Here is a 71,318-nt window from a genome sequence, read left to right as displayed (position 1 = left end):
AGGAGAAGGTGCTTTGGTGGTTTCTCATCTCGGAAGATCGTTGCCCACACAACGTCCGAGGTTAGAAGAGGAATACGGTAGAAGATCAAGAGGTTTTTCTAAAAGGTATAACTAGTATTTTTTCTTTCCGCATCATACTAGTTATTTTTGGAAATAATACTAAATACAAGAGGCATACGATTCTAGAGTTTCGAATTTGTTTTCGATATAGTGTTCTTTTGTTTTTCTTTCCCTTGTGATTTGATTGTTCTTTTCGGTTAACCTAAAGTTATTTTAGGAAATTAAATGTTAGCTTTTCATAAAAGGTTTTGTCTAGTCGGTGGTGGTTGCTCCCATATCCAAGAAGGCCGTGTGCCTCACCACGTCAGTACTGGGAACCAATTATAGAAATTAATATTTAATGGAATTAATAACTTAAGGTGATTTGGGTCGAACGTGTTAAGTTCCGCAGGAGACCCAAGTCAAAACCTAAAAGAACGAATAGATTAAGTTTTGGATCAAACGTGTTAAGTTCCGCAGGCGATCCAAAATTTAATTTAAAAGAACACATGGTAGCTAGGAAAAGGTTCAAACCTTTGTACAAAATTTTTGTACAGTGGAACCTCTAGGTTTTTCGAGTAGCAACCAACACCACCTGAAGGAGTAAAACTCATAGGGTGCAAGTGGGTCTTTAAGAGAAAGACTAACATGGATGGACTTATCTATAAGGGTCGCTTGGTAGCTAAAGGTTTCAAGCAGATTCATGGTATTGACTATGATGAAACCTTTTCTCCAGTAGCGATGTTTAAGTCCATTCGGATCATGCTTGCTATTGTAGCCTACCATGACTATGAGATATGGCAGATGGATGTCAAAACCGCGTTTCTGAATGGAAACCTACTCGAGGATGTGTACATGACACAACCTGAGGGTTTTGTAGATCCACATCATACTAGCAGAGTATGCAAGCTGCACAGGTCCATTTATGGACTAAAGCAAGCTTCTCGGAGCTGGAATCTTCGTTTCGATGATGCAATCAAACAGTTTGGTTTCATCAAAAATGAAGATGAACCTTGTGTCTACAAGAAGGTTGTAGGGGACATAGTTGTCTTCCTCATATTGTATGTGGATGACATACTACTCATTGGGAAGGACATCCCTATGCTTCAGTCTGTCAAGACTTGGCTAGGGAGTTGCTTCTCAATGAAGGACTTAGGTGAGGCATCCCGCATTCTAGGGATACAGATCTATAGAGATAGATCTAAGAAATTGCTTGGCCTAAGTCAGAGTACATATATTGACAAGGTACTCTTTCGGTTTGCCATGCAGAACTCCAAGAAGGGATTTCTGCCGATGTCACATGGCGTGAGTCTTTCGAAGACTCAAGGTCCCTCTTCTAGAGAGGAGAGAGATCGCATGGATCAGATCCCTTATGCCTCAGCCATAGGATCGATCATGTACGCCATGCTATGTACTCGACTTGATGTCTCGTATGCTTTGAGCATGACGAGCAGATACCAGTCAGATCCAGGTGAAAGTCACTGGATAGCGGTCAAGAATATTCTTAAGTACTTAAGAAGGACTAAAGAATATTTCTTGATATATGGAGGCGATGATGAGCTAGTTGTAAAAGGTTACAGTGATGCTAGCTTCTAGACCGACCAGGATGACTATAGATCGCAGTCAGGGTTCGTATTTTGCATTAATGGTGGTGCTGTTAGCTGGAAGAGTTCGAAGCAGGATACAGTAGCTGATTTACAACAGAAGCCGAGTACATTGCTGCATCAAAGGCAGCAAAGGAGGCAGTTTGGATCCGCAATTTCATCACTGAACTTGGGGTGGTTCCTAGCATTGCTGACCCCATTGAGCTCTATTGTGACAACAATGGAGCTATAGCACAGGCGAAGGTGTTAGAGTGTATACTAAAAGCCTAGCTTTTGGTATAAACATTTATCTAGAAATAAGAATCACATTGGTCAAATGTCTACATTTATGATAAATGTAGTTGTTGAATTAATTTATATTGTAGATAACATGGTGTATGGTGTCACACACAGAGGATCATGTTATCAGTACCTTATAAATTATAAACAGTAGCTCACGACCATAATGGAAAGGAACAAACCATTGGAAGGTCGTAGTGTAATTAGGTATCAGTTTATCTTGACTGTATAATTACACTAGTACACTCAGAGTGTATTGAGTAGGACCATTTGAGGTCGTTTCTTTTATACTGACTTTATAAAGAAACAAAGACCTCTGTTATTATGGAAGTGTGTGCTCTTAATCCTAATATAATAACAAGCACATATATTTGATATTTATTTCTTTAATTTATCAATGGGTGAGATTTAGTTCGATGAATCAATAAGCCCGATAAGTTGGGAAATATTATCACTTATAATGTGTGTTGTTGATTATAGAAGGAAACTGTGTCCTAGAAATACTAGGTTGATAATGTCCCCAAGAGGAGCTCATAAAGATTGTCATGTTAAACCCTGCAGGTGGACTTAGTCCGACATGACGATAAGGTTGAGTGGTACTACTCTTGGACTAAGATATTAATTAAATGAGTTGTCAGTAATTCACTTAATTAGTGGACATTCGATATCTTAAACACAGGGAGACTAACACACTCATAATAAGAAGGAGCCCAAAAATGTAATTTGGGATTGGTGCGGTAGTTCAATAATAGTTCTCTAGTGGAATGAATTATTATTGATAAAATTAAGTTGTGTGTTCGGGGGGAACACGGGATGCTTAATTTTATCGGGAGACCAAAACCAATTCCTCCTCTCGGTCCCTATCGTAGCCTCTTATTTATAGAGTACTATACCCAACTATACCCACCTTCTATACCCACCAATAGGGGGCCGGCCAAGCTAGCTTGGGAACCAAGCTAGGGCCGGCCTAGGTATAAAATTGGGTGGTCGGCCCTAGCTTGAACCCAAGCTAGTGGGGGCCGGCTAAATTAAATTAAAAAGGGATTTTAATTTTAAATTTTATTATGTGGAAGAAATAATTTATTAAAGAGAATTAAAATTAAAATATCTCTCTTGTAAAAGATCTACAAAAGATTAAAGAAAGAGATTAAATCTCTTTCCTTATTTGTAGATTGGTGAGATATTTTATTTTCTCTTTAAAATTATCCACATGTTGATAAAATTAAAATTATAGAAATTTCCTTTTATCAACCATGAAGAAATTTTTAAAGAGAAATTTTATTTTTAAAATTTCCAGAAACAAATTAGGAAGTTTTAATTTGTTGATTAAAACTTGTCTAATTTATTTCCTCTTGATGTGGCCGGCCATTAGAGATTAATTGGGGAAATATTATTTTATTTTTCTCAATTAAATCATGTCAAGGGAATTAAGGAAATTTTATTGTAATTAAATTTCCTAATTTGCCTAGGCCAAGGAATATAAAAGAAGGGGTGAGGGTGCCTTCACAAGGAACAACCTCTATTATTCTCCCTCTCCTATTCTTTGGTGTGGCCGGCCAACATCTTCTCCTTTTCTTCTTCTTTGTGGTGGCCGAAATTCTCTATTGCTTGGAGCTCTTGTGGAGGCCGGATACTACTTGGAGAAGAAGAAGAAGAAGGAGAGAAAGCTTGCATCTCTTGGAGCTTGGTTGGTGTTTTTCTTCTTCCTTGGTGAAGCTTTATTTTTTTGTGGCCGAACCTAGCTAGGAGGAGAAGAAGGTGCTTGGTGGTTCTCATCTCGGAAGATCGTTGCCCACACAACGTCTGAGGTTAGAAGAGGAATACGGTAGAAGATCAAGAGGTTTTTCTAAAAGGTATAACTAGTAATTTTTGTTTCCGCATCATACTAGTTAATTTTTGGAAATAATACTAAATACAAGAGGCATACGATTCTAGAGTTTCGAATTTGTTTTCGATATAGTGTTCTTTTGTTTTTCTTTCCCTTGTGATTTGATTGTTCTTTTCGGTTAACCTAAAGTTATTTTAGGAAATTAAATGTTAGCTTTCCATAAAAGGTTTTGTCTAGTCGGTGGTGGTTGCTCCCATATCCAAGAAGGTCGTGTGCCTCACCACGTCAGTACTGGGAACCAATTATGGAAATTAATATTTAATGGAATTAATAACTTAAGGTGATTTGGGTCAAACGTGTTAAGTTCCGCAGGAGACCCAAGTCAAAACCTAAAAGAACGAATAGATTAAGTTTTGGATCAAACGTGTTAAGTTCCGCAGGCGATCCAAAATTTAATTTAAAAGAATACATGGTAGCTAGGAAAAGGTTCAGACCTTTGTACAAAATTTTTGTATAGTGGAACCTCTAGGCTTTCCGAGTAGCAACCAACAATTGGTATCAGAGCTAGGGTTTTGCCTCTGTGTATTTGGTATTAGTTTAATTATGCACATGTCATACATAATTTAGGCAGGATAATAGTAGGATGTGCTAACTTTGTGGATGCAGGATCCAACTATTATGGCTTATAGTTTTATGTGTGTGATTGGATCCTTGGACATGTCAAGGGCATTTATATGTGTGTGCATGATTGTATTATAAAATACAGCAGGTGCTGTATTTAGTTTTATTAGGATTTTATTTTTGATCTAAATACATGTACATTCCTTTTATGGAATATAGGATCAAAATTGTAAAATTCTATTTATGTCGTGGATCGAATCTTGCAAAGCGTGGAACCTTCTAAGGACCAGAGGCGCAGCGGAACAAGGAGCAAGATGGATGCGACAGCTAGACTCGGTGGCGGTGGCCAAATATGGCAGCAGCTTGGGATGACAACACACGGAGGACAACTAGAGATAAAAGTCATAATAGTTGAAAATTAGATTTTTCTATTTATTGCTTTTATATTGTGCTGTGTGTGCATGTTAGTTTACAAGTTTAGTAGGCTAGCATAGTTAAAATTCCTCATTAATAAATAACTAAGTGGGAGAGAGATTTTTAAGTAAATCCCATGGTCTCCATTACTAGTTTGTAAGTGATGCAAACAAGCTTGCGCGTTGGCTCTGAGTGCATTCCTCCATAACGGATGAGCTAGTTTGCAGATCACTAGAACAGACTTCCATTTTTGGATGACTATAGGAAGTTAATTAAGAGTGTGTGATCTTCCCCAACGGAAGGGGCATAATCTTATTAATGGACTTAGTGTCAAGTAATGGTATACACTTAGACACATCTAATAGTATCCTCCCCATCGGAGTCACTGTTATTATTTGTGTGACCAAATGAAACCAACTATTAATTTGTCATAAAACTAGGTTGACAAGATAATAAAATTAAAGGGTTAAAACCCCTCTTACAAATGATTGATTTTGTATGCGTCCACACTAACGTGGCATACAAAATTAACGGTGTTTGAGATAATTTTATTTGTCATAAAGTTACGTTGACAAGATAGTTAATGGGTAAGACCCTCCTCTTACAAATGTTGATTTTGTATACGTCCACACTAACGTGGCATGCAAAATTTACGGTGTTTTGAGGTGTTGGTAAATTTAAATAGTATTGTTAGAGGAATCAATATTATTTTAAATTTAGAAGTCTTGACCAAATATTTGATTAAAGATATACCAACTATTAATTTTATTCGTCATAAAGTAAGGTTGACGAGATAATAAAATTAAAATTTCCTCTTTGAATTTGTATACGTCCACACTAACGTGGCATACAAAATTCATGGGGATTTTTAAGGAGTTGGTCTTAACCAAATATTTTTGTGATTCTTAGGATGATGGTCAATCCCTAGCTGATATACTTTAGGATAGACTTAGTGGTCCCAATTATAATTGATAGGAAATAGGACTTGGACATTAAGGTAGACTGTCTTCTTAGAACTAAGAACAATATAGGTGTATTTTATTCATTAGTTGAAACATGTTTAGTGGTGTTATCTACCAGAACCTAGAGTGTAGATACATATGCCATTAATCATGTCCGTAATTCATTGCAGGGTTCCAGGAAACCCGACAACTAAATGAAAATAAAAACACCGTCCACATGGGCACTGCTGTAAAAGTGGCAGCTGTTGCAGTGGGAGATGTTTATCTTTTGATAAAAATAAAACATGGATTTTTAAGTAATTGTCTTTACGCACCAAGTTTAGAAAGAACTAGTTTTCAGTTTCTAAACTATTCAAAGAACATGATATTCTGTCTCTTTTAATAACAAAGTTGTGAGTCAAAGATATGTTGAAATTGGTTCATTCTGATTTGTGTGATCCTATGACTATCCAAGCAAGAGGTTGTTTCAAATATTTCATCTATTTTATAGACAACTATTTGATATACGGATACATTTACTTGATGTGCCACAAGTCTAAGTGCTTTGATTAGTTCAAAGAGTATGAGGCTGATGTGGAGAAATGTCAAGGTAAAAGTATCAAGACACTACGGTGAGATCGTAGTGGCAAGTACCTCTTGGGAGAATTTAGGAGTCACTTATCAGAAGTAGGGATTCAATCCCAACTAACTACACCTAGGTATATCTCAACAGAATGGTGTAGAAAAAGGAAGGTATAGGACTCTTATGGAAATAAGTAGATTGATGATGAGTTATTACCAAATTCATTTTAAGGATATACTCTGGAAACGGAAGTGAACATAGTACCTTCCAAATTCATAACTCTCTACTCATATAGAATTGCTAAATAAGCGTAAGCCTATTTTGAAGCATATTCGGATTCAGGTAGTCCAGCACATATGCTAAAGAGAGACAATGATAAGTTGGATAGGAATTCACTTGTTTGTGGATTATCCTAGAGAAATGAAAGTAGGTTTATAGTCTTAAAAATCAGAAGGTCATTATTAGCATCAATGATCGATTTTTAGAAAAGAACTATGTAATAAACCTCATGCCCATAAAAAAATTTGTTCTTAAGGAAATAATAAAAGACATGTCTAATCTAGTACCAACTGTACAAGATGAGATATCACAAGGAAACTGCAACACGTATCACAAATGATACACAATTGAAGAAAGTGCCTCATCGTAGTGGGAGGGTTGTTAGGCAACCTAAAAAGATTCATGTTTTGGGAGAGTTTTTGGACTTGATCCCTGGAGGACATGAACCTGATCTCCGGACATATGACGAAACACTCCAAGATAAAGATGCAACATCTTGGCAAAGAGTAATGAATAACAGAATTAGAATATATGTATTCTAATAAAATCTGGAAGCTTGTAGAACCACCAAATGGTGTAAAAGCCTTTGGGTGTTAAAAGGTCTATAATAGGAAAAGAGGGATAGAAAGGAAGGTAGTAACTTTCAAAGCAAGGCTTGATGAAAAAGGAAACTTTTTCACTGGTAGCCATGCTTAAGTCTATCCGGATTCTTTTATCTATTTGGCAAGTGGATGTCAAGACAGCATTCCTTAATGGAAGTCTTGATGAAAGCATCCATATAAAGCAACCAGAAGGGTTCATTGCAAAGGGCTAAGAGCATCTTGTGTGCAAGCTTAGTCAGTGTATGGACTGAGGCAAAGCTTCAAGGTCTTGGAATATCCGATTTATCAAAGTAATCCAGACCTTTGGATTTATTGAGTAAACGGATAAGTCTTGTGTATACAAAAGGTGTGATGGAAACGTGGTGGTATTTCTTGTACTATACGTAGATAGCATTTTTGGTAGTTGGAAACAATATCAAAATGTTGTCAGAAGTAGGGGTATGGTTGTCCAAATAATTCGATATAAAGGACTTGTGAGAATGTATATATTCTTGAGATCAAAGTAATAAGGGATCACAAGAAAAGAATATTTTACTTATCCCAAGCTTCATACATCGAAAAAAACCTTGCTCGTTTTAAGCATGCAAAACTCCAAGAAAGGTTTTTTACCTTTTCAGGATGGAGTAACTTTATCTAAAGATATGTCTCTGTAGACATCAAAGGAGATAAAGGAAATAAAGGCAGTTCTTTATGCTTCGGCTGTCGGAAGCCTAATGTATGCTATGCACGAGATCAAAAATCTGTTTTGCCAAGGGCATAGTTAGCAGATATCAAAGTAATCCTAGACAAGGATATTGGACTGCAGTAAAGCATATATTAAAGTACCTTAGAGACGCTAGAGATTATATGCTAGCTTACAAGGCAGTTAATTTGGTCCCTGTGGGTTACACGGATTTTGGCTTCCAATCGGATAGGGATAATAATAAGTCAACCTCGGGGTTTTGTGTTTACTTTAGGAGGTAAAGTCATAACTATGGAAGAGTGATAAACATAGGTGTTTTTCTGGACTCCACCATAGAAGCTTAGTATATGGCAAGCCTCTGAGGTAGCCATAAAAGCTGAATGACTCAATAACCTCAAGATAGACTTAGATATGATTTCTGGTTTGTCCAAAGATTGTTACAATTTATTGTAATAATGTTGGTGCAGTAGCAAACTCGAAGAAACTATAAGTCTATAAGGCAAGTAAACACAATAGAGCGCAAGTACCACCCAATACGAGAAATCGTATAAATGAGGAGAAGTTGTTGCTGCCTAGAATGCATCAGGTGATTACCTATAGATCTTTTCACTAAGGTCCTTAAGGCAAAAGCTTTTGATGGGCATGTTGAAGGGTTGGGAATCAGATGTATGGCAGCAGATATGGCAGCTTAGTCTTTTAGTATAAGTGGGAGATTGTTAGAGTGTATACTAAAAGCCTAGCTTTTGGTATAAACATTTATCTAGAAATAAGAATCACATTGGTCAAATGTCTACATTTATGATAAATGTAGTTGTTCAATTAATTTATATTGTAGATAACATGGTGTGTGGTGTCACACACAGAGGATCATGTTATCAGTACCTTATAAATTATAAACAGTAGCTCACGACCATAATGGAAAGGAACAAACCATTGGAAGGTCGTAGTGTAATTCGGTATCAGTTTATCTTGACTGTATAATTACACTAGTACACTCAGAGTGTATTGAGTAGGACCATTTGAGGTCGTTTCTTTTATACTGACTTTATAAAGAAACAAAGACCTCTGTTATTATGGAAGTGTGTGCTCTTAATCCTAATATAATAACAAGCACATATATTTGATATTTATTTCTTTAATTTATCAATGGGTGAGATTTAGTTTGATGAATCAATAAGCCCGATAAGTTGGGAAATGTTATCACTTATAGTGTGTGTTGTTGATTATAGAAGGAAACTGTGTTCTAAAAATACTAGGTTGATAATGTCCCCAAGAGGAGCTCATAAAGATTGTCATGTTAAACCCTGCAGGTGGACTTAGTCCGACATGACGATAAGGTTGAGTGGTACTACTCTTGGACTAAGATATTAATTAAATGAGTTGTCAGTAATTCACTTAATTAGTGGACATTCGATATCTTAAACACAGGGAGACTAACACACTCATAATAAGAAGGAGCCCAAAAATGTAATTTGGGATTGGTGCGGTAGTTCAATAATAGTTCTCTAGTGGAATGAATTATTATTGATAAAATTAAGTTGTGTGTTCAGGGCGAACACGGGATGCTTAATTTTATCGGGAGACCAAAACCAATTCCTCCTTTCGGTCCCTATCGTAGCCTCTTATTTATAGAGTACTATACCCACCTATACCCACCTTCTATACCCACCAATAAGGGGCCGGCCAAGCTAGCTTGGGAACCAAGCTAGTGGGGGTCGGCTAAATTAAATTAAAAAGGGATTTTAATTTTAAATTTTATTATGTGGAAGAAATAATTTATTAAAGAGAATTAAAATTAAAATATTTCTCTTGTAAAAGATCTACAAAAGATTAAAGAAAGAGATTAAATCTCTTTCCTTATTTGTAGATTGGTGAGATATTTTATTTTCTCTTTAAAATTATCCACATGTTGATAAAATTAAAATTATAGAAATTTCCTTTTATCAACCATGAAGAGATTTTTAAAGAGAAATTTTATTTTTAAAATTTCCGGAAACAAATTAGGAAGTTTTAATTTGTTGATTAAAACTTGTCTAATTTATTTCCTCTTGATGTGGCCGGCCATTAGAGATTAATTGGGGAAATATTATTTTATTTTTCTCAATTAAATCATGTCAAGGGAATTAAGGAAATTTTATTGTAATTAAATTTCCTAATTTGCCTAGGCCAAGGAATATAAAAGAAGGGGTGAGGGTGCCTTCACAAGGAACAACCTCTATTATTCTCCCTCTCCTATTCTTTGGTGTGGCCGGCCAACATCTTCTCCTTTTCTTCTTCTTTGTGGTGGCCAAAATTCTCTATTGCTTGGAGCTCTTGTGGAGGCCGGATACTACTTGGAGAAGAAGAAGAAGAAGGAGAGAAAGCTTGCATCTCTTGGAGCTTGGTTGGTGTTTTTCTTCTTCCTTGGTGAAGCTTTATTTTATTGTGGCCGAACCTAGCTAGGAGGAGAAGAAGGTGCTTGGTGGTTCTCATCTCGGAAGATCGTTGCCCACACAACGTCCGAGGTTAGAAGAGGAATACGGTAGAAGATCAAGAGGTTTTTCTAAAAGGTATAACTAGTAATTTTTGTTTCCGCATCATACTAGTTAATTTTTGGAAATAATACTAAATACAAGAGGCATACGATTCTAGAGTTTCGAATTTGTTTTCGATATAGTGTTCTTTTGTTTTTCTTTCCCTTGTGATTTGATTGTTCTTTTCGGTTAACCTAAAGTTATTTTAGGAAATTAAATGTTAGCTTTCCATAAAAGGTTTTGTCTAGTCGGTGGTGGTTGCTCCCATATCCAAGAAGGCCGTGTGCCTCACCACGTCAGTACTGGGAACCAATTATAGAAATTAATATTTAATGGAATTAATAACTTAAGGTGATTTGGGTCGAACGTGTTAAGTTCCGCAGGAGACCCAAGTCAAAACCTAAAAGAACGAATAGATTAAGTTTTGGATCAAACGTGTTAAGTTCCGCAGGCGATCCAAAATTTAATTTAAAAGAACACATGGTAGCTAGGAAAAGGTTCAGACCTTTGTATAAAATTTTTGTACAGTGGAACCTCTAGGCTTTCCGAGTAGCAACCAACAGAAGGAACCTCGCTCACACCAGCGGACCAAACAGATACTACGGCGCTTCCATCTTATTCGAGAGATTATCGAGAGAGGAGATGTGAAGATTTGCAGAGTACCTACAGAGGCTAACATTGCAGATCCCTTGACCAAGGCTTTGGCACAGAGGAAGCATGATGGTCACACTAGGTCATTTGGGCTTAAAGCCTACACTGATTGGCACTAGTGCTAGTGGGAGATTGTTAGCTAAAGCCCTAGAGCCAATCATTTGATGATTGTATTTTGGACTTGTATCATATTCTATATAAATAAAGGCATTTGGTTTTTGGTTATTATACTTGTATTGGTGCCAAATAAACTAAGTATAATAACGTCCTTGAGTAGAAGGTTCTTACCTATATCAATCGATTGGTTGAATCGATAGTGAGATGATATAGGGAACACTACTCTTAATCATTCCTAGTCGAGTATTAACATTCAGGGACAATGTTAATGCAATAAGACTAGCATGTAGGTCAACTCGATGACTTGATCTCACAAGTCATGGATATAGAGATATCAAGTTGACACATGGGTATACATTGGAGAATGTATACTGAATGACCTGCCATGAGAAAGTATCATGGATCGTTATATGAGTGGCATATACTTTCTCATGTGACTATTAGTATGACTATTAATCCTTAGACCTGAAGTCACCATGGATCCCTACATAAGGAGTTATGTACTTTAGTTTCGTCAAACGTCACCCGTAACTGGGTGGACTATAAAGGTGATTACTGGGTATGTAACGAATTATGCAGAGGGATGTGAGTGATGTAGATGGGATCTATCCCTCCTATATGACGGGAGAGACATCGATATTCTTGATAGAGCGAGACCACGAAGTGCATGGCCATGCCCAAATGAGTCAATATGAGATATTGAGCTCATTTGATTTAGTGAGTCTACTTGGAGTTCAAGATTTAGATTGATTAGAGGATGACACGGTCTATGCCTCACATTGATCAATCTAGATGTCTAGGATAGAAGGACACTTGTCATATATTGTGAGGAGTCACAATTAGTAGTCACAAGGTGATGTTGGATCTCAACATTCTTGTAACTTGGGTAGTAATGATGTGTTGCTAGATACCGCTCATTACTTATGCTTCTAAAAGGGTTTAGGAGCATTGCCAACGTTACAAGAACCTATAGGGTCACACACAAAGGGCAATTAGATGGAGATTAGGTTCATTTGATGAACCTAAAGGATTAGGTTCATTTGATGAACCAAATTGGATTAAGAGTAATCCAAGGTAGGCTAATTGAGTTAGACTCAATTTGGTTCATGTGTTAAGTGAGTCTAATTTGGACTTAGACTCATTTAATTAATTTAATTCAATGAATAGAGATTCATTAAATTAAAATTGACTTGAACCAATGGTTAGATTAGATCAACCAAGGGAGAGAAGTGGTCAAGTTTGACTTGACATAAGTAGGAAGATGAAGAGTCAAGTTTTGACTTGACTTTGACTTGACCAATGCCACATCATCAAGGCTTCTTCATTTGGTCAAGTTTGACTTGACCAAATGCCACCTCATGGGAGTTACCAAGAGTGGTGACTCTTGATATTCCATGGGAGTTACAAGCCAAAAATGTGGCCGGCCACTTTTATTCATGAAAAGGAGTTTCATTTTTCATGTGTAACTCTATCTTCTTCTTCCTTGGTTCTCTTCTCTCCCTCTCCTCCTCTACTACTGATCTCTAAGGTTGCTAGCACATCCTTAGAGGTTTTTCTCCATCTCTTGCTTGTGTGGATACACATAGAGAAGTGTCTACTTTGACACTTTCGAGATCCGGCGAACTGAGGACGAGCGGGATTGCGAAGGGCTTCGCTACAAAGGTATAAAAGGTTTATCCTTATGTAGATCTACTGTAGATCAACGTTTAAACTCGTACTCGTATTTTTCGAATGTTTTTCTTCGCACGAGATCCAGTGGCTAGGGTGATTTGGGGTTTCCGCGATGCTAAAAAGTGGTTTTCGTGGCCCGAAAAACCCAACACTACCAATGAAGTTCTTGTAGTGTGCCAATTGGCATGGAACAGTGCACCTGATTTGTATTCAATGAACAACAAATACTATCAAATTTTATTTTACAAAAACAACAAGAACCATTTTGTTTAAGTCATAACTTAATTTTAGTTCAAACCAAATTTACAAGACTTTTTAAATTTCCAAGCACATCATATAGATTTGAATCCAACTGTTGAAGCTATCATATTTGAATTTCTAACAAAAATCGCAACCACTAGCAAGTTTGTTTACAGAATAGAGATATGGTGTGAAGTTTTAGATATTGGGATCAAAATATTGGTTGTGATCAATGAACAAAGAGGTCAAGGATGGATCATATAATGCCCACGTTGGACCTGATATAATCCCAATCAGGTCCACATTAATGTTAAAATTTATCGTCATGTTGAAGCACCTATGGAAAACTTTAAATAAGTAATAGATAGCACCGTTGAAGTCCTTGCAACACCAGCAACTCACAAGACTTGAAATGGATGCAATCGAACATGTCTAGGTCCATCAATGGATTTTTATTGAAACCCACTAATGGACCTAGGGTATTTGGATTTCTTTAAATTCATAATCACTAGGAAGGTTTGAGTAAGGAGAAGTATGATATGAAGTTCTTGTGACGTGCCAGTTGGCACAAAACAATGCACCTGATTTGTATTCAATGAACAACACCCCTTATCCTGTTTTATTTTTCAAGCACAACAACATTCATTTTATTAAGTCATAACTTAGTTAGAGTTGAAAATAAATTTACAAGACTTTGAAATTTCCAAGCACGCCCTATAGAGTTGAAATGCACTGTTGGACTAAGCCTATTAAATTTTTAAAAATTTGCAACTACTAGCAAGTTTTTAGTTTACAAAATGAAGATATAGTGTGAAGTATTAGTTCTATCTTGCTACGATTGGCTCACACTTCTCATATCATAGATAATATTGTATTAAACAACAAATACTACATACAAAGATATAACAGTAACATCACTTTGCACAACTATTTTTCTTAAAACACTATAGATGTACTACATATAAAATATATGGATCCACTACTCTTGCTTACAAAATATATAAATCAAGCAGAATATTCCTGCATACATATACAAGTCAAGAACCAGAAATTGGTGGCATTCTACAAGTCATTCGATTATGACCTAGTTATTTACACTGACTATATTTGATTTTCACCTTCCCATTATGTTTCGACTTGATCCATGCCTTCTTTCTCCTACTGGGCTACACAAGGCTAAGGGGACATAGAACTATAATATTTTTTACGCCCCTAGGCCAAAATTCCTTGCTTCGACAAGGGTAAATATGATTCATGTACATCGCATTCCAATTCTGTGAATGGAAATAATGCTCACAATATGAGAGTGTATCCATGTTCCGGTGAATGATGACGGTAATGGTATGTGAGCAAGGCAGCCCTGAAATTTGAAACTCCTCGTAGTTATAATATTTTATTTTCAAATCAACAATGAATAAAGTACCCCATGTCTCTACTTTCATTTCAAATTGAGAGTAGGGATAGACTTTATAATGGTCTAGCTTTCTCTTTCCTTAAATCCATTTCTTTGGTAGCATGAGGTGTCAAAGCAATATACCATTTCGAAACTTCCTCCCTACGGTTAAAGAACCATTGAGCTATCTTTCTTCTAGTATTATCAATTAATTTATTTATGAGAAGTTCATGTGCATATTTGAACAAAGCATTTAAACTCTTTACACAATTGGTGGTTAGCATTGTGTACCTTCTCCCACTAAAGTGTGCATTAGCCCATCTTTTAGGGTCAATGTTTTGAAGCCACTTATGGGTATCTAGATGATTTTCAAGCATGGACTGTATTATGAGATCATATTGGAGTGTTGTGTTTGCTCATATTGCTACCCAAAACAAGCCTAAAGATGACTTACTGCCAGTATTTGTTACCATATTGTAAGACATGTGGTAGTAACAGAAAGTATGATGGGCGGTTAGGTAGACTTTCTTAATTGCTGATACAATGTCGTGATGTCTATCTGATAATATGTTCATTGACAGTGCATCGACAGCCAAGAATCTCTTTGTATGATCCAAAAACCACTCCTATGCATATCATCATTCAATTTCAGCTATTCCAAAGGCTATTGGAAGGACATTGTCTTTAGCATCAATTGTTGTAGCAATTAACAATACACTAGAATGCTTCCCTCTTAGATATGTGACATCAATTCCGATCAGTTTGCGTAAATAAGACCTGAATACTCTTCGACAAGCTCTAAAATCCCAAAAATAGTGTTGGAACTAATTATTACCATTCCTGTGTAGAGCCACATAGGTTTCAGGATCTCTGACTCTTAACTCACACAGATATAGTGGAAGATCTCTATATGCTTGGTCATAATCTCCAACAACCTTCTTTGTCACTTTTTCCCAAGCTATGTATACTTTTCTGTATGATATGGTCACTCTAAATCTAGCTTTTATATCTAATATAATCATACTTGATTTGTACTGTTCATTAGAAATAAATTGCTCTTCAACAAAAGACGCTACAAATGAGGAAGAGCATGCTTGATAATCGACACTTTCCCTAACGGTGTCATATTGGTGTTCCTGTACATTTTTTGTAACAGTGAACTCTATGTCCCCCAGGCAACTACTCTCCATATACATGGTTAATTGAAGCAGACTGCTTTAACTCTATTTGTCAAGGTGTCAATTGGGTTATATCTTATATGTTTAACCATGGCATGTTTCACAAGTGCATTCTTAAACTCTTGTCGAGACAAAAAAAGTTGTCCAACAAAAAATTTATGCTCATCTATAGTCTCTCCAATTGGCCTTTATAGCAACCAAGAATTCAAAATATATGGATCATCAGCTATTGGAAACTCTTCCTCTAAGTCATTGTACTGCTCTGGGAGAAATTCATATTGTTCAATCTACATATCATCAGCTAAAATTTTTTTTACATCTGTATTGTATTATAATTCCTCTACAATTTAGATATAATGCTCTTCCTCCTCACTCCAAGTAGGCTCAAAATATTCAACCAATGTTGTGCAAGGATTCAAAACCTCATCTTCTAAGATACTTGCTTCTTGATTTAGATCAAATGTCAAATGGATTATATTTCTATTTGTGTTCTGCATACCACTATACTCAAAAGACGATGGAATATTAGTTCTGGATAAATCTACTATATTAGCTCCATGTCCCATGGTAGAATTTACATCAAGCGTATTCTATTTCTCAGAGAAAATTTCTTCAAGAATATGATCATCCCTGAAATATAGATTACAAAATAATTTAACAAAGTTACAACTAATAATCATATGGTATTGTAATTCAAAAAGAAAGTAACAATAGACATAGCGTACATACTATATTTTCATAATTTATTAGTGTGTTTGATAGAATCCCACTGATGAACTTACGGTTTTTGTATTTTTGCAAAATAGCAACCACTTCCTTAAGCGAGGAAAAGGTATATATGATGTAAAATTAAAGTTGTAACCAAGGATTAAAGTTTAACTCATATGATGTCATGTTGGGCTTGATATGAGATCATATCAAGCCCACATTCATGCTAAAACTTATCATAACATTGGAGCACCTCTGAAGAGATTTAAATAAATAATGGATAGCACTATTTGAGTCCTTGCAACACAAGAAACTCATAAGACTTCAAATGGGTGCAATCAAACATGTTTAGGTCTATCAATAGATTTTGATCAAAATCCACTGATTGACCTAGTGTATTTAGATTTATGTAAACTGTCAACCACTATAAAGGGTAAGAGTTGAGCGAGGAAAATATAGATATATATGGTATCAAAATAAAGTTTTAATCAATGAACAAAATGAGCCTGATATGATCGCATATCAGACCCAACGTGCTAATACATGTCATATCAACCAAACGTGCATTAGCAAAGTCTAGCTAAAATCTAGCATCACAGTGGAGCACATCACAAACCGATTAAGTAATGGAAGACACCATATTGCAGGTATTGTTCCATAATTCTTCCCAGAGATCCATTAACACCATAAATATAATTTTTGTAATCACCTTTTGCTACAAAAATATGCATTATTTTTTTATTACACTACAAATCATTTTTACACTAACAAATTGATACGTACATAGCTAAATCTATATATATCTTCTTCTACTAATTTCACTCTTACTTGAAATTTTTCCTTCATTTCAACGATGTTATTCTTGAACATCGTTGTCCTTTGAAGTCGCCTCTTGAAATCCTTACGACAATATCCCACTCGAATTACTCTTTTGCAATCCCGCCAAACTACAGGAGGTTTGATAAACAGAGGAGGCTAGTGATGGCTTCATGTTTATAAGACAAGGAAGAAGGTATGGAAGGAGAGGGAGGGTAAGATCAGGTGCATCCAAACCACAGAAATAATTTTTAAATAAAAATATAGTTCAAATGCCTTGAAAAATAAGATGGGATAGGGGCATGTTACACATTTTACTATGCCCTTCGGTAAATACAAAATCATAAAGACAAATTCAGAATTCGTACGTCATTTGGTAAATTAAATTGATATTCAAGATTGCAATATGATGATCAACCACTTTGTAATAATATTTTCTTTCCAACACGCTGAATCCAGATTTCTATGATTTCTTTGTGAAATTTTGTTACTTTCAGATTTTCTTTCTTGACCTGCCCTGGCTCAGAAGTTGTGTCCTAACTATGGTTATGAGGTCACGTTGGAAAAAGGCAATTCAAAGACCTGGAGGCTTCAGAAACGGAAGAGGAAAGAAGCTTTCGACATCAACATTGACAGCCAATGCCCGGCTTATCAACTCCGGCGAGGAGGTTGTCCCCTTCCAATTGGAGAACCATGGACCGCCACCAACTTCCACGGCCGCCATGTTGCTGGTGACATCCAGGATCAACTGCAAGCAGATCGACAATGGATACAACAGTGTAGCAGTTGATGGAGACAAGAATGATCAGATACAAACCTTCCCCTTACTGCCATCAAATTTGCGTTCCCAGAGTTGTAGCTTTAGGTCACCAAAACATGTATCTTTGCAAACCACGTCGAGTCCAGCTTCGGTTGTTGGAGCCCGCAAGGGTATTCCAGGGTCTGTTGTGGTGGCTTGCAACTCGACCTGCGTACCGTTCCACAAAACAGTTGTTATAATTTTCTTTCTTTGGCAAAGAAAAATTGATGAAAAGCAGGAGCTAATCACAAACCTACATATGTTAAAATAAAGGAACTAGGATGAACAAATTTAAATACATAAATAAAAAATTACTATACTTGATTAACATTCATCTGAAAACTAATTAATATATTTAGTTCACACAAAAATTCAATATTTATCTGTACATGCTAAACTAAAAAAAATGAATCTAGGAATGATTAAAAACTTCAAATTAACAATTTCTCAACAATATCAAACCCATGTTTAAGAAATATGAATATATATTCAGTATTTATGGGATCCATGATTTCAAAACCAATGCCAGCACATTATATTAGGTCTTGACAAACAACGTTTATATCCTATGAGCACTAATCTTAGTCATGTCAATAGAAGGATAACAATAACAACAATTAAGTTTTATCTTACCTATAAATCTTTCTATGTCATTGGACTTTATTCTCTACTATATCATCTGTAAATAAATTTTATTTTATTTTATTTTATTATTATTAATTAAATATTTTTTTAGTCATCATTTTTCTCATTTATGTACATATTTGTTATAGTTTTGCATTGCCTAACTGAAATATTTATTAGTCGTCTAAGTACATATATGTATCATCTTAAACGTGTTTTCGAAGTTTTTTCTTAATAAGTGCAACCTCAACTTTCTCTTTAATATTTTCATTTTTTTATCCTGTCCATCCTTATGTATTCGTACATCCAACTTAACATCCTCATCAATACAACTCTCATCTTTTGCTCATGTGCTCAAGTCATATCTCAACATTCAGCTGTATATAACATAATAGGTATAACCGATGTTTTGTAAATTTTACCTTAAAATCTTAAAGGTAAGTACGATCACAAAAAAACAACTAACGCTCTACTCTATTTCAACCATCTAAGAGATCAATCAATCCTTCCATCATTTTTAAAAAAAAAATGATCTTAAATACTTAAAGCTCTCAGTTATAAACAATTGTCCCGTTACGTCTAATATTGTTAAACTTAAATTTCATATATATTCTGTCTTTACTCTACTAAACCTAAAACTTTTCACTTATAGCATTACCCATTAAAATTTGAGTTTAGCATTTACTCCTTCATATGTCTCATCTACCAAAATAATATCATCCGTAAACAATATGAATCATTGTATTTTGAATGTGTCCAGTGAGTTCGTCCATGATTAGTGTAAAAGATAGGGACTTAGAGTTAATCCTTGATGTAACCCTATTTTTAAAATCTTTACTCTTTTATTACATTCTCATATATATTCTTAATTAGTTCAATAAATATTATGTTAATACCACTCTTATCTAGGTCAATGAATATCATGTCTGTTCCTAATATTTTTCAATTAATTGTCTGAGAAGATGTATAACTTCTATTGTCAACATTCCAAGCATAAATTCAAACCAATTTTCAATCACCGTGATTTCCTTAGTTTTTTTTATTACTCTTTCCTAAATTTTATGATATGACTTGTTAGTTTAATATCCCTATAGTTTGCATAATTTTAGATATCTTCTTTGTTCTTTATATAAGGAAACTAAAGTACTTACTCTCCACTGATCGGACATTTTTTTTTCAATATCAAATTGAATAACTTTGTAAGTCATTCAGTACCCTATTTCCCTAAATACTTTCATACCTCTATCGGAATATTATCTGATCCAACTACTTTTCCATTTTACATCTGATATAAAGCTTTCTCTACTTTTAAAGTTTGAATTTTACAATAAAAATTTAAATTTTTATATTCATTTGACTTACTTAAATTACCTAAATTAAACTAATCACATATTGATCACATGAACTTTCATTAAAAAATTGATGAAAATACTCTTCCGTCGCTTTTTTATTTCCTCCATAACATTCATCTTTAATACAATAAGATCACGTCTCCTCTCTCTCGCTTTCACTATTCTGTAAATGTTTCTTCCTCCTTCTTTTATATCCAATTTTCAATATAAGCATTCAAAAGTTTCATTTTCGGTGGCATTCACTACTTTCTTGGCCTCTTAACCTCTTTCTTGGTTATTGTATACTTTTAAAAAAAAAACTCATTCTTACAAGTGTATAATATTCATAGGTTATTCGTTTTTCCTTCGTTTTCTCTTGTATTTCTTCATTCCACCAAAAAGATTCTTTACTAGTGGTGCACATCCTTTTGACTCACCAAGTACACTCTTAGCTACTATTTTCAACTTTAATGTTATCTTATCTCATGTCGTATTTGAGTCACCGTGTATTTCTCTTAATACTTGTACTTCTACCCTCTCCTTAAATATGATTTACTTCTCATCCTTAATTCTCGCCACTTAATTCTAGAGTCATGCACATTTTTCTTCTATTAATATTATACTTAGGCAAATATCCAACACTACTAACTTACATTGAGTAGTTAAGTTTCTCTAGAGATGACCTTACAAACTTTACAAATCTTTCTATCTTCTTCTGAATCATAAGAAAGTCAATTTGCGACTTATTATTCCCACTTTTAAATGCGACCAAGTGTTCTTTTTTTTTTTGAAAAATATATTACCTAATATAAGGTTATATGCTATCGCAAAATCCAATATAATTTTCTTCTTCATTTCTTATTCTAAACTCATAACTCTCATGCACTCTATCATATTCCTCATTTTTCACTTCTACATAATTATTTAAGGCGTGAGGCACCCAAAAGCGCATAGGTGCTATGGGGCTTCAAGCGCTAGGCGCAAGATGAGGCGCACGCCTTACAAAAGTAAGACACTTTGGATATAAATTTATACAGTTCAAATATATTTAGAAAATTACTGCTAGCATATTTCACTAACAAAATTATAATCCATAAACTATTAAACAATAATATAAATATAAAATTCACTAACATTCAAATATTTAAATAATTTATCTTCATAATCAAAATCAAACTTCAAATTAAACAAAAAGCAAACTTCAAATATTGAAGAGGAGGAAGAGTCATGCAAGAAAAATATGTTGCATGCATGTAACCTAACTAAAGGTTGATGTTCATTTTCTAGGGAAGAGGAAAAGTCATGCTAGAAAAATGTATCGCATGCATGCAACCTAATTAATTTAAAAGGAAATTAAAAATATGGGTTACACTTTAAAAAAAAATCACTTCAATAAGGTGAGGGAAATGGCACCTTATGCGCCTAAGCACAGGTAGGCGCGCGCTTTTACTCAGTTGAGGGAAATAACTATGCACTCATACATGTTCATTTACATCTTCTTCTATTAAAATCATTTCACTTGACGAAATATTTTATAATACCTCATCTAGGTCCTCCCAAAATCTAAATTTGATATCTTCATCTAATGCTACTTAAGGTGCATATATGCTAATTATATTAATAGATTCTTTCGCCGCCACTATCTTGAGAGTTATAATCTTACCACCTTTTTGACTACTTCTACTACTTCATCTTTTAACAAATTATCTATAACAATACTTAGTCATTCCTTATTTTACTCTTTCTTGTGTACCATAACTTAAATTCTGAATTCTCTATCATCTTTATCTTATACATATAAAATATTAATTTTTCTCCTAATATAATCATCGTATCTACTATCTCCATTGTTTTACCGATGAACGTTTCAAATATAAAAATTCCAGATATAAATATTATACATATAAAATATTAATTCTCTATCATCATTTCATATTTCAAATGTTAGACAATTAGTTTCCTATAATATTTGCTTTTGTCTAACCTACAATGTGAGATAAATAACCATAAATAATTGGGATTAACAAGGCCTAATGCAAATGATGTATTGTTTCAATTTACCGTTTAATAACATTTATATCTGGAATTAATTTAAAATTCTAAATCTAAAAAACTCATATTAATTTGCTATTTAATAAAAATATGATTTTTAGATGTAGATTTTACTCTATGGTTAATTCTTCTGGACATCACAAATATATGACTTGGATTCTTTCCCAAGGGATTAAAATTTTGCATTAAATAATTAAACAGTCGAGCATTAACCAAGACTATCATACCAGCCCACATTAGTCAATCTAGTTATATATTTATCATATTCACTTAAACTTAAGAATCTACCAAAAATTTACTTATGAAGACTCATCATTATACATAAACCAATAAACAATGTAAGAGAACAAAGGAATAAACATTATACAGAAATTAGAATAATCATCTTGCAATTACTCTAGGGGTTTGTTTCTAAGCCAAGCCAAGGCAGGCAACAGAGTTTCACCATTAAACATTTGCATCAGCTAGCATTAAGTCGTAAACCATTCAGTAAAAAGAAACATAAATGAAGTTCATAGGATATAAGGGAGTCACCATATGTGTGTTGTTTTCTGCAGACATATGCCAAAAGCCCCACTTAGCTACATCCCACCTCACTGTTCCATTCCAAGGCACAAATTCATAGAACGATCCACCATAGTGGACACCAACCTAAAGCAGTTAGATGTTAGGATATTCTGGAAAACCTGCAAGTTCATCTCATCGTAAAATAGAAAACTGGAGAAGCATGTCTTGATAAAATAGCTTCTCATATCAGATTCTAAAATAAAATCAAGGTAAGAGATATTTTTGCTGACACATTATTCAATAGGATACACTAACTTTTAAAGTACAAAAAGATTAGTGTGATCCTTCAGTAGCCACCAATCAAAATCATCAACATTCAAATATTTTGCTTAAATGTTGATTCTCTATATCTGTGTTTTAGTGATGCAAAGACAAGTATCCACATCCATATAAATATATATGTATACCTTGTCTTACCACATAGACATGATAACATACCAAGGCAGCATTTTCAAAATTCTCAGTGAATCCAGGCAACTTCCTCAAGCCCCCAGCTGCAGTTAGAGCAACCTCACCTGACGCACCTTTGAAAACATTACATTGTACCTGCAAGAGATTTACGGACCTCAGCAAGAAAAAAAAAAGTGAATATATTTATATAATTATAACAGCTAAAGAAGAGAAGCTGTAACTTTTTTTACGCAGGGAACTATCAACTATACGAGATATATCATAGAGAGAGGGAGAGAGAGATGGAAAACAAATTTTTATGCTTCAAAGTCTTATAACACAATGCTGTTAGCCATGCATAATAAACAGGTTACCAAAGCATAAGGCATAGAATTATTGATTAGTCAACTGACGCAAGATGGCGCATTTATTCTTTATGAATAGGTAACATGTAACACTATTGAGAGTTGAGACTAGGTTTTATCACCCTTTCCTATTATTTTCATATGAAATGCAATCAGATGTATATAAGGACCAATCTCAACTCTTGATGAGAAGCCAGTTTTGACACATTTAACTAGAACTGCAACAGATGTATTTATTTCATAGGAATTTCTCCAATAGGATGCATTTCAAACATATAAGATTATTGAAGGGCATTTGATATCACTCACATGGTATATTACTAGTTAATAAACTGCAATCACAGTAGACAAAGGAACTCACCCAAAACCATTTTCTTGGAAATCCACCACCCCAGTTCTTCTCAGAGTAGGATGGAGCATTTTCAAATTCAAATCGCTTTCCATCCCATTCTATCCAACCTGTAAATTAGATATACAAGTCAAGCATGTTAAAATAGCAGTTTTATGGATGTGATTTTTGTTTCATAACTCTAGATCCAGATGTTGGATAAGCTTTGTAAGTACATAATATATACCATGTGACCTAAATATATTAGTTATGATATACAGATACATCAAAATATATTCATTATGGCTAAAACCTTTGATGTGCAACATGCAAAGTACATAATCTTCTAAAACTCCACTAACATCAAATAATTATCTGGAGCCAGCTCAAACATATTCAAGATTTTGAGAAAGTCTAATTTAGCTAGTGACCTTGCTTATTGAAATTTATTATAAATGAGCTCCTATCACCTTCAATGCAAGCACATAATTAGCATGAACAAACTCAATTCTCAAAAAGACAGTTGTAGTAATGGAAGTCACTAGTTTAAGGAAATTTCACTATCTAGCTTCTCCAAGAGCCATTTAGACAAGCGAGTGACGGACATGCACAAATACACTGATACTCCCAAAAAAATGGTATCATAGAGAAATATGATGCTTGTTTTGTTAGGTATGAACATATTTTGGTTGACTAAAAAAGGAATTCATTTTCGGAAATAAAAATCACATAACATCAAGATGACTGAGGTTTCTTTCTCAGGTATGCAATAATTAAATTACCTGTTGATAAACCACTTGCCATGCATATTTGCCAATGAGGTTCAAACACAGGGAATGCGGCGAGCCAACCAGCTGTTGATTTTTGTTTTGAGTTGACATCACCCCAGCCATACACTGGACGGGTGTTGTATTCCCAACGTGCTGTTTTCACAGTTTCAACATAATTTGACCTGCCAATTAAGGGTTGTAATGAAATTTAAATAATTGATGTCAAACAAGATCTACAACATGAAATTTTCTCTATAATATAATATTGAAATAATGACAATTAGGCAGCTTACTCAATTTTCTACTCCCAATGTACATTCAGAAATTAGTTGAACAGTTGAAATTTTTGCTTTAAAATCTGGTATTGCACCAAACCTTTGTTGAAGAACTGAATTGGTTTTCTACTCTATCATATCCTAGGTTGGTGATTGGGAGTTTTAATGTCTGTGTGTGGTATGGGAACCTATTGTCTCATTAACACATTTATTTAGCAAATTGAAAATGTAGGAAAAAACAACCATATTATATCAAAATAGGCTGTCAACAATTTGGTTATGGCAGAGTAATAACCTCAACACATTAACAATGCACATCTAGCATCTAGGACTCATTCAAAATCTCAATTATGATCAATTTCAACTATAGCATAAAATATGCATAAAGTATTCAAGATAAATATTACAATACTTTCAGTGGGGTGGTGATGATATCACAATTGCAAAGTTCTCTGCTTTAGAAAAGAAAGCTCAATGTGAATTTCCAATGTTTATGTCAATACCTAAAACCGCAAGAACTTTGACTCAAGTTTATCCAAATTAAGTTTACTTTAAGACTTGCATATTCCTTTGTTATGTGGAGAGCACAAACTATAAAGACCATTATGGAAGCTTCACAAAATAATAAATGCTAGAAGAAAAAAGTTGCTCTATGATTAAATAAGACATTGCCTTCCATCATCACGTATGAAGCCTTGATGCCAGAGTGGACTGACTTGGAAACCCTCAAGTACACGTTCACGGAATTCCTATATAAAAATCAAAAGCCACTAAGAAAGTTTTGACCTATACAAATGAAATAAGTATATTCCTTGCAAATATAATGCACATTGTAGGTATCTTTTTCAGTTGTTTCATTTTTACTGATATGATCGATGCTTTATTTGCTAGATCAAACATTAACTTCTACAGCTCCATATTCTAGCCAAGTCACCTCCAGCTTTCACAGTGGGTTTACAATATCAACCAGTAGCCATAATATGTTAATTTCCTATAATTTCCAACAACTCCCCAATTAACTTCCATTAAAAAGCCAGCCGTCTAACATCTATAACTCTTATGCGCATTCCATGAAGAAGTATGTAATGGATATTCAAGGATAGGGATTGGATATGTGATGGAGTAGGCCATGTGCCTAACCGGTGATCTCACAAGAGAAGAGAGGAAAAGGGAATAAATAAAAAACGTTCTTCAATAGTCAAAATTTGCCCCAAAATAATAGATTGAGCCTCTTTAATATTTAACCTAAACTGTTTGAATTGGTTCATTTTAATTAAGTTGGTTTCATTCTGCATCACAGGAGAATGATGTCACCATGAAATGGAGATGAAGATACTCCAAAGTTGGCAGACTTGACCTAAATTTTAAATGTAGTATTATCATATTTGATTTCTTTGTGCACTAATGTTGTATTGCACTATCTAAGCTCTTTGTAACCCTGTTCTATCCAATTGGTTATCTGGAATTATCACAGGTTAGATTATTATTTTATCACAAATCACAATAGTTCAAGGCAATGAATGCATATAAGTGAGAATTAAACAACTGCCAAATGAATTTATGAAAGAAAAAGAAACAAGAACATTCAACTATAGTAGAAAAATACTGATATCAGACCTATAAGAAAAAGCATTCATTTAGAACCTGAGGTTGGACCTCCCCTGTTGGAGCTGATCCTTTCCCAAGGAGAAAGGTGTTCCCCAACATAAGTTCATGCCTATCTATAAAAGAAGATTTGTTTAAGGGGTTATGCCAAATATTACTAACTATAACTGGTAAACCAAAAGGTAGAATATGAATGACAACATTACAGAAATAAAAAGAGTAGTGTCATCATTTGCCAACCAATGGGCAACCATGTCAATAACTAAAAAGAAAAATAGCAATCCTACTATGATCGAGTTAGTAATAGGGCAGGCATAATATTAAAATGCAAGCACACAAAAGAAATCTCAGTGTAAATAGTTGTGCTTAAATACAAAAAAAATAGCTCGCAAGCCAACTGTCTTCTCTTTGGAAGTCAAACAATCATGAGATATTATTATTCTTCCACATTTAGTAATTTTGTTTCTTAGCATTGGTCTTGTTCACAAGTTCCACAATGCCAATATATCAACAGCATAATTATCCATTGGACTGCTCCTTTGGTTAAGAATCAGTTAGACTTGACTAATATTGCAAAAAATTAAATGTTCAAAAGTAACTTGGCCAATGAAAATTTTAACATGATTATTCGAATAGAGTGGAAACAGTGTAATAAACAATGGTGGAGCTGGCTCGGGTTATCTACCCGGGTTGTGGGCCATGAGCGTCGACATTGTTACCCCGGGTTGTCTTCCTCTTTCACTCACGTTTTCTCTTTCTTCCGCCGTAAATCCTAGCTTGTCGCCCTTCTCAACACCGTCGGCCCTTGGACTACAGCCCGGGTAGGCGATAACGTGGCTCCGCCCTTGGTAATAAAGGTGAAAGATCCTAGGTGGCTCAAGGCGCCAAGATTTAAAAGTTCAAACCATGTCGAGATTTCATTCCCGAACCTGAATGATACGGTTTTGGTATAGTTTTGCTATTTTTTTTAATTTTAAATATAAATGTATAATAATTTTATTAATATTTGATTATTAAATATGTTTTAGATTTTGAGATGTTGAATTTATATTTCAATATTATCTCATAAGATAATGTCTATTAAATTTTTATAAAAATTATTTTAAAAATTAAGTAATTCTCAAAATTCAAAACTAAATTTAAAATTATAAAACCTTTTGAAAAATTCAAAATAATTTTAAAATATTTAAAAAATTTAAATTATTTTTTATAATGTATTCGTAAATTTTTTATTTTAAAAGATTTATTTGAAATGTTTAAGAATTATATTTTATAAATTTAAAATTTATATTCAATTTTAAAATTATTTTAAAAAATTAAATTATTTTATAAAGTATTTAATTTATTAATTTTAAAATTATTTAAAAATTTTGAAATAATTTTTAATATTTTATAACCATTATTAATATAGTTTATTTATAAAAAAATACATATTTAAAAAATAAAAAATTAATTAAACTAAAATTTTTTTAAAAAAATTGAGGTTGCGATGACTTGCAAAGGGTTTTAGAAAAAAATATATAAAATTTTATTAGAATTTTTAAAAATTTAAAATAAAAAAAAGGCAGCCCGGTGCACAAAGCTCCCGCCATGCAAGGTCCCGAGGAAAATAAATTTGATTAAGACTTTAAGAAATATGTTTTGCTATCTATTTAAGTTAAGGGTTGATTGGATCCATTAAAAATAATAATAACATAGCTAAGAGATAAATAAATAAATAAAATATATTATATATTTTTAGAATTAAAATAAATAAAATATATAATTAATTAGATAATTTTATTAGAGTTTATCCCTATCATAGTTAGGAGTTGATTGAGATAATAAACCTAACTTTTAATTTCAATTTTAATTAAAAAAATCGATCGACATCGCGACCTTCGACGCAGCTGCTAGGGTCGCACAACCCCTCTGCCCAGCCGCGGGGATCGTACGACTCCTCTGGCGTAGTCACAAGGGTCATTCAACCCTTTTGGTGCGGCATGAGGGTCGCACGACCCCTCCGGCGGGTCGCAGGGTCACATGAGCCTTTTGCGGCAACCACAAGGGTCGTGTGATGCCTCCGTGATTGCTGTTGGACCTGGTGTTGGGTCATGCCGGTCGGCAAGCGGAACAAAATGTTTCACGCTTTTCGACGGGCTCAACACAATATTTCAATCACTACAAGGCACTAACTATAATGAATTATTTAAATTTTTTTATAAAAAAAGACAAACAATTGGACATATTAATATTACGAAAACTAGTTCAACTTTTGGACTTTCGATTAATCTATCTTGAAACATTACAAACTTAGCTAACTGATGGGACTCTTGTATTTTTGTTTGTTGTTTGGTTAGCCCTAATATCCATAACATTATTTGGCTTTTTTTATCATAGATTTCTTTTTGAATCATATATTATTATAAATTTCTGTTTTAATAAGAACAATATAGTTTATGAATAATTAGATATTATCTAAGAATAGTTACATAACCATAGAAAGGTTAGCATGACCTAAGCAAGTTACATAACCATAGACAGATTACATAACCATATCTAAGAATAGTTTCCCTCAATATCTATTAATTTGGGTTGTGTACAATCTTCATTACAAAAGAATCAAAGTTATCCTCCACGCCCTTTTATGAGAAAGCAGCCCGGTGCACGAAGCTCCCGCCATGCGGGGTCCCGGGAAAGGATCCATTGTACGCAGTCTTACCCTGCTTTTTTCAAGAGACTATTTCCAGGATTCGAACCCGTGACCTTTTGGTCACATGGCAACAACTTTACCGTTGCGCCAAGGCTCCCCTTCACGCGCTTTTATGAGAAATTAATGAAAATCACAAAATTATAATATTGCTTCAATTTTATGATATTAGACATGCTATAAATGAAAATTGAAACTTAAATTATGTTAGCATAGAAAATGCAATCATAATGTATGTTAGATCATTAAAGAATATACAACATAACCAGTTGATGTAAGTCAGGCTTGGAAAGCAAACAATATGTCATGAAAAGCTATTAGCATAAGCGAACAGGCTTACTTCCCCAAAAGTTCTTCGATTCTTTTGTGAATTGACATATATATTTATCATCGGGACCTAGAATCTGAGCTCCAGCTCCAGTAAAACGAGGTCCATACACCACACTGTCTAGTGTTCCCATTCCATTAGGGAATATTGGATTCTCCATTGTGTACATAAAGCAAAAGCTTTGTCGACACTCAGGGATCGAAACCTTGAAATACCATCCCTCAAAAAATAATCGTGTTGTTCGATCAAAATGGTACCTGACATAGCCACAATAATTTATTGCAAACTGTACAAGTTGCACAGCACAAGACAATTAACTACACACTTCCTCCTTTTCTGCAGATGAAGCTTTCAGCTAACTAATTTCTAGAATATAATTTTAAATTATAACTTGAAGGAAAGAGGAAGAAACCATATAACTGATTGTGCTACAGATGAATACAAAGAAAGATCACATTATAATTGCCAGGTGAGGAAACGATTGAAAAGGCATAACTCGTGAAAGGAACAGTAGCATATAAATTAGCACACATCCTGGAAGTATCCAACAAGAATCAACATAACGTATCCCAATTTTCTTCATCCACTGGAAAGTGAAACCACAAAAACGTTTCCAAGTTGAAGTCCGCGAATGGTTTTGGGATCATCATAAATATCTATATACCAACGGATTAGGTTAAAGACGACTTTAACACTACATGCCAAATCAATGCCCACAGTTTACGCGATAGACTTTCTTTGAAAGAGAAAAATGGAGAACATCCCTGGATAGCAAAACCTCTCTCAGGAAAAAAATGATTTCTTTCCTGTAAGTTTTTTTTGGTCTCGCACCTCGTCGCATCTCACAACATCTCCGAGGCTCTGGAACGCTTAAATTCACAGCCTTTGTAAAGAGTATGTTGAACGCAATCTATAGCCGGGATTTTAAAGTTAAATTCTATTGATTCAAGGAAAAAAAGGGGATGCGAATCAAAACGCCACAACCATTTCATACTAAACAGAGAAAAAAAAATCAAGCAAAGGTGGAACCTGGACGGGTTAACGGTCATCGCCAAGAATGTTCCTTTTTGTAAGCATAGAAGAACACGCATTACCCGCTATGAGGAGTCCGGAGCTCTCTGTTCGGAGGAGTGGGAGTGTAAACTGGCACGGCGGAGGCCGGCGCCCCATCTTCCCCTTCCGAGTCCGCCGAGACAGGCTCCACGTCTCGAGAAGCAGCCCGACACTTCAGCCCGTTCACAGAGAATGGCCGACGGTAGGAGAACGGCAAAATTCCAGCCCTCGGTAGGGCGGCAGGCCGGCGATCGGGGGTTGCCGACACGGCAGGGAAGGAACTCCGGCAGATTAGCGCAGCGGATGACGCGGCATCCATCGGGTCGCCCTCCGGAAAAGCAAGAACAGATCCGATGACAGAGATTGAACTGAAACGTGTTGCCCGCTCTTTGCTTATAAATCGCTCGTCGTTAAGATCGATATTGGGCTTCAGAACAGCAGCGCGGCCCACGTAAGGAAATTGGACTAAACCATTTTGAAACATAGTCCTGAAAAGGGTCGTGAAATCAGTCCAATCCCTATGCTGCGAAGTAGGAAGATGCAGCAGGGGGCGGCGCTAGGGTTGCGAGCCGTGGCCGTGGCCGTGGCCGTGGCTCGACCGCCGTCCGTCGCACCTCTCACCGACGCATGCCTCCCGCTGCTTCCTCCGTGGCCGGATTTTCATTGTCGTCGTCTCTGCCGTCCAGTCCACACCGATGGATTCGACTTCCCAACCCTTTTCCCGCGCGCACGGATGCGCCGGCGTATGCCTCCTGTGAGAAAGCCGCTGGATTCCGACTCCGAGTCGGAGGCCGAGCAGCCTGATCTTGCGCCGGATGAGGCGGGAGACGGCGATGAGTCGTCGGGCGAGTGGAAAGAGATCATGCTCGACGTCGGAGGAGGCGAAGAAAACGCCGACGATGAAGAGGAAACCGAAGGTGAAACGGCGGAAGATAAACAAGTGCCTTAGGTTAGTTCTTCTCTGACAGTAAAATATTAACTGCACACAAGATGTTTGTGGAAATACCTATTTCATAAAAATAATATATTTTTTGTTCGGATTGAAATTAGGATAATCATGGAAGTTCTTTCCTTTCGAATCGAAATAGATTCGTATTTGAAATGTCTGTGATAATAGCAAACTCATACATTACAAACTCGTACTTCTATCCGTCAATACAGATTTTGAGGAACGATTCAATAAAGTACGGTGAAAAACAAAATTTTTTTTTAGAGTTAATGGATGATATATTTGAAGTTTTTAGCATCAATGGAATTCTTCCATTTTGTTTTACTTCTTGCTTCAATTTCACCATGAGATTACCAAATCAATCGTGAATAATAAGGAGTGTGATAAATATGTATATTAATCTAAAAGGAGAGACTTAAGAAGGGCAATGGTGTAACGATAATGGTGTAATGGTAGGGGTGCAAACTAATCTAGCTTGTTTACCAATTTTTGACTAAAAAATATTTGATTCATATTCAAAATTATTGAATTCAGTTAAATGCTTGATAATTTTTTAAAATTGTATTAAACTCATAATATTTTATTATATTGTTCATAAGTCACTTATGAGAAACTCTAATTATTTTTATATAATTTTAATTTTAATTTTAATGTACTTAAATTAAAGTCCGAATAATTACAATCCAACTCAAATTTAACTCATTTCTAACTATAGTTTGATTATGTTCGAGTGGAACTCTAGAAAACCATCACACAGCTATCGATCAATCGTTACAGAGAGGTTGAGCAAGAAGTTGAAAACCTTCCGAAACAAACAAAGTTGATCGATGTGTCCCCAGACATTCATGCCTCTATCTTGCGTTTGTGGTTATTTCGTTTTCGGTTAGTCGTGGATGTCAACTTATGCTCCTTGTACAAAACACAAGTCGAAACTAGCTTGCATCTGTGCTTTAACTGAATTCTCAATGACTCGATCGGCTTGATTATCATACTTAGGAGAGGAATTCCAGGATGTTTAATAATGTTACTTCCATTTTCGATTCTTGTCCAAACTGAAGCTTTTTTCTAGGTTAGTGTAAGATTGAAAGCTCAACTCTGGCGGTTTGTTTCCATACCGATATAGGTTGCTTTTCACAATTACCTACTGAAAGCTTGTGAATTTATCGGGTGTGCCTAGTGTGAAAGTGATCGTACATGCTATTCTATTTAAGTTAACTGTGTCACCTAGAACAACCTACAACGCGACTAATCCACTCGGAATGACCAAATTATGCACCTTCTTGAAAAATTGTGGATAGGTAAAATAATAATAATAATTTTAGCTGAATTTGTTTTCTTAAGAAATGTCTATGGTTAAAAAATAAATAAATTATATTGATCAATTTTTTCAAAAAAAATATTAAAAACACTTTCTACAAAAATTTAACCGTAATTAACTTACCTACGCAGCCACCGCTCTTGTGATTGATGGATACACGGAGGACCCCACTCTGAGAGGACTATTTGGAATCCACGTGTCGGATCATGACAGAGTTGTAACTCCATCATGATCTCGAGATGGACGGTCCAGATCTTCTTTTTCAAACGAACAGATTCCCTCCAAACAAATTAATTAATTAATTTAGAAAAAAAAAAACGAAGAAGAAGAAGAAGAAGAAGAAGGGGAGTTCTTAATAAAAGACGGCCTTCTCTCAACTTCTTCCGATTTCGAAGGCGACGGACTCGCATTGCTCCAAGATATAGATAGATTTCTTCAAGGATTCAAGCTTCTGAAGCAGAGCGATCTCTCCTTCTCCCTTCTTGCTTCGTCTCGTAGCAGGAGCGGGCGAATTCTGGATCGGGGTGCTCTGTTAGGGGGATTCAGTTGGGGATGAATCTCCGGTCGTCCTTCTCATCGTCGGCCTTGGTGAAGAGGCCAGAGGCGTCAGAGAATCCTTCTAAGCTTCCGGAAGCCGTGGCAGGGCAATTCAAGAAGGGGATCGCACTTGGGAATATCACCAACAAGATGGTTGTAGCTAAAGGCGGAAATGTGAGTGTACCTTGAGTGTTTTCTCTTTATCGTTGGTTTCTTTCCCATCTTTTTTTATCGAAGTTTTGTTTTACTATTATTTCGTTTTTCATGATCCACTTCTTTGATATGGTTTCTGCTTAATTTGAAGTTTGTCTCATTTCCGTAATCTTTTGTTGGCTTTTACAGTGCCAAAATAAATAAATTCTCAAAGGTTTGATCAAATTAATATCAGTTTCATTCAGTCATTTTATTTGAACTTCTATTTTTATGATCTTGTGATATTAGAAAACTAGAAAACTACCTGTTGATTATCCTGTCTTTTCTTTTTGACTTTATACTCAGAATGAAAACAAACAATCTCATGTGCTTCAGTGCTTCCAATAGATTATTTACTTGTTTTACTGAAGTATTTGACTCATGTTTGTCATGCTATGTTATCTCTAGATTAATGTTATGCCACTGATTATTGCATTTAGCAAGGAGTCCATCGAATTCATAGACTAATTCTTGTTTGGTATAGTTGATTTTGCAAAAGATTGCTTTATTTTTTTTGCCTTGGTGCTTGCTGTTGCATCTTTGGTGGGATCTACACTGATCCTTGTTTTAAGTTGCTCCAATTATCAATCATTTTTTCTTTCAGTTTGTACAAAAGTCGAACTTATTCCACTTCTTTTCTACATTTGTTACATTCAATTAATATGTTTTTTTGTTCTTCTACCATCCAGAAGCCTAATGTAAAGAAGAGGCCTACAACTAGTAATTGCGATAGTGGATCAAAAGAAATTTCTTCATTTGCACCAGTGATTGTCAGAACAGACACTGTTGTGGCTAACAATCAAATCTCAATCCTAGTGAACGATGAGGAAAATGTTTCAAGTGATTCTGTCTCCTTGAATGAAACAATGTCAAGTTGTAACTCCATGAAAAGTCCTGTTGAGTACGTAGACAATGGAGATTCTCAAGCTATTGCTTCATTGGAGAGAAGATCCAAAGAAAACCTGCTCATTTCTGAAGGTGTGATAGAGAAAAAAGGTAATTCTGAACAATCTGAAAATTTAATTCTGCTCGATTCTTTAATGGGGTTTTACTGTTTGCTCAATCAATTAGCTGTAACAGGTTAGCTTTTCTCTGTTTCTTCCTTTTTGCTTGACTTAATAGGGTCCAAATGCAGTATCAATATTTCCACAACTACAGAAGTCGAAGGTTTCATTGATGCTAGTAACAATCCACAGATTTGCACAACACTTGCTTGTGATATTTATGGACATTTACGCATAGCTGAGGTAACAATCGTTAGTACCCTTCTTATTGTTCTTCATCCTCTCAACATGTTCATGAAAGATCTGCTTAGATTTTGGCAATTCTAGTTGAATTAAAATGTAAGTGTTCTTAGGAAGAAACTATTTCTTTGATTGTTTCCCTTGGAAATGGGGTTTGTGACTTAACATTTAGTTTGATGATTAATGAGTTGATTTTAATTTAGACTCATCGTTTTATAGTAAATGAATAACTTTTTTATATTAAGATATCTTTTTTTATTGTTACTGTAATCACATTAATCACATGGAACATACAAGTAGAGTTCTCTAATATGTTCCCTTGATGTGAAATAATCTTTTAAGAAATTTTGTAGTTGTTGCTGATTTGATTTGTATAGGCTGGTCATTGCCTTGATATATATGAGCTTAAGAAACATTCTTGTTTGCTGTTTACTTCAATTTGTTTTATCTTTTTGACAGACTAAGAAAAGGCCTTCCATGGATTTCATGGAAGTGGTGCAGACAGACATTAAAGCAAACATGCGTTCGATTCTCGTAAATTGGCTAGTAGAGGTATATGTTCAGCAAGAAACTCGGTTCAAATGCCATGCTAATCATAAATTATCTTATGGTTTCCTTCTCTTAAATGCAGGTTGCAGAAGAGTATCAATTTGAGCCTGACACACTGTATTTGACTGTCAATTTCATCGATCGATATCTTTCAGTAAATGATATCAATCACCAACGTCTACAACTTCTTGGTGTTGCTTGTATGCTTATTGCTTCGTAAGGACTCACATATTGATGATGGCATGTTGAATGGATTTCCCTTGTTCATCTTATTTATTCATCGTTTCCTTTGCTTGGTTGATAACAAATGCATCCCTTGCTAGATTCTTCAGAAAATATGTGGAGATTTGTGCCCCACAAGTCGAAGAATTTTGCTACCTAACAGACAATACATACTTCAAAGATGAGGCGAGTATCTTCTCATCGGCTTAACTTTGTACTTTGTGCTTGTCTATTTCATTGTCGTTCTCGTGCAGGTTTTGCAAATGGAAGCTGAAGTTTCGAAGTGCTTGAAGTTTGAAATGTCTGCTCCAACTGCCAAGTGTTTCTTGAGGTAGACTGTAATTATTTTGCTGTATCGGTTCGATCATTCCTGTCTTGTTCTTATTATGTATGATCTCGAAATCAACAGGAGATTCATCCGTGCCGCTCAAGCATCTTTTGAGGTGATTTCTTTTCCTTATCGTTACTAAAACTTTTCCTTAGCGTTACTCTTTTCTTCAGGTTCCTGCAATGCAAATAGAGTCTCTAGCCAATTATGTCACAGAGCTGTCCCTTCTCGAATACAAGCTGCTTCGCTATGCCCCATCAGTAATAGCAGCTTCGGCTATCTTTTTGGCAAAGTTCATTTGGCAACCGACGAAGAGACCTTGGGTATGCGCGTGCACCTCTTTCTATCACCATTTCTCGAGATTAAAGCTTATCCTTTTGTGAATTATGCTGCAGAATGCGACGTTAAGTCGCTACACGCTATACAAACCATCTGATCTTTGCAACTGTGTCAAGGCATTACATGGCCTCCTCTGTGCGAGTGCCGGCAGCAAGCTACTGGCGATCAGAGATAAGTACAGCCAGCCCGGGGTATAAAACCTGCACTTTGTGCTCACTTTAAGTTACAGTATTTGCCGACGCTTGTAATTTGTTCATTGATCTTTTGGCAGTACATGTATGTTGCCAAGAAACATTGCCCTGCTTCCATACCTCCAGAATTTTTCCAAGATCAGAGTGAAATTGGACCTGCCATGTGACCTTTCTGCTACAATCAAGAGACATGTTCTTGAATTTTTCTTGCAGTGCATTCAACTGAAGAAGCAGTTTCATCATGTATTTGATGATACAGAAAGCAGTGTTTGCTTGAGGGGTGTAAGTAGTGTAGCAATCTATCGCATGAAAAAAGAAATATGTAAAATTGTAAATGCTTATAGTGATCTGCTGGATATTTTTTTGTCGGAAGAGCAATCACTAATGAGATCGAAGAGCCCTTCAAATTCCTCCAGCGATATTCTCTTGAAGAGAAGAGATGAATCTACACGCATAGTGAAAAAGTAACCATTCCTTTTTTTCTTGGATGCAATATATAATGTTCCGTTGAGATGAACAGTGGGCTAATTTGATAGTGTTATTACCATGAGATAGGAGATCAAATCCTAATTAGTAGTTAAGTCTCTTTTATGCTATTCAATTGTTCAAAATTAAAAATTATTTATGATTTACACAGGCTCGGCTTAAGGCATAATGACCTATGTCTTAGGTCTTAATTGGACAAATTAATAATTATTTATGATTTACTCAGGCCCGGTTCAAGACATAGTGACTTATATCTTGGATCTCAGTTTTATTGGGCCCATTAATTAATTAAAGATATTGAAATAATTAAATTGATATTATTAATATTAATTAATTATAAATGTCTTACTAATTCAATTAATACCAGTAAAAAAATTAAATTTTATATAAAAATTTATTTTTCAAAAAAAATAATATTTAATTTTTAAAAAATAATTTTTTTTTTTTACTTTTTGTTTTCGATCTCAAATCTCAATAAGAAATGAACTGACAGAGATGTTGAGAAGAGTAAATTATTTTTTTATCATCTCTGGATGTAACATATAATGACCGTGTCTATTTTTTTTCACGTGTTATTTGATTGTTTAAAGTTAATAGTAAAATATTTTAAAATAATAGGAAAAAAAAAACTTTCGATGATTAATTTTGGTCCTGTCTACTACGGCTTTTGCGACAGACCGGACAAAATCCACGATCTCATTTGCGTATATAGATTTGCAACCAAAGTCAACCCTAACAAAACCAAAGTCAATTAAAACTCATCGACGCTATTAGTTTCTCGACATCTGTTCCCTTTCCTCCTACCCCTGCTACCCACCGAACAATTACTTTAAAATTTTTCGATTTTTATTTTTTTAATCTTTATCCAAAAATTTAATTTTAATTATAACTTAGTTTGATATTATTTTTTATTGGAAAGGAAAACGACATCTTTTTTATCAGAATCCTTGACGTTCCTTTTTTTATTTTATTTTTATAAAATAGTATGTCACCCGACTCACCCCCACCTCTTAATAATTCTGATAAATATCAATAAATAATATTATAGCATTTATAATTTTATAATTACTAAAATATTAGTATTTAATCTCTATTCAATATTATATTATAATAACATTCGGATTCATCAATATTAATAATATTATAATCACTCAGATATTCATGATTTAAATCTTAGCTATAATAAATTTATACAAAAATTTCTTAGAATACACAAAATATAACTAAAAAATGTTGGACTTTTGGACTGTTCACTACGAACGCTTCCCGATTTACCCTAGTAATCTGTGGAAAATTTCCGTAGGATCAAATCGATCATCCCAAACTCAACATTACCCAACCTAATTAATCATTTATATTAATAATATTATAGCACGATACACAAGTTAGCATAATTAGTATATATAAGTGATTGATTCAATATATCTTATGATTAATACTTAACGGATATAAAATATCTTAATGAGTATCTGGCCTACTTGTATCAAAGATTATTTAGTTAGGATAAATGCCCCTTATAATTTATCTCTTTTTAAAAGTATAGGATCATCCTAAAAGGACTGCTAAAATGACGATTTCATATTTTACTATAATATTAAATAATATTATAGTATAATAATTATAATTCATAACTCTTATAATATGGACACTTCATTTCTATCCAACACATATCAATATTATATTATAATAGCCACAAATCATAATTATTATAAGTCAATTTCAAAAAAGTAAAAACATATAAAAGGTGGGTGAGGGTGAAGTGGGACGCCCCATATTACCAAAAACAAGAGCACCCTTTCTTATATATTTTCTTTTACTTGTAATTTTTTATATATTTATATTCCATGTATTTGGAAGGTAATTATTTTGATTCCATAAAAGAAAGTATTGATAGATTTGGAGAGACAACTCAACGTCACAATTAACTATCAAGATAAATCTATAATCCAAATGACTCATCACTCCCATGGATGTCTAATTAACTATGAAAATATTTTATCGTTACACCGAAACTTAGGGAGCTTCGTTTACTTATATCGACTAATCTTGAGATGATCATAATTTGACTCTATAAAAATTTTTACCAGCTAATAGGATAAATTAAGAAGAAAAAGTAACTCATTAACTCAACGTTTTTAGATTAACTGTCCATTAAAAAAAATTATTCATTAATTCACCCAAGTTAGAATTCTATATCTGAACAACTAAAAATATTTTATGGCTGAACCCTTGCCTCCTGATAAAAAAAGTTAATTAAAATTTACTTATATTTAGTGTTACAAAGTCTGACCACCACATCAATCAATAATTACATTCCTTATATATAATCTCCTATTATCTATTATTTAAACATTATTTGAACCCCAATTATATACTGCACTTTAATCAGATATATATGATACAGTAAAAAGAATTTATACAGATATCTAATTATCATTTTATTACGAATGTTTCATTGTTAATACAGTTGATGCTTAATGCTACGAAACGATGTGTAGGTCAACGCGTCGTTTTTGTTGAATAATAAATGAGTCTCCGTCACCGTCCCGTTTCCTTCGCCAGACGCAACACAAGAAACTTCCATGGAGACGGCGAGAAATTGCGCACTCTTTCTGGACCAAGCTGTTGACATTTTGCTCGAGGTCTCCGTCTGTTGGCTCGCTCGATCGCTCGCCGCTTTATTTCTTCCGTCGCGACAAACAATTCCTTGTTAATAAATATCTTCACGCGTAACTCCATCCATCGATCGATCGATCGATCGGTCGGTCCATGGCCACCAGTACTCCGCAGTGGCCACCGGCGTCGCCGGCGGTGCACCAGTTCCTCACCGCGGCCCTCTCCCACCGCGGCCCCGCAGCCCTTCCCTACGCGGACGACGCCAGGTGGACAATCCACCACCACCTCGCCGCTCTCTCCCACGCCTTCCCCTCCCTCCGCCTCGACGCCGGCTCCTTCACCCACAACGATGGCCGCGCCGCCTTCCTCCTCCGCGCCGAGGGCCCTCTCCCCCTCGCCGCCGCCTCCTCCGCCGTCGCCGGCATCCACGTCACCATGTGGCTCCTCGAAGCCTACCCCTGCGCGCCGCCGGCAGTCTTTCTCACCTTCCCGCCCGGCACCGCAGTCAAGCGCCGCCACCCGCTGGTGGACCCCTGCGGCGCCGTCTCCGTCCCTTACCTCCGCGAGTGGCTCTTCCCCTACCACAACCTCGTCGACCTCGCCGGCTCCCTCGCCCGCCTCTTCTCCCAAGACCCCCCTTTCGCCGCCTCCCCCCGCGATCTCACCGCCGACGTCGCCAAAAAAGCTCTGCTTGACCTCGAGGACATGCAACAGAGCACCGCCTTGGAAACAGAGTCGTTGCTAGCCACGCAGACGCTGCTGAGGCAGCGGCGGGAGGAGCTCCGCCGGGGGTCGCGGGAGCTGGAGGCGGAGTTGGAGCTGCTGGAGCAGCAGCTGCAGATGGTGCGCATGAACACCGACGTGTTGGCAAGCTGGCGGCCGCCGTCAGCGAGGCCAGAAGTGAAGAACATCGACGAAGTGCTGGTGGCGGCGGACCCGCAGTCGAGGAGGGCGTTGGAGTGCACGGCGGCGGACATGGCGGCGGACGACGTGATGTACGCGCTGGACGAGGCGCTGAGGGAGGGACGCGTGGCGATCGCGGACTACTTGAAGAGCGTGCGGGCGGCGGCGAGGGAGCAGTTCTTCCATCGAGCCATGGCCATGAATTCTGCAGTGTAGTCGTCGTTTACTACGAACGATCCATTCCTCAAACTTGTCCTTCTATTTGTTTCTTTCTATGGGAGAGTCCGCGTACATAATACCATCACCATTAAAGGTATCATCTCTATTTTTTAATGCAAATTCATTAACTTAATACATTTACTTATAGATTTAAATTCATAGAATAACACTAATAAACGGTAGGGGGAAAAGCACTCTTTTTTAAAATATAAAGTACATCTCATTAGATGTAAAAAAAAAAAAACTCTTTAGTTTAAGGTTATTGTTACAATATATTTAGGATTTAGAGTTTATGATTTACTATTTAGTTTGATTAAAATGAAATAGACTATTTTCATATTATCATAATTATCAAAAAATTATTACACATTATAGCACCTAGTAGTTGCTATACACTTGCCCCCCCAAGAGTTGGCACATGGTAAATGCATAATAATTTACCTATAGTGGATAGTTCAGAGTCATAGGACATGTATCACCTGTATTCACCCCTCCATGCACTTAACATCCATGTTCCTAATAAATCTCCTTTCATTGACACGGGATAAATGCATCATTTGTGTTCATCCCTCCATGCACTTAACATCTATGCTCCTGATAAATTTCCTTTCATTGACATGGATCATCACGTGAAAGGCCGATAATGTTGTGGTTCTATATTTTTTTTAGTAATTGCTACACACTTGTAGTTAAATTCTAAATCCTAAATCTTGAACTATAAACACTATTGATCCGGTGGTAAGGATCGGGGGCCCACAGAGGAAGGGGTCAATGGCACGGGAGAGTCAAAGGTCCGACCGAGCAGGGAGGGATCTCCTGGCCGACCGGCCTGGGTAGACCCTGGGTCGGCACTAAGACAACTCAACCTCAGGTTGAGCTTCCGACGCTCACAAGCTCCTTTATAGAGGAACCGCTATGCCGAGTAGCTGAGCTGCTAGGCCGAACGGCAGAGCAACTAGTCAGTGCCCCATCTGAGTATATGACCGATCGACCGTCTCACCCGGTCAGAGGTGCGTGTATACCCTGGCGCCCGGGAGGCCGAGCGATCAGCCCGACCCGCCCGGTTAAAGACAAAGGGCTTAGAAGATGACAAAAGGGACAGCTAGTGATATCATTCTCGAGACGTCTACCGCCGACAAGCAACATGGTCGGCGGCGGGGCCGTACCAAGGATCGTACGGAGGAAGTTTCCGCTGCCATGACAGAGAGATGCTCAGACAATTGAGGTATGACGTCAGGCATGCTTTTCTGACACAGTCATTCCAAGGTATGCTTTGAGGGACGTGCATGCCTTGGGAAGCATGCACGCGCCTCTTCGGGGTCCTATATAAAGACCCCCGGACTTCGACGGAGGTATGATTTTTTTCTCCTATTCTATTGTAGCCACAGTCTTTATTTTGCCTCTGTCTCTTCTTAACATCGCCTGACTTGAGCGTCGGAGGGTCGTCGCTGGGAACTCCTTCCCGGCCCGACTTTGTTGCAGGTTCATCGAAGGCTACGTCACTGCGAAGATCACTGGGGAACAACAGAGAGCGCTACGTCCCCAGTTTCCATCGACTCAGCGCGCAGACAGGATCAAATTGGCGCCGTATGTGGGAACGCACCTGAATCTGAGCCGAGAAGATGGAAGAAGCTGGACACCAACTCATGGTAACGCTCTCTCCCGAGCAGCTCGAAGCACTCATCCAAGCGCGAGCCGCAAAGATGGTCGAGCAACAGCAGAAGGCCCAAGCAGAGAGGATAGCGCAACACGTCGCCTCGATCTCTGGAGGCCGAGCGACCATGGAGGACCGACCAGAACAATATTCTACGTGGGCTCAGAACAAAGGGCAGACCGTCACACCAGGAGACGCGCCGGCCGCCCCCATTCCATTTCATCGGGCATTGTTCCAGACTCCGTCGGAGCTGGCCCTAGCCAACCAGGGATCGTCCGATGAAGCGCCCGTGCGGGACGCTAAAAAGAGGAAAGCACCGCGTACAGAGTCATCCCCTGAGCGAGTCAATCACCAGTTCTCTGAGGCGATTTTACAAGACCCTCTTCCGAAGCATTACGCTCCAATATCGATCAGGGAATATAATGGCGTAACAGATCCAGACGATCATCTTGGTAAGTTCAATAACGCTGATACTCTTCATCAATACACTGACGGGGTCAAATGCAGAGTCTTCCTCACTACATTATCCGGCTCGGCTCTGTTGGATCGAGACGCGCTAGAGGGGGGGTGAATAGCGCTCGCGGCTAAATCGTTCGATTATCGAAATCGTAAAATGTTCGTCGAGTAATTAAAGCAGTGGAATAAAGGAAACAAACACAAGAACACGATCGTTTACTTCGTTCGGAGCCTAGGTCGACACCTACTCGAAAGCCCGCGATCCTTGATCGCTTTCCGTGGGCAACAACTATAAGCTCGTATGAATATTACAAACTAATTACAAATGTAACTGCAATTAAGATTATACCGACAACAGTAGTAGAAAAGAAATCTGAGCTCCGGGTCGTCGGAATGTTGCAACAGCACTTCGGAAGCAATACTTGAGCAGAACACAGCAAAATGGAAGCTTGGAAGTTGTTGTTCTTCAATGCTGCTCGAAGTCCCCTTATAAAGGGCATCCAAGGCGCCTTGGAAGCCTCCGAAGGCGCCTTCATAGCTCCGAGTCCACCGTGCAGATGAGCGCTGACCAGTTTGCGCTTATCACCTTTGAGGGCGCCTTCAAGGGTCTTTAAGGCGCCTTCCAAGGCGCCTCCAGAGCCAGCTGAGGCGCATTCAACCCTGTTTCACGGCCAGGTCAGCTTTTGTACCCGAGGCGCCTTCAAGCTCCATGGAGGCGCCTTGGACACTGTTCATCCGAGAAGAACTTCATTTCTTTGTACCTACAAGATGTGTTAGTCCCAAACAATATTCTGCAAACACAAAATTAGCATAAACAACAGTATGAATATGATAAAAATATTCTGACAGTCTCCGGACTGTCCGGGTCTGACTTCGGATTTCCAACCGGAAACCCTAGGTCGGCCCGACGCCTACTGTTCCCTCTACGGGGAAGCGTCCTCACCTACTCCACTCAGGAGATTTACCTGTTGTCAGTCGATCCTCCAGATCGACTGGACTTTTGCTCAGCACTCGACGCTTCCGGACTTTCTGCTGGACATCCGCTTCCCGGCTAGTCCAGTCTTTCACCTGGTTCGCGACACCAGGACTTTCCACCTAGGGTTACCACCCCCTAGGACTTTTGCCTGAAGTCATCGACTTGCCAAGACTTTCCGCATAGGGTTACCACCCCCTATAACCTAGGGTTACCACCCCCTAGGGTTTTCCCTTTGCCTAACCGCAGCTAGGACTTTCCTGAAATCCTCAAGCAGACTTGTTAGATTACAAAACACCTTAACTTTGAATCCTTTGCCATTATCAAAACACGAGTTCCATCGTCAGATGTTTCCCGCACCAACAATCTCCCCCTTTTTGATTATGGCAACTCAAATTCAAAGTTAAGTAAACAAACGAATAGATGAACACTTTTAACACACGCAAATTTGTTAAGAATAGATGAACACTTTTAACACAGCAAATTTGCTAAAGTAAACCCTACGAATTTAAAGTTTAGCGCCAACTATGTGCTCCCCCTTAACTGTTGCTCCCCCTTTTATATTTTAAATTTGAATTTTACATTTTTGCTACTCTCCCCCTTTGCCATATATCAAAAATAAGCAAGTATAGTTATTTGAATAACTAGATTTTGAGACTATTTGATAGTCATTTCTTATTTTTAGCTAAGTGAAAAGATGGTGTTAGCTCTTTGGAAACTTAGTTAACATTATAAAATTGTTAGGAAGTGGATCTTTTTGATAGATTTTAAAAGCTAGTAAAAATATAATTCTTGCTTAGGAGAAAAGTTTAAAATTGAAGTGGAATCTTTGAAGGTTATGAGTTTAGTTTTGAAAAATTGTGTTGGAATATACAAAGTTAGATTTCAAAGTTAGCTAAGTTTAACAAAGTTTGAAAATTAAGATTGGAACTTAGCTTAGCTCTTTACAAGTATTGAATTTTGAAAACTATAGTTTAGGTTAACAGTAAACTTATCTTAAGTTTCAACAATATTTAAATTTTAGGACAAGGAGGGAGTAATGTAGCTAAAAATTTGGTTTAGGTTATTCATTCAAATTCAGTTGGTCCTATTGTGGTATCCACAATACGACGCTTCCTATTGTTGACATTATACAAGAAAAAATTGCAAAACTAGCAAAGAATGTAGGAAATAAATGATTGAAAAGGGTTTAGGTTATACCTAGGAGGCATAGCTAGGAATGAAAGGGAATGAGACGGGTAGAAGGCGCCTTGGTTGGGAAGAGTCCGAAGAAATTTGCTTGCGGCAGAACGCGAACACGAACAGAAAAACACTTTTGTTCGTGACTAAAGGGAAGGCTTAAGGCGCCTTAAGAGGACTTTAGGGTGCCTTTGGAGGCGCCTTAAGGGGTTCCTTAAGGCGCCTTAAGTAGGCGGCGGGAAATTTCCCACCGCTACTTGAGGGCGCCTCCTCCTTGAGGGAGGCGCCTTCATGTGCCACGTGTTCCTATTTTTTTTTTTATTATTGAATTGGTTTAAAATCAACACATATTTTACATGATTTAGGTTAATTAAATTTTGACAAATAATTTTGAAATTTAGGTTTTAAAAATAATTTTGAAATTTGATTTTTAAAATAATTTTGAAATTGAGTTTTAAAATGATTTTTGAAATTGAGTTTTAAAATAATTTTGAAATTGAGTTTTAAAATGATTTTGAAATTGAAGTTTTAAAATAATTTTGAAATTGAAGTTTTTAAAATGATTTTAAAATTTAGTTTTTAAATGATTTTGAAATTTAGTTTTAAAATGATTTTGAAATTGATTTTTAAAATAATTTTGAAATTGAGTTTTAAAATAATTTTGAAATTGAAGTTTTAAAATGATTTTGAAATTTAGTTTTAAAATGATTTTGAAATTTAGTTTTAAAATAATTTTAGTTTTGTTAATTAAAGATAATTTAATTGTTGATTAACTTGATTTAAGTTTAAATCAATTTTCATAGTTTAATTTTTTAGTCATCTCACCCGATCTAAATTGTCAATCAGAGAATCCTATAATTGTTGTGAGATGAATTATTGTTGAAATTAAGGGTCTGGTTGAACTTTGTGTTAGATTCAGGTTTAGCTTTGGGTTCAATAAGTAAGCATTGTTTGGATAAACTTCTGGGTTATGGTGAGTCACAAGGAGCTCATTAAAGTAACCATGCCTTCGAGGTTTCCCAAATAGTCCTACCCATTGAACTTAATACTAATCCTTGGTCTAACTAGTTAGGATCCATTTAAGGGTAGCTTCGGTCAGTTCCACTTGGCCAAATGCACCAGGTCGAAGCCATATCTTCCTAGACATGCGATGCACAAGCTTCCCTAACGTACTATCATCCAAAAACTTCACCAGTACTGTGGTTCAAGTTTAACTTAGCCTGTTTTAATCTAACCTTAATTACCCTGCCGGGTAATGTACTCTTGTTTTACCCATTTCGGGTAGATTAGGTTCAATTACCCTGTCGGGTTGTTCAGTTGGAGGTGCCAGCTAGTTTGGATCCTCCATCTATTTTTGAATTTTGAATCTATAAGTTAATTTCGAATTTTTAATTTGATTTTGAATTTTGAATTTTGAATTTATAATTTAATTTTGAATTTTTAATTTGATTTTGAATTTTAAATTTTAAATTTTTAAGATCATTTTTCTTTTAGCTCCCCTGGATCATAGCCTCGATATGGTCTATCGAGGTAGTGTATTTGATCCTTCGGAACCCAGTATTGGCCAAGTCCAACTTGATTGATCAATTTGGACTTGGGGACCCATGCTTGGACTGAATTACTACTTTGTTTATTTATTAAGGATAAATAAGGTCTATATTTACTTTTATATCCTAGCCCAGTTCTGTTGTAGACGGCTCTTTGTGTCCCAAGAATTAGGTCCAGATTCTTGGAGCCCAGAGAAAACCGTTCTAAGGTATTTTTAAAATCTTTTACCTGATTTTTCAAACTAGAATTTTCTTCCTCAAGTTTTTGAACTTGAGTTGAATTTCCAGTCTGAACTTGATCAGGTAAGGATTTAGTGTTAGTCACTTCTTTAAGGACAGCTACTTCCTTTAGAAGTGATTTAATCCTAAGGTTTGACTTAGCTAACTTGCGTAATAAATAATTGGCTAAATTATTAAGCTTCGGAATACTTACAGTGGAGTCTGGCCCTTCGGAAACGGATGCGGATCCGTGGCTTTGCTCGGAGTCGGCCTCTGACTTGCTCTCGCTCTCGACGATCTGGTCCCGGGCCATCAGTGCGAGTAAACTCGTTTGATCGAGTTCGTCGTCGTCCTCCTCCGAAGAAGATTCGTCCCAGGTTGCCTTCAGGGCCTTCTTTCTTCTTTGCTTTTTGACTTCCTTTTGGTTGGGGCAGTTGGCTTTGATGTGCCCCTTCTGGTTGCACCCGTAGCAAGTAACTTCAAACTTTACCTTCGAGCTAGGTTGGGCCTCCTTGGATTGTACTGCCTTCTTCAGGTTTTTCTTGTTGAAGCCCTTCTTCTTCTTGTAGAGCTTCTTCACGAGGTTCACTAGTTCGCTGGTCAGTTCGTCTTCTGAATCTTCTGAGTCAGGTTCGTCTTCTGATTCCGGTTCAATTTTTCGTCAGGATCTCGGTTCGCGTGTTCGACTAGTACCTGCAAGCAAAGCTATACCTTTCTCGGATGGTTGTGCATTAGTTTGTTCATGAAGTTCAAATTCACTAAATAATTCATCTAATTTTAAGGAAGACAAATCCTTGGAAACTTTGTAGGCATCTACCATCGATGTCCACAATGTACTCCTAGGAAACGAGTTAAGAGCATACCTTATAATGTCCCTATTTTCTACCTTCTGCCCGATTCCATGAAGGGAGTTCAGAATATCTTGAATTCGAGCGTGTAACGAACTTGCCGTCTCGCCTTCCTGCATTTTTAAATTGTATGGTTTATTAAGTAATAAATCACGCTTACTTACCTTGGTTTCCGAGGTGCCTTCGTGAAGTTCGATCAGTTTTTCCCACAGCTCCTTTGCGGAAAAGAACGGACCGACACTGTTGAGCTCTTCCTTGGTAAGACCGCACTGGATGGTGCAGGTGGCTTTGGCGTCGGCTTCCACCTTTTTGATAAAGGCTGGCTCCCAGTTCTCACAGGATGTAGGCTTGCCGTCTGCATCAGTTGGTAATTGCAGTCCTGTCTTGACTATCATCCAGGTGTCGAACTGGATCTTCAGATATATCTCCATTCGCCCCTTCCAATATCCGAAGTCTTCTCCGGAAAATAGTGGGGGACGAACAGTGCTATATCCTTCTTGTTGGGCCATTTAGATCTGGAAAAACACAAACAAGAAAATATATTCCAAGACTGAGTCTTGGATTAGTAGTGCGGGAAGAAGAAGAAAAAATAACGAGCTCAAGTGGTATTAACCAACCTTGAGCAACACCGATTTGAAAAGAATTAGAATTTTAGCTGCTTAGTTAATTTCTAATTGACTCCGAAAGAAAAATAAACAAAATACCACGAAAAAAAATTATTTTGAATGGTGGTTGCACCAATTCAAAACAACCCCGCTTTAATACCAATTGTTGAATCGAGACGCGCTAGAGGGGGGGTGAATAGCGCTCGCGGCTAAATCGTTTGATTATCGGAATCGTAAAATGTTCGTCGAGTAATTAAAGCAGCGGAATAAAGGAAACAAACACAAGAACACGGTCGTTTACTTCGTTCGGAGCCTAGGTCGACTCCTACTCGAAGGCCCGCGATCCTTGATCGCTTTCCGTGGGCAACAACTATAAGCTCGTATGAATATTACAAACTAATTACAAATGTAACTGCAATTAAGATTATACCGACAACAGTAGTAGAAAAGAAATCTGAGCTCCGGGTCGTCGGAATATTGCAACAGCACTTCGGAAGCAATACTTGAGCAGAACACAGCAGAATGGAAGCTTGGAAGTTGTTGTTCTTCAATGCTACTCGAAGTCCCCTTATAAAGGGCATCCAAGGTGCCTTGGAAGCCTCCGAAGGTGCCTTCATAGCTCCGAGTCCACCGTGCAGATGAGCGCTGACCAGTTTGCACTTATCACCTTTGAGGGCGCCTTCAAGGGTCTTTAAGGCGCCTTCCAAGGCGCCTCCAGAGCCAGCTGAGGCGCCTTCAACCCTGTTTCGCGGCCAGGTCAACTTTTGTACCCGAGGCGCCTTCAAGCTCCATGGAGGCGCCTCAGACACTGTTCATCCGAGGAGAACTTCATTTCTTTGTACCTGCAAGATGTGTTAGTCCCAAACAATATCCTGTAAACACAAAGTTAGCATAAACAACAGTATGAATATGATAAAAATATTCTGACAGTCTCCGGACTGTCCGGGTCTAACTTCGGATTTCTAACCGGAAACCCTAGGTCGACCCGACGCCTACTCTTCCCTCTACGGGGAACGTGTCCTCACCTACTCCACTCAGGAGATTTACCTGTTGCCAGTCGATCCTCCAGATCGACTGGACTTTTGCTCAGCACTCGACGCTTCCGGACTTTCTGCTGGACATCCGCTTCCCGGCTAGTCCAGTCTTTCACCTGGTTCGCGACACCAGGACTTTCCACCTAGGGTTACCACCCCCTAGGACTTTTGCCTGAAGTCATCAACCTGCCAAGACTTTCCGCATAGGGTTACCACCCCCTATGACCTAGGGTTACCACCCCCTAGGGTTTTCCCTTTGCCTAACCGCAGCTAAGACTTTCCTGAAATCCTCAAGCAGACTTGTTATATTACAAAACACCTTAACTTTGAATCCTTTGCCATTATCAAAACACGAGTTCGATCGTCGGATGCTTCCCGCACCAACAGGCTCAATGCTGGTTCCAGAGGTTGCCTGACGGATCAATTAAGAGCTTCAGAGATTTCCGAACGGCGTTCCTCCATCACTTTGCCAGCAGCCGACGCTATCAAAAGACTAGCGTCAGCCTATTTTCCATGAAGCAAGGCCCGAAAGAAACTCTCCGAGCCTACATCCAGCGCTTCAACCAAGCAGCTATGGGCATCCCCACGGTCTCGTCTGAGACAATGATGCATGCTTTTACATAAGGCTTAGTCGATGGAGACTTCTTCTGCTCGCTCATCAGGAAATCGCCTCGCGACTACGACCACATGCTGAAAAAAGCGAGTGAGTACATTAACGTGAAGGAAGCACAAGCGGCCCGAAAGAAGGAAGCGCTGGGTGAACCCCCATCCCAAACCAAACGGAGAACTCATATCAACCAGCAACCACCAAAAGGGTCACGTGCCGAGGGGATGAGGCCACCTCAAGATTTCAGATCGCCCACCGTTCAGCACATTGCGGCCGAGCGGCCTCAACAAAAGGGCAAGGTATGGACGCCCATGTTTTGCAAAATCCATCAATCAACCACCCATAATACTCGAAATTGTCGAAGTCTCCTCCCGGTCAGCCAACCTGAGCTGAGGATCTATCGTCGCCGGTCACCTTCACCGGACAGGCGAACACAGTATCAGCACGCCGAGCGGCGAATAGTTCGGCGCTCACCCGCGCGACACCATCATCAACAGCAACAGCGCCAGCCAAGGGCCAGCCCCCGAGCCACCCACGAGCAAGCCAGACCGTCTGCTCGAGAGGAAGAAAATAGAAGTAATTCCGCTCGGGGGGAAATTAATATCATCGTCGGGGGGCCAACAAGTGGGGACTCCAACCGAGTCCGCAAGTCATACGCCCGACGATTGGAAATACATGCTGTGGGATGCAGCCAAGAGAGGGCGAGCGGGCCGACAATTAGCTTTGGTCCTAGCGACCTCGCGGGAGTCGAAGTTCCGCACGATGACGCCCTCATCATCCAAGTAGTAATAGCAAACTATACTATTCACCGCATCTTTATTGACACAGGGAGTTCGGTCAACATAATCTTCAAGAAGGCGTTCGACCAGCTCCAAATCGACAGGGCAGAGCTACTACCAATGACCACGCCCTTGTTCGGATTCACGGGGAACGAGGTTCAGCCAGTCGGTCAGATTAAGTTGGCCATTTCGCTCGGGGAAGAGCTACTCAAAAGAGCGCGGACTGCTGACTTCATCGTTGTAGACGCTCCCTCTGCATACAACGTCATTTTGGGCCGACCGGCTCTCAACGAGTTTCGAGCGGTTGTCTCAACTTTCTACCAGAAGATTAAATTATCCATGGAAGACCCGGTGGGAGAAGTTAAAGGCGACCAGTTGGCAGTGCGACGTTGTTATGTGGAGATGGTGCGAGCAGAGGCGAGATCCGCTCGGAAGGCCCCTCGTATCAAGGTAAATACTATAACCGAGAAGCCGTCTACTTTTGTTTATGAAGAAAATGAGGAGGTACAGATTCATCCAGCTCGATCGGAGGCCACGACGTTCATGGCCTCCAACCTGGAGGCAAGCCAGAAGGAGGAGCTGACCAGGTGTCTCCAACAAAACCACGATGTCTTCGCTTGGTCGACGCATGAGCTGCCGGGAATCTAGCCGAGCGTCGCACAGCACGAGCTACATGTCCGGCCAGACGCTTGGCCTGTCAAGCAGAGGAAGCGGAACTATAGTGCCAAGCAAAACTTCATCATACGGGCGGAAGTCGAGAAGCTTCTGGAGGCCGACCACATACGCGAGGTGCAGTTCCCAAGCTGGCTCGCAAATGTGGTGCTAGTCTCCAAGCCCGGCAACAAATGGAGAGTTGCATCGACTTCCGCGACCTGAACAGGGCGTGTCTAAAGGATTTTTACCCACTGCTCCGGATTGACCAAATGGTGGATTCGACCGCCGGGTGCGAACTGATATGCATGCTGGATGCATATCAGGGTTATCACCAGGTGTCACTCGCCCGGGAGGATCAAGAGAAGGTCAGTTTCATCACGGCGGACGACACTTATTGCTACAACGTCATGCCGTTCGGACTGAAGAACGCGGGGGCTACGTACCAGCGACTCATGAACAGGGTGTTCCGAAAGCAGATCGGGCGAAACCTAGAGGTATATGTTAATGATATACTCATTAAATCATTCCGAACGCCGACCTCTGTGCAGATATAGAGGAAACTTTCCAGACATTACGGGCGTACGGGATCAAGTTGAACCCGCAGAAGTGCCTGTTCGGAGCAAAAAGTGGTCGTTTCCTAGGCTACATAGTCACCGAGCGAGGCATTGAGGCCAACCCCAGCAAGGTCAAAGCGCTACAGGATATGCCGCCGCCCAAAAACTTGAAGAAAGTTTAGCGCCTTACGGGCCGCATAACAACGCTATACCGGTTCATCTCCCGGACGGCCGATCGGAGCATGCCCTTCTTCAAGATCCTGCGCCGGGCAACCAAATTCCAATGGGACGAGGAGTGTGACCGAGGGTTCGAAGAATTGAAGACCTACCTAAACTCATTACCTGTATTAGCAAAGCCTTCTGTCGGCGAGCCTCTCCGCATTTATTTGTCGTCAACCGAGCACGCGGTCGGTTCAGCGCTAGTTCGGCAGAACGACGAAGAACAGCCGGTGTATTTCCTTAGTCACATTCTAAAGGATGTTGAGTCCCACTATACTGGTCTTGAGAAGCTTGCTTTCACACTTGTTCTAGCCGCTCGAAGGCTCCGACCCTATTTCCTGGGGCATACGATCATCGTCATGACAAATAACCCCTTAAGCCGAGTTCTGCTGAACCCTGAAGCGTCCGAGCGGCTGATCAAATGGGCCACAGAGCTTAGCGAGTTCGACATACAGTATCAGCCCCGGACGACAATCAAGGCACAATCGTTGGCAGACTTCATCACTGAGGTACAGAATCCCGAGCCCGAAGTCACCTGGAAGGTGTATGTAGATGGATCGTCCACTCGGCAAGGAAGTAGAGTAGGGGTGCTGCTGGTCTCCCCCCATGGAGAGCGAATGCACCTATCCATACGGTTGGACTATAAAGCAACCAACAATGAAGCGGAGTATGAGACGTTTATAGCAGGTTTGCAGGCTGCTCGGCATGTGGGAGCTAGCAATGTTTTAATTCATTCAGACTCACAGTTGGCCGCTCAGCAACTTTCGGGAGCATTTGAGATAAGCAACATTAGGCTAAAGCTTTATGCAGAAGCCTTCGCCAAACTAAGGGCCGGTTTCCGAGAGGTGGTGGTACAGAAGATCCCCCGCGCGGCTAATCAGGCTGCAGATGAACTGGTTAAGCTGGCCAGTTCGATATCACCAATCATCATTGAGCAGCCAGTCGAGCAAGTGTCCCTGGTCGCTCACATTGATCAGATGGAGGGACTCACATTCCCAAATGACTGGCGAACGGCGATAACCGAGTTTCTGAAGTCCGGAACAACGTCGCCCGATCGGTCGGAGGCACATCTGCTCAGAAGAAGAGCTGGTCGGTTCGTCCTCATTGGCGACCAGCTCTACAAAAAGGCGTTCTCCAGGCCTCTGCTTAAATGCGTCGACCCGGAGGATGTGGACTACATTTTGCAAGAAGTACACCAAGGCTCATGTGGCGGGCATCCGAGCAACCGTTCGTTGGCGAGGAAGATTCTTTTGGCCGGCTATTTTTGGCTGACTTTACAGGAGGACGTCGCCCGACAGTCGCCACATGCTTATCCTGCCAATGGCACCACAATTTCTCACATCGTCCTGCGGAAGAATTAAAAACTTCCACGGTGTCCTGCCCGTTCGATCAATGGGGCATGGACATTGTGGGATCATTTCCAATGGCGATTGGACAACGAAAGTTCTTGCTAGTAGCAGTGGACTATTTTTCCAAGTGGATTGAAACCGAGCCGCTAGCTAAAATAACCGAGGAAATGGTTAAGAAATTTATATGGCAGCATAACATTTGTCGGTTCTGCATCCCACGACGGCTCATCTCCGATAATGGAAGGCAGTTCACGGGTCAGCAGCTCAAGGAATGGTGCGAGGGGTACGACATTCAGCAAGCCTTCACCTCTGTAGCATATCCCCAAAGTAACGGGCAAGCCGAAGTCACCAATCGGGAGATCTTACGAGTTCTCCGGGCTCGGCTCGACCATGAACGTGGCAGTTGGGTCGACGAGCTGCCCGGGGTATTATGGGCGCTCCGAACGATGCCCAAGGAAGGAACAGGAGCGACCCCCTTTCACCTGGTGTACGGTGGGGAAGTCATCGTCCCGGTAGAAGTCGAGGTAGAATCCGACCGGATCGAAGTCTACGACGAGAACAATGCTGAGCGGAGGTATTTGAAGCTGGACTTGGTGGATGAGACGCGAGCCAAAGCCGTCGTTCGATTGATGGCGTATCGGCAGAGGATGAAGCAAAACTACAACAAACGTGTAGTTCCTAGATCTTTTCAGGTCGGGGATCTCGTCTGGAAGAAAGTCAAGCCGGTCGGCGACGTGACCAAGCTGGGAGCTCCTTGGGCCGGGTCATTCAAGATTGTTGAAAAGCTCCGTTTGGGCGCCTATTACCTCGACGATGAAGACGGACGAAAGCTAGAGCGACCGTGGAACGCAAATCACCTTCAGTCGTACCGAGCTGGATGAAAGGTGTGCTATTGTAACTCATAATGTTCAATTTTGTTGTATCTTTTGACCGCAGGAGTAAAGTCAAAAGGAGCAATTTATGTCGAATGAAGACCGTCGAGCGGCGACGTTAAATCCCAGAGTCAGACCGGCGACTATAAAAATCCCGACTTGAAGATCGTCGAGCGGCGACGTTAAATCCCAGAGTCGGACCATCGACTATAAAAACCCCGGCTTGAAGACCGTCGAGCGGTGACATTAAATTCCAAAGTCGGACCGGCGACTATAAAAACCCCGGCTTGAAGACCGTCGAGCGACGACGTTAAATCCCAGAGTCGGACCGACGACTATAAACCTTTTAGCCCGAAGACCTTCGAGCAGCGACGTTAAATCCCAGAATCAGACCGGCGACTATAAAAACCCCTGCTTGAAGACCGTCGAGCGACTACGTTAAATCCCAGAGTCGGACCGACGACTATAAAAACCCCAGCTTGAAGACCGTCGAGCGGTGACGTTAAATCCTAGAGTCGGACCGACGACTATAAACCTTCCGGCCCCAAGACCGTTGAGCGGCGACGTTAAATCTCAGAGTCGGACCGGTGACTATAAAAACCCCGGCTTGAAGACCGTCGAGCGGCGACGTTAAATCCCAGAGTCGGACTGGCGACTATAAACCCTCCGGCGTGAAAACCGTCGAGCGACGACGTTAAATCCCAGAGTCGGACCAGCGACTATAAACCCCCCCCCCGGGCCCGAAGACTACCGAATATCACTCGGGAAGAATGCGTGCGAAGAAGTAACATTAACAGAGTCGGAATTTTATATTGACTCGTCATATAAAAATAATACAGTCAAATTGGTTGAAAGTCAGATTAAAGCGGATAATTTTAACTCGCAGAACGGCGAGCATACAGATGCAGCTTCAAAATATAAAAACAAAGACAAAATAAAAACGCTCCTCACTCCAGGGCATCAAAGATGAGCTCGGGGATGGTTTCTAAAAGGTCGGCAAAGTCTTTAGGAGGGATAGAGGCCGTCTCTGGGAGTTGACCCTTAGCCTTCAAATAAATAGTTGTCGCCCGGATGGCTTCCTCAAAGGCCAGGACTAGCCGATCGCTAAACTTCTCGCCAAATTCGTCCGAGCGGAAGTAGTTCTGCTTCAGCACCGCGAAGCGGCCTGATTCACCGTCCTGATATTCCTTTAATGCAGCTCGGGCAGCATCGAGAGCGTCTTGGAGATCCTTCTTATCTCCTTGAAGTTTAGCTTCAGCAGCCGATCGGCTTTCTCGCTCGGTGGATAGCAGGTCGGCTAATTCTTTGAAGCGCTCGGGCCTGCACATTCTTGGCTTCTAGATCGGTGACAACCCTATTCTTTCTGTTAGTGGCCAGCTTGATCTCCTGGTCATGGGACTTAACCTGGGCTTCAAGCCCAGCAACCCTGGTTTCCAAGCCAAAGGACTTATGCCGCTCGCCCGCAAGCAGTTTCTCCGCCTTGGTCAGCTCGGACCGAAGCGTAGCGTACGAAGGCCCCTGAGCCGGCGCCCCTCCAGAAATTTGGAGTTTCTTCAACTCTTCCTCTAGCGCAGCTAGGCGGTTGCTGACCGCGATGTTCTCTACCCAGTTCTGCGCTTAGATGAAATAACATCAAGAACCAAGTTAAATAGTCATGCAGTGTGTTAAGAAGCTTACCCCGGTAGCTTACTGCAAGTGGCTGTCGCCGAGCTGGCCATGAGTCATCAAGGCAACGCGGGCCCTCGCATCCTCCCATATCTTGGTGAGCGGTCCACGGATAGTGATCTGATGCTTCGGGGCGACTGGCCGATCAACCACCAGAAGAAATTCTTCTGTTGGGAGATGGAGGACGGCCTTAACCACTCGACGGCCGCTCGGATCCGACTGGGCTGAAACTGCGTGGCCAGACGATTCGCCGAACGGGGCGGAGATTATACCAGAGCGCCTAAGTCAAAGATGAGCTCATGGCTGGGAACTGACGGGCTATGCTCCAAGGGAAGCCACAGGTAGATCTAGCTGGGAGGGAGTGCGGTTCGAAGATATGGCCTCGACTGAAGCGGGGCCAGCGTGATTGCGGCAGAGGGGGTGCTGGCCTTCTCTGTCACCGGTTCCACAGATGTAGCTGATTGGGTGTGGAGATCCGTCCGGCGCCGTTTGCGTATTATCAATGGGGAGTCTTCGGCCGAGTGCCCCGCTTCTTCCTATGCTGGTTGTCCGGCAGACGAGATAGCATCACCGACCGGTGTCATTTGCAGGGATCTGAACGGCCGACTCTCCGACCACAGGTGGAGCTTCTTCGCTTTCACCCTCGTGTGAGCCGACCGGGGCGATGCCCAGATCGGCCATCTCCTTAGCAGCCGCCGCCTCTACCTCGACAGCTTTCAACCTCATTCGATCAGTAGCCTTGGCACGCCACATAATGTCGACTTCATAAAAGAAGAATAAATCAGTTAGACCAAAAGGAAGGGGGGCGAGGAAAATGCTTACCCATGCTGCTCGGAAGCTTCGTTTGGATCGGGCTCAATCCGAATATGTACAGCACGCCCTCGTAGAGCAGCTTGTGGATGTTGAATCTCTGCCCGGCCAGCAGATTGGCTGCGTGGAGGTAAGCTGGCTGGCTCTTGTATTTGTCAAGGTCCGGCGGGCTCGGCACAGTGGTCTGCCATTTAGTATGGAAAGATGGCCGCTCGGGAAAACGAAGGTAGAAGTAGTTCTCTTTCCAATGCTTGTTCGAGGTCGGCATCTTGTCGAAGAAAACAAGACCGATCCGCGATTGGAAGAGAAAAGTGGCCCACTCAGACCAAAAGGAAGGGGGGCGAGGAAAATGCTTACCCATGCTGCTCGGAAGCTTCGTTTGGATCGGGCTCAATCCGAATATGTACAGCACGCCCTTGTAGAGCAGCTTGTGGATGTTGAATCTTTGCCCGGCAAGCAGATTGGCTACGTAGAGGTAATCTGGCTGGCTCTTGTATTTGTCAAGGTCCGGCGGGCTCGGCACAGTGGTCTGCCATTTAGTATGGAAAGATGGCCGCTCGGGAAAACGAAGGTAGAAGTAGTTCTCTTCCCAATGCTTGTTCGAGGTCGGCATCTTGTCGAAGAAAACAAGACCGATCCGCGATTGGAAGAGAAAAGTGGCCCACTTAGACTGTTTGGGATAATAGAAGTAGCGGAAGGTTTTGGGGACTAAGAGGATGTCGTGCAGCCTAAAGAGGACAACTGCCCACACAGCAACTTAAAGGAGTTAGGTACGAGTTGGCCGAGCGGGAGGCGGAAGTAGTTGCACACCTCAAGGATGAACGGATGAATAGGAAAACGTAGGCCGGCCACAAACTGGTCTCGAAAAAAGCAAACAGTGCCGGTCGGAGGGTCGTGTGGCCGATCGGAGGGTGTGGCTAGTATTAGTTCGTGGTCACCTCAAGGATCACCGGAGTGCAGAGAAACGAGTTCGTCGGAACACTGAACGAGACTAAGCGAAAGCCCTCGGATGCACACGCACGATAACGCGAAGCGGCTGGGAAAGAGGAGATGCCCTTATAAACGTTGGGCTCGATCGACCGGAGCCGTCTGATCCAGGTCACGAGATCCGAGGAGCGAATCCGACCGTCGAATTCGAAAAGCCAAAGGTCACATCAACCCTGACAGCTCGAGCGAGCGGTGACGGTTGCGCGACCACGTGGCACCCGCTCACAGGTCACATTTAATGAACACCATTATGTGGGCATGGTCGCGTGCTCAGCCTTAATGGCGTTGATTTGCACAAATCCCGAGGAGTTTCTAGGGATACCGACATTGACCACTGTCGGAGCGGTGTGACAACCACTGGCAAACAAAATTTGCCAAGTGCTAACCGGTGATGTGCCGATCGGCATCACCCATTTGCGTAGTCCCCGATCGGATAAACGCTAACATCAACAGCCGAGTGGCAGACACGCCACCTAGCCAACAGTCCAGTCAGTCGAACTTGCCGCCTCCTTCGACTAGACTTGAAGAGAAGACATGTGATCCAGTGGTAAGGATCGGGGGCCCATAGAGGAAGGGGTCAATGGCACAGGAGAGTCAAAGGTCCGGCCGAGCAGGTTGGAATCTCCTGGTCGACCGGCCTGGGTAGACCCCGGGCCGGCACTAAGACAGCTCGACCTCGGGTTGAGCTTTCGACGCTCACAAGCTCCTTTATAGAGGAACCGCTATGCCGAGTAGCTGAGCTGCTAGGCCGAACGGCAGAACAACTAGTCAGTGCCCCATCCAAGTATATAACCGATCGGCCATCTCACCCGGTCAGAGGTGCGTGTATACCCTGGCGCCCGGGAGGCTGAGAGATCAGCCCGACCGGCCTGGTTAAAGACAAAGGGCTCAGAAGAGGACAAAAGGGGCAACTAGTGATATCATTCTCGAGACGTCTGCCGCCGACAAGCAGCATGGTCGGCGGTCCGATCGTACCAAGGATCGTACAGAGGAAGTTTACGCTGTCATGACAGAGATATGCTCGGACAATTGAGGTATGGCGTCAGACATGCTTTTCTGACAGCCATTCCAAGGTATGCTTTGAGGGACGTGCACACCTTGGGAAGCGTGCACACGCCTCTCCGGAGTCTTATATAAAAACCCCCGAACTTCGACGGAGGTATGATTTTTTCTCCTATTCTACTGTAGCCACAGTCTTTATTTTGCCTCTGTCTCTTCTTGCCATTGCCTGACTTGAGCGTCGGAGGGTCGTCGCTGAGAACCCCTTTCCGACCCGACTTTGTTGCAGGTTCATCGGAGACTACGTCTCTGTGAAGATCACCGGGAAACAACAGAAAGATCACCGGGGAACAACAGAGAGTGTCACGTCCTCAGTTTCTATCGACTGAGCACGCGGACAGGATCAACTATTATATGAAAATATTTTTTATTAACTTGGTCCAAATAATTTAAATTTATCAAAATAAGCTTAAAACAATTACTATAACACTACAACAATATTGTACTAGGTATTATACATTGTATCAACTGTAAAATAACTTCAATAAGTTATTATAAGAGTTAGTTGTAGCTGCTATAATAACATTGAAAATAAAGATCGTTAAAGTTCCTACTCAGTATTATTATAAAAGCTATATTTATATCAACCCAAATCAACTTATGAAAGTTGAACTCAGTTTTTTTACCTCAAATCTAAATCCACAAACTTGGCACCGGTTCGATTCAATAAATGTCTGTGTTCGCGACTGTTATTAAAACATCAACAAAACAAGCATCAACATAGACATCATAGAAATACAAGATCAGTTTACCTTTACATGGACATCAAACAGACAAAAATTGTGCAAGGGCGTGAACTCAAAATCAGTTTCCCTGATTGATTAGTGTGTTCAGGGACAATGGCAGAGAAGCCTACAACTTGTTTCAAAGTAAAATAATCCCTCTGTATAGAAGAAAACTGAAATGGAATGCGACTGTGCAAATCAGAGAAGAGGAAAATATGACAAAGCAACTAAGAAGAACCTTCGATATGTATTGCAGCATTCGAATTTGAGGCTATTTTATATGCTTGATCCTGGCTCAATAAAATGAATGACTAGCATTCTGTGCTTAGTTTGCTGAGTTAGAAAATCACCTTTTTTTCCCCCTTAATTGGCCAGTTTAGACTTCATCCTTCATCTTCCGAATCTGCACTTAGATAGAACGGGCATTAGTATGGAAGCTGTGTACAAGTAGGCCGATAAATGAACAAAATTCTCGATGTTTCTCTAATCAGTTTGATTCACTAACTTGAATGAAAATGGATGTGCTTTTCTATGTTGTTCTGGGATAAAAAAAGAGGAACATTATGTAATCACCTGACCGAATGTCCTCCCCCACTTGACCTTTGTTGCTCATCTGTTTCATAATCATTGCAAATATTAGTTTCCACCAGTAGGCATGGAAGATGAGTAGAGTAATGAGCATTGTGTTGAATATGTAATACAAAGCGGTAGGGAATTGGTTCATCCATGACAAGAATTCGAAACTCTCGTAGCTGAAAATGGAACCGTAACAATAATCAGCACAAACAAACAAGGAGATCGTGAATGAAAAAGGAAAAGTAAACCTGGTGCTGAAGACAACCTTGAGGACTTGATTATCCAGAAGGGAAAGCATATTAATCTCAGAAGAAACCATGATACAGCAAAAAGTCCAAATAAAAAGCTAGCTGCCATTTCCATTCCTGAATATTTGAACAACTTAGCTGACTCCATAAACACATCGCTCGTATCATGAAGAGCAAGAATTATAGTTCCAATACGGAAAAACCTGCAAAAGTAGATTCTTAGTTTCTGTATTACTGCAATTAAAATAGCCAGAGTCGAAGGAAAAAGTGTGTGGAACTATTCAGCTCTCACAAAACAAAGAAGAATTCTCAGTTATCTCAATTTTCAAGGAAAAACAGTATGCAGATTTTTTTTTATACCAGGTATCTAGATTTTACGACCGGACTAATCCTAGGATAGACGACCCGAACACTACGCAGATTATAACTATCATCAGGACATGAGTAGTTCAAATAATACAACCTGTCGCAAAACATGGGTTTTCCTAGGCTGGATTTCGAGCTTTGATATAAAACCTGATCCAACTCAAATTTTAGTTAAAAATAAGTGAACTACATATATTAATATTGGAATCAGATAAGTGGCACAAACTAACAGAAAATTATGTATGGAATACACCACCACTATGGTGGTAGAGTTGGCGAAATGTAAATATTTAGAAGAACAATGAATGATAAATCTTTTAATATTTATCATTTAAGTTTTGCTTCGGTCAAGGATAAAAAAAAAGTAGATGGGCATGGCTAGCGATCATTATCTACAAAAGTTGACGAGCATTGAACTAGTACATGCATATATTAAGGAAAGAGTCAGCAAAAGACAGAACCTCCAGAAACCTGAATACAAACAAGAGTCTTATGCCCAAAGTTCCCCTATTAACCAGTGGATATGTTAATATGTCAAAAGATTTGATTTATCAACAATTGGATCCTTTGATCTCTTTTACTGAACAAAACGAACATGTTACCATATAACTGCACACCTACACAATCAATAATACCAGAGTTTGACGTATAACAATGTAATTAGTAATAACGGAATAGAAATGCATAACATCAAGGTCATAAGCCCCCTTTCACGTACCTGGTAATGTAGGAAAATCCAATCAAAATTGAGGTTATTATGTGATGAGACATCATTATTGAAAAATCTTTTCTGCGAGTTTCCCAGGCAATGAGAGCAACAATACTATAAATGTAAAATCCACATTGGCACATGTAGAAGAGCATCAAAGAAGACCTGGCATAAAAGGTTTAAGAAAGATCAAATTTTAGTTGCAAGAGCAACTAATGTGAGATCAGACTGATAAATCATGTTAAGGTCATGCAAGATTGGAGCAAGAAGTTTAATATATCAATATCTTCAACATTAGTACATCATGTTTGAGATGGCTGTCGTTTGTTTGTTTTTTGCATGTGATTTAGGTATAAAAGAGTCAATAAAACTTGAATAAAATGAAAAATGGAAAATTATAAAAACATGAATTACTTAAAGGCAGCTGCAAACAAGAAGTTAATCCTACTTCATTTTAGACTAAGCATAACTTTTGTTAGTCGACAATAAAAGGAGTTGGAAGCCTTCCATGGACTATTAACTTTCGTGGTATAACTTCATGCTGCAGAATATTGTGAGAATATGTAGTATACTGATAAAGAAATTGTGAAAATTATATACTTTGGCAAATTATTCCAATATGCCCAAATGCTTAAGACAAAGTAAATAGTTCACTCAATTGAACCTAATAGCTTATGTTAAAATGCACCCATGCTAGCTAGTCTAACCAACATCTAGATAAGAATCGAGAATAGCATGTGAAGCAAACAAGCTTGAATGAACATGTTCATCATTATGCACTCACTTCAATTCTTGATTTGGCCACCCTTTGAAGTATTCCTTTGTATTTAATGACCAAGGCTCCTGCTTGATAATTGAAATTACCCATATTTGAACACTAGCATAATATGTCAGCTTCCACATTGACTCACAAGACTTTATAATTTTTGTCCATTTAGCCTCATCGTTCACCATAGGAACAGCTTTATATCTTAATAATTTCATAGAAAAAGGCTGAAAATAAACAAATGAACTTGTGAGTTTTTGAACCTATAAACATATTTTAGCTATAGCTTGATAAAAAAAAACGATTTGTGTATAAAATCAAGTAAAGATCCAGTGTGAAGTGTAAAGAAGATGTTATAAACCAAAAAAAAAATGACAGAATAGCCAATGAAAGTAAATATTTCCATAGCTATTTTTTTTAAAAAAAAAGTTCATCATTGGAAATGCTTAGCCATAATCAAATTGATAGAAAAGCTTTCATCATCAGATAAATTTTCACACAATTAGGGGAACCAGTACATTTAAACTCATAGCACAATTTGCAGAACGCTCCATGAACATTTTTTTATCTCAGATTAATGACTAATATTTTGGAAATGTTTGTATCATAGATTGAATAAAAAAAGTGCGCTAAAACATATAGGTTTCCATGAAAAGCAGATACTTTAAGCAAAAGAAGGAGCCACTTAACTACTCCGCTTCAGGTGAGATCATTTCGTAGTAAACAGAAACTTATATAGATTAACCACATGACTGTAAATCCATCCTAGAAAGTTCCTTGATATTGCTACCCAATCCGGAGGCAATATTTCCTTGCGTGATGGAAAACCCAACGGCCATGCGACACACGATGCACAAGAGATCACCGACCAAATGCGCAGGCGAAAATAGAAGACAATGAAAGATCCGAACCTTATAGACTACGCGATCGAGAAAGAGGCGAGCCAGGAACGATCCGAATGCGAAGACGAGGACCAGAAAGAGATTTTCCGGCTCCGGGAAGCCGACTCCATTATCGAAATAGATTTTTTCCATTCCGGCCGAACGAAGCACAGATTCAAGCGGAGGAGCACGTACTTCGCCCTCCCTCTTCCGCTCAGCCTCGGTTGCTGGAGAGGAACGAGATCCGCGACGAGAGGAGAGATCTTCGGTAAGAAATGGAATCGATCTCGCTCGATTTGGTTGCTCTTTGTGTTAGAAATAGAAATGGGCGGTGGCGCATCGAGCGATGGAACCAGGAAGAAGGCGAAGTGTAAGGCTTATTATTATATTACGTAAAAAGGGATCGCATTGAAAGACTACTAACATGACGCCCATTCTATTTTTTTTTCCATTTTAAAAATATTTTTTTAAAAAAAATTTATTATAGTAATTTTAACAAAAATTATTAAAATTTTAATCAAAATTATTTTAATATCAACCAATAGTACTCTAATTCAAATTAAAAATACTGCAACTTATTAAATTAGTTCCCCCAATTGTAGCATTTTTATGATAGTGTAATATAATAATTTTGGATAAAACTCTTAGAGCATTCATAACTTATTCTTATTATAAGATCCATCATCTCATAATAAAGTATAGGGTCAACTATCACATACTCATTATAACAATATATCTCTTTCATCCATATTCTTTTTAACATTAACATTCATTATTTATATGCGTCTCACAATCCACTCAATCATTTTAAAATTATATTATATTAAATAAGTATATGTTAAATATATTTTAAATTATTAAAAATATTATTATTATTTTTAATTCAAATTAAATAAAAAATAAAATATAAATAAATAAAATAATATAAAATTCAAACCCAAACCCAGGTAAAAAATTAAATTATTACCGTTTAAAACAAATAAATATTATTATTATTATTATTAATTTTAAATAATAATTATTTTAATTAGGTAAATAAAATTGAAATTTAATTTATTTAATATAAAATAAAAATAAAGATGAATGAGTGGGCAATGAGACTCACAAATAATGAGTATTAATGTTAAAATAAATGTGAGAGAATGAATATGTTAATATAATAGGTATGTGGTTTTTTGATGAGGTGGTGGGTGTTATAACTTAAAACAAATATGGATATTCTATTTTTTTTTATGAATATTATGGATGTAAGTAAAAAAGAAGGAAAAAATAGGGGGAAAATTATACTTGCTCTTCATTTGAAATATTATGATTTTAACATAACTTGATCCGTTAGCGTATGAATTAACTCTTGAACATATGTGTAGTCGAGCCCTTTTGATAGGTCAAATGCACATTAGGTCGAATCCTATTGCATCAAATGCATGCGTCCCTTGGAGCCGCTGGCGATTTGCTATAATTGCCAAGTCCCTTGAGATGATTGACAACTTGCTATAACTATTGCGTTCCTTAGGACTATTGGTGACTTGCATAATGATCATATCACTTGGGACGGCTAAGGACTTGCTATAATTGTCACATCTCTTGGAGTTAATAGCGGTCTGCATAACGACCACGCCCCAACGGGCTACTAGCGACCTTTGAGCACCCAGACTCTATCAAGTAGAACCTAACTTGAGTTGAGTCAAACGGATTGAAGACTGAGTTGATCGAGTCATGATATGTAGTACCATTATCTATGCCACATCATAACCTAAACATGAGATAACCTTCCTGATAATTTTCAATATGAAATATTTTTAGCAATAACCAAAACAAAATGCACCCTGCTCCATATTATTATTCCTCGACGCTTTAAATTGCTACATTCTAAAAAAAGAAGCCAATACTTCACACAAGACAACAAGATTAGGAATGCACTAAGTCATCACCAACGCATCATTTATTTCAATGAAAAAGCACTATGCTACTCACCAAAAGAAAAAAAGGCACCCTTCAATGGCTCATTATTATTATCCCTGCTCACACGGCACAAAGAAACACCACTTGCATCATACATCTTAAGCCCTAAAACCCTAAAACTCAGATACCAATTGATGCAGCACGCAGAGCAAACAAAATCAATAACCAAGAGAGACTTTGCTTGTCCTTGGAGGCTCCAAAGTAGGTAACTGAGGACCTTATTGTCAACAAACCTCAAACCCTAAACCCTAAGAAACATTGAATTATTGTCCCAACCAGCAACCATCAACCAGCAACCAGCACACCCTCACTACCTCTTCCACTAAGACCTGTTGGTTTCCTTCTTCTTTATTTGGCAATTGAACGTGAGCACAGTTGGTGAAGTTGGTCAGTAGGTCCACTCATGGGGAAGGCAGCTCATGGGGGTTCTAATGGCAGCACCACCACCACCAGGCTGTGGACTTCTTCTCACAGGGTTTGTTGTTCTTCCCAGAAATGAATCTAGTAATGAGAAATTGTGTTCAGTTTGAGTAAAATAAGAACTGTCGAACAAATGTGAAATCTGCAACTCATAGGGAGGAATGGTCGAACACCTGGAGGGCGGCTAGTTGGTTGGCGTTGGGGATGAGGATTACCTGACTTCTTTTGCGGCTGGGGCTTGCTGTTGGACGTTCGGGGGAGGAAGACGCCGGTGCCAGTGGGTTCTTTTCTGGCGCCGGACACGGAAAGGAAGACAGTTGTCATGCCGGACGCGGGAAGGGGCTGATGCTGGACTTGAAATGGAGTACGCCGGGAAGGAGAAAAACTAGGGCAGTGACCGCCGCCAACTCCTTTTGCGTTCCTTTGTCTTTCCAACCAGAATTGCTGCTGCATTAACTGCTGCTGCTTCAGGTGCCGGATCTGAGAAATTAGGGTTTCGGCATTAAAAAGCCAATCGGAGAAAATGACATTTTATTCGAGAAAAAGAAAGACGCACTCGAGCCGCCTGCAGCTGACGATGGGCGAGAAAGGGACTAGGGTTCCTCGCTTGATTCGGGAGCCGATGCTGGTGCTGGATCCACCGCCGGAGCTCCACCTCATTGAGCAGGTCCCGCACCTACCGCCACGGCGAGATGCCAAGATCAGGATTTGGGTCGCCAAATCAAACACAAATCCACGGAGGGTTAATGCGCACCGAAAAATTTCTCACCTTGTCGTTGTCGTCGACGATGAAGCCGTGGAAAAAACCGTCGTCCAGGAGCTCAGCAGGAAGCCGAAGGTCCTCTGCCATGGCTCCGAGGTGAAGACGAAAGAGCAGGCGCTACAAGTCGCAGAGAGATCGGCCAAGGCAAGAAGCACTTCGGCGCCTCCGCTGCTCCCACAGCTTCACGAGGAGGCGATCAATGGCGGAGGCGAGAACAGAGAGGAGAGGAGCAGAGGGAGGAAGATTAATGACGTCGATTTTATAGGGCTCGTTGTGATTAATGTCGGTAAATTTGCGGCATTAATGGTGAGGATTAAGATTAGATTGTGATTACTTCGGGGTTACGGCATCTTAATTAGGAGTTAGAGAGGACATTTGTCTTTCCCAAATTAATTCTTTTTGTTAATTATATGGTTTACATATAATTATTTAATTAATTAAAAGATCCCCGATTTTGGCGGGACAGCTTGGATTTTGCTGGATTTGGGTATGACCCACCGACATAATTCAAAATTCTTGTACATTTTAGGCATTGGATCACGAAATTAATGAAAATGATTTTTTTCTTTATAAATTTTTCTTTCATTTTATGCTACTGGCCTCATGATTTTCAGAAATTATACTTTACCCCCTTGCAATTGACTAAGTCATGCTCATGCCACTCTGTCAGCCCAACCCGAGCTCGGGCCCGTACACAACGATCATGGCTAGGTTGAGCTCGTCTTAAGGACCATGCCATGCCAAGCCCGTAGGCGGCATAGGTGTTGCCTAGCCTTAACTTAATTGTGACTCGAGCATGACACGATCCATGTTTTTTATGGTCGTGTTGGCACTATTTAGGACTAAGTCAGATTAAGTGATGATCGATCAAGCATAATCGACAACAATTCTTATTCAACCTAATTCATTAACTCTTGTTTTTGAATTTAATTTGGGAAAAAATAAAAGCTTTATTATCATTTTGATATTTTTTTTAAAAGTCATTAAAAAAATAACTCTACGTATTCTAGTATAATTAGAGTGTAACGTTATTAAGATATGTTAAAGTTGCTGCTATATAATATAAAATAAAATTACTCTAATTTAATTAAAATTATTATACATAACATACTTGATCCCGTCCAGAAACTGAGTCGGATGGAGGCGGGCCTTGATGTACTAGAAGTTGACGAAAAGTCGTTGCGGCGTCGGATCTATCTGGCACCCTCCCGAAAAGTTCGCACGAGCGGCTGACGAAGGAAGGTGGTCAGGATGATGACACTGCGGCTCTGCGCACACTCAGACGAGCCCACGAGTCGTTAGAGACTAGAAACCAGGGAAAAAGCCCCCGAGTCAGACCCTCCGACGTTCAAGTCAGGTACTTTTTCCCCAGAAAACACAGAGAAAGGACGAAAAGTAAAGACCAGTGAGAAATGACGAGTGAGTGTACCTACATAAAGGACAAAGCATCCCTTTTTATACTGCAACGGATGTTTCTGGGACCTGGCGAGTGTCAGGGAATATCGGCTGTCAGGCTTTGTCTGGCGGTGATTAACACGTGGCTCTTCTTAATAGACTGCCGACAAAACCAAAGGCGTAGTGAGTATCGATTGTTAGCATATTCCTTGACACATTGATTGTTCTCTGACACTCTCTGACAAGCAGTTACGATTCCATGGCTTGTTTGTCCTGTAGTGCCTAGACGCTGAGTCTGTATTCCGAGATCTGTACCCCGACCTGCTTCTATATACTATTATCCGTGACTCGTATGTCCCGATCTGTGCGTTGAACTTCTATCCCGACCTACCTTTGTCATCTGTTATCCATGGCCTGTATCTCTCGACCTATACACTAGAGTTGTGCCCCGACATGCTTCTGTTTAACGTTATTCATGGCTGATACGTTCCGACCTATACGCTAGGTCTGTGTCCTGACCTGCTTCTGTTTAACGTTATCCATGACTTGTACGTCCCGACCTGTACGCTAGGTCTGTGTCCCGACCTACTTCTATTTACCGTTATACATGGCTTGTACGTCCCGATCTGTATGTCAGGTCTGTGTCCCGACCTGCTTTTATTTACCGTTATCCATGACTTGTACGTCTCGACCTGTACGCTAGGTCTGTGTCCCGACCTACTTTTGTTTACCGTTATCCATGGTTTGTACGTCCCGACCTGTACGCTAGGTCTGTGTCTCGACCTACTTCTGTTTACCATTATACATGACTTGTACGTCCCAATCTGTACGCCAGGTCTGTGTCCCAACCTACATCTGTTTACTGTTATCCATGGCTTGTACTTCCCGACCTGTACGCCAGGTATGTATCCCGACCTGCATCTGTTTACTATCCATGGCTTGTACGTCCCGACCTGTACGCCAAGTCTGTGTTCCGACCTACTTTTGTTTACCGTTATTCATGGCTTGTACGTCCCGACCTGTACGCTAGGTCTGTGTCCCGACCTACTTCTGTTTACTATTATCCATGGCTTGTACGTCCCGACCTGTACGTTAGGTCTGTGTCCCGACCTACTTCTGTTTACCGTTATACATGGCTTGTACATCCCGATCTGTACGCCAGGTCCGTGTCCCGACCTGCATCTGTTTACTGTTATCCATAGCTTGTACTTCCCGACCTGTACGTCAGGTTTGTGTCCCGACCTGCATCTGTTTACTATCCATGGTTGGTACGTCCCGACCTGTACGCAAGGTCTGTGTCCTAACCTGCATCTATTTACTATCCATGGATTGTACGTCTCGATCTGTACGTCAGGTCTGTGTCCCGACCTACATCTGTTTACTATCCATGGCTTGTACGTCCCGACCTGTACACTAGGTATGTGTCCCGACCTACTTCTGTTTACCGTTATCCATGGCTTGTACGTCCTGACCTGTACGTTAGGTCTGTTTCCCGACCTGCATCTATCCGCTATTATCCATGGCATGTACGTTTCGGCCTGTACGCTTAGTTTATTCTGCGCCAAGGGCCTTCTTTCCATTACCTTCACTTGGTTTGTGGGCTCAGTCCTCAGCTGTATCTGGCCCGTGGGCCCTGTCCTTGACTGTTTGACCGCTATCAGGGTTGTCCCCTGTCCGACTTATACTCCCATCCTTTGACCGCCCCATTAGCTGAGACTTGTATCCTGGCCATGTAAGCTTGACTTCTGACCAGCCACGGAGGCTGGACTTCTGACCTACACGTAAATTTGACTTTTGACTTCCACGTAAGCTTGACTTTTGACCAGCCATGGAGACTTATCTTCTAACCACATCATTTTACTGACCCTACGAACATCCATCGTATCAATACTGATGTCAATTTACTTGAAATCAATTAAAACATATCGTACTAGTTACTCCATAAATTTATGGCCTCCTCGACTTGCCTATCAAAAAACAAATTAAACTAATTACTACGGGATGAAAAAAAACAAGTATACAACATTCATCTTAATGGTCTAGTAAATCTATAGACTAGATATAAATAAATAAATTATAAGAAAATTTTGTCATATTCTAACACAACAATCCTTTATATGAAAAACATCAAACACCTAATAAAATATTTTGTATCTATTAAAAATTAATCCTAAATATTATCAAAGCAATCATTCATATAATTACCAACGGTAGGGCAAACTAAACTAACTACTCCATATCCAATTGAAACCATTATTTCACAATTGATATAATACTTTTGAATTAATTTTAATGAAGTTAAAATTATTTTTATTAATTAAGGATTTTGATATAATAATTGTTTATATATAGTAGCTTCAATTGTTATAATAGTATCTCGGGGCTATGGTGTCGTGTTGTTACTCAGACATTCACGGTTCGAACCCCAGCTATGATGTATTTGTAGGATTTTTTTTCCAAATGGGGGTTGTAATCAAAAGATACTGGGCTTCTAGGCTGGGCGCCGCATGTACTTCCTGATTTATCCTGGTGGAGATAGTCAGATTAACTGAGATTGTCATTTTTTTTAATCGTTATAATAGTCCTTTACATATATTAACTTTGATTAAGTCATTTTGATAAAAACTAAAGATATACCCTCTCTATGAGGACCATCGATAGCCCCTGAGGTAAGGTTAAGTTGGCTAGTACGGAACAGAGTTGCTATCATAGGATAAGGGTTCGAATCTCGACAAAGTCAAGAAAAAGAACCCTCCTCCACATTGGCTAACTACAGCTTCCTGATTTACCTCTTCATAGATGGTCGTAAAGCCAACCATGTAGGACCGCTGGGATGATGGATTCCATTTTTTTACTACCATTAATGATTTTCTGATTTATCTCTCAATATATGATAATGGGACTAATCGCATGGGACATCCGAGATCGTAGTATGATTAACGTTTTATAACAATACTCGAATAAAGAATATATTCTCTGGATGAGAAATATATTAGGTATTATTTTAACTTTTGTTTGTATAAAGGAGAGCATTTTTAATGATATGGCGGTAAGATGGGGGCCCCGTCATGTAGGAAGTCCTAAGCCACGTGGGAGGTCAAAGTCAACGATCAACGTCGTGAGTATCTGGCCAAGCGGACAGTCTGCCTCAAGTATGGCTCAAGCGTGTGCGTCCGATTCAGCATTACAGCTTGGCCTGATGTCGAGCTTCTGACGCTTAGAAGACTCAAGCATGGCTCTAGCAGGGAGGAAGGAGGGTTGAGCGACCAGCCTTGGCCTGGCAGATATGGTTTCTTCGCTCGGCAAGACGGAGCCGGGACAATGGGATGATTGGTCGAGCGGACCTCCCGCTCGGCCCGGCCGTGGTGTCGCCCGAAAGGCACTAGCCGAACGGTTCTTCTGCTCAGCCCGGTGGAGGACAAAGGAAGCAACTGACGATATCTTTTTAGGGACCAGTGTCGCCGACAGGTGGTATGGTCGGCGGCATGGTCAGACAAAGAATCGTACGGTGGAAGCTTCCACTGTCATGTCAGGGATATGCTCGTACTATTAAGGTATGACGTCAGACACACTTTTTTGACACGTCCATTCCAAGTATGCTTTGAGGAGCGTGCACGCCTCGGGGAGTGATGCGAAGCTCGAGTGTCGTGCTACGGGAGCTTACATCAAATTATAATTAAAGTTACCGAACCCCTCTACGCTAAAGTAGTATAGAGATGACTCGGGTCGTCTCCCCAAAGAATGTAGCGGTAAATGATAAAATTAGGATCAATTATTGCTTTGAATTTTAACTTGAAAATGGAGGGGTTGGGTTTTGAATTTTAAACTACGATATAAAAAAACAAACAAGTATGAAATTAAACCTAAGGAACAAAAGAGCAATGCAATTATGAAATCTAATCCTAATTAATAAAAGACATCCTATCTATCCATTAATAGTGATCTCATAGTGCATTGTCACTCTACGCTACGATTTCACTAATAATAGAATTAAACTAAGGAATGAAAG

At 39.3% G+C, this 71,318-nt stretch overlaps 5 protein-coding genes across 11 annotated transcripts; 2 read left to right on the top strand and 3 right to left on the bottom strand.

Annotated features, from left to right (window-relative positions):
* Positions 1–17,416: 17,416 nt before the first annotated feature.
* LOC122052195 (probable tocopherol cyclase, chloroplastic) lies at positions 17,417–30,953 on the bottom strand. Of its 4 annotated transcripts, none has more exons than XM_042613604.1 (10): positions 30,377–30,953; positions 29,295–29,539; positions 26,305–26,381; positions 25,333–25,409; positions 24,398–24,567; positions 23,649–23,746; positions 22,971–23,078; positions 22,500–22,616; positions 17,977–18,126; positions 17,417–17,907 (listed from the first exon to the last, which is right to left on the bottom strand). In XM_042613604.1, the coding sequence occupies exons 1-10, from the start codon at positions 30,817–30,819 to the stop codon at positions 17,734–17,736; spliced, it is 1,659 nt and encodes a 552-aa protein (XP_042469538.1). In that variant the 5' UTR covers positions 30,820–30,953; the 3' UTR covers positions 17,417–17,733. The 4 variants fall into 4 exon arrangements, with proteins under 4 accessions (XP_042469538.1, XP_042469539.1, XP_042469540.1 ...); XM_042613606.1 differs by having other exon boundaries at positions 17,418–17,907; positions 30,312–30,433; XM_042613605.1 differs by lacking the exon at positions 29,295–29,539 and having other exon boundaries at positions 26,305–26,377.
* Positions 30,954–31,145: 192 nt separating this feature from the next.
* Positions 31,146–36,721, top strand: LOC122052196 (cyclin-A1-4-like). 2 transcript variants are annotated; one of them, XM_042613608.1, is made up of 12 exons: positions 31,146–31,284; positions 32,734–33,313; positions 34,021–34,327; positions 34,454–34,578; positions 35,035–35,127; positions 35,207–35,340; positions 35,448–35,532; positions 35,601–35,677; positions 35,756–35,789; positions 35,848–35,997; positions 36,070–36,204; positions 36,285–36,721. In XM_042613608.1, the coding sequence occupies exons 2-12, from the start codon at positions 33,155–33,157 to the stop codon at positions 36,369–36,371; spliced, it is 1,386 nt and encodes a 461-aa protein (XP_042469542.1). In that variant the 5' UTR covers positions 31,146–31,284; positions 32,734–33,154; the 3' UTR covers positions 36,372–36,721. The 2 variants fall into 2 exon arrangements, with proteins under 2 accessions (XP_042469542.1, XP_042469543.1); XM_042613609.1 differs by having other exon boundaries at positions 35,457–35,532; positions 36,285–36,443.
* A 2,738-nt stretch (positions 36,722–39,459) lies between these two features.
* LOC122050544 (protein ELC-like) lies at positions 39,460–40,425 on the top strand. Its single transcript, XM_042611439.1, has one exon. It carries the CDS (start codon positions 39,460–39,462, stop codon positions 40,423–40,425), a length of 966 nt encoding a protein of 321 aa, XP_042467373.1.
* Positions 40,426–59,160: 18,735 nt separating this feature from the next.
* LOC122053922 (ASC1-like protein 3) lies at positions 59,161–63,156 on the bottom strand. Of its 2 annotated transcripts, XM_042615827.1 has the most exons (6): positions 62,800–63,151; positions 61,907–62,115; positions 61,132–61,287; positions 60,065–60,250; positions 59,797–59,975; positions 59,161–59,626 (listed from the first exon to the last, which is right to left on the bottom strand). In XM_042615827.1, exons 1-6 carry the CDS (start codon positions 62,920–62,922, stop codon positions 59,607–59,609), a joined length of 873 nt encoding a protein of 290 aa, XP_042471761.1. In that variant the 5' UTR covers positions 62,923–63,151; the 3' UTR covers positions 59,161–59,606. The 2 variants fall into 2 exon arrangements, with proteins under 2 accessions (XP_042471761.1, XP_042471762.1); XM_042615828.1 differs by lacking the exon at positions 59,161–59,626 and having other exon boundaries at positions 59,874–59,975; positions 60,048–60,250; positions 62,800–63,156.
* Positions 63,157–64,575: 1,419 nt separating this feature from the next.
* On the bottom strand, positions 64,576–66,216 carry LOC122053921. 2 transcript variants are annotated; one of them, XM_042615825.1, is made up of 4 exons: positions 65,921–66,216; positions 65,708–65,827; positions 65,325–65,631; positions 64,576–65,232 (listed from the first exon to the last, which is right to left on the bottom strand). In XM_042615825.1, exons 1-4 carry the CDS (start codon positions 65,999–66,001, stop codon positions 65,120–65,122), a joined length of 621 nt encoding a protein of 206 aa, XP_042471759.1. In that variant the 5' UTR covers positions 66,002–66,216; the 3' UTR covers positions 64,576–65,119. The 2 variants fall into 2 exon arrangements, with proteins under 2 accessions (XP_042471759.1, XP_042471760.1); XM_042615826.1 differs by having other exon boundaries at positions 65,367–65,631; positions 65,921–66,200.
* Between the last annotated feature and the right edge of the window lie 5,102 nt (positions 66,217–71,318).

The sequence above is a fragment of the Zingiber officinale genome, chromosome 3A, assembly GCF_018446385.1.
Source record: "Zingiber officinale cultivar Zhangliang chromosome 3A, Zo_v1.1, whole genome shotgun sequence".
In the NCBI taxonomy this organism is placed as follows: Eukaryota; Viridiplantae; Streptophyta; class Magnoliopsida; order Zingiberales; family Zingiberaceae; genus Zingiber; species Zingiber officinale.
Note: the sequence above shows the minus strand (reverse complement) of the source record. Positions and strands in the feature narration are given on the sequence as shown.

Bases quoted from the DNA above. Each gene is read 5' to 3' on its own strand.
- LOC122052195 (XM_042613604.1), bottom strand. From the start codon at position 30,819: ATGTTTCAAAATGGTTTAGTCCAATTTCCTTACGTGGGCCGCGCTGCT. The intron at 29,540-30,376 runs GTAATGCGTGTT...TGGCTATGTCAG, and splicing joins CTCCGGACTCCTCATAGCGG to GTACCATTTTGATCGAACAA. The intron at 25,410-26,304 runs GTTCTAAATGAA...ATTTTTATATAG, and splicing joins CAGGGGAGGTCCAACCTCAG to GAATTCCGTGAACGTGTACT.
- LOC122052196 (XM_042613608.1), top strand. From the start codon at position 33,155: ATGAATCTCCGGTCGTCCTTCTCATCGTCGGCCTTGGTGAAGAGGCCA. The intron at 34,328-34,453 runs GTAATTCTGAAC...TTGACTTAATAG, and splicing joins AGGTGTGATAGAGAAAAAAG to GGTCCAAATGCAGTATCAAT. The intron at 36,205-36,284 runs GTATAAAACCTG...ATCTTTTGGCAG, and splicing joins ATAAGTACAGCCAGCCCGGG to TACATGTATGTTGCCAAGAA.
- LOC122050544 (XM_042611439.1), top strand. From the start codon at position 39,460: ATGGCCACCAGTACTCCGCAGTGGCCACCGGCGTCGCCGGCGGTGCAC.
- LOC122053922 (XM_042615827.1), bottom strand. From the start codon at position 62,922: ATGGAAAAAATCTATTTCGATAATGGAGTCGGCTTCCCGGAGCCGGAA. The intron at 60,251-61,131 runs GTACGTGAAAGG...CTACTTTTGCAG, and splicing joins GGATTTTCCTACATTACCAG to GTTTTTCCGTATTGGAACTA. The intron at 59,627-59,796 runs GTGATTACATAA...ATCTAAGTGCAG, and splicing joins GGGGGAGGACATTCGGTCAG to ATTCGGAAGATGAAGGATGA.
- LOC122053921 (XM_042615825.1), bottom strand. From the start codon at position 66,001: ATGGCAGAGGACCTTCGGCTTCCTGCTGAGCTCCTGGACGACGGTTTT. The intron at 65,828-65,920 runs GTGAGAAATTTT...CCGTGGCGGTAG, and splicing joins TCGTCGACGACAACGACAAG to GTGCGGGACCTGCTCAATGA. The intron at 65,233-65,324 runs GTGTTCGACCAT...TCTCATTACTAG, and splicing joins ACCAACTAGCCGCCCTCCAG to ATTCATTTCTGGGAAGAACA.